Genomic DNA, 72,089 nt, shown 5'->3' with positions numbered 1-72,089 from the left:
GCAAGCGCAGAGAATTAGAAGAAAAACTGCGGAAAATAGAGGCCAACCTGAAAAGTCGGACAGAACGCGACACCACCCCCGAAGGCAACCATGATCCCTTCACGCAAGAGATCATGAAGGAGAAGGTACCGCGAAACTTCAAACCACCCGATATGGATCTCTACGACGGCACCACCGATCCAAGTCACCACCTCAGCAACTTCAGAAGCAGAATGTACCTAGTCGACGCCTCCGACGCGATCCGGTGCAAAGCCTTCCCCACCACTCTCACCAAGTCAGCCATGAAGTGGTTCGACAACCTGCCACCAAGATCAATCACCAGCTTCGAAGACCTAACCAAAAAATTCCTAACAAGGTTCTCCATTCAAAAGGACAAGGCAAAACATGCCCCCAGTCTACTCGGAATCAAACAAGGTAACCAAGAAACTCTCCGAGAATACATGGAGCGATTCAACAAAGCCTGCCTGGACATACAACACTTGCCCACTGAAGCGGCCATCATGGGACTAGCAAACGGCCTAAAAGAGGGACCGTTTAGCCAATCCCTATCCAAACGATACCCGACCTCCCTATACGAGGTGCAGGAGCGGGCAGAAAAATATATCAACATGGAGGAAACCTCCCAGCTAAGAGACTCTTCTAGGAAGGAATCAACCTACCCACTCCGAGATCGAGATCGGGAACAGAAGAAGAAAGAAGAACCTAACTCGGACAAGCCACGGAAGTACCACAACTACACCCCCCTCCGAGTCTCCCTGGTAGACGTCTACAGAGAAGTATGCCACACCGAAAAAATTCCACCGCCCCGACCTCTAAAACACAAGAGAGCGAGGAGAGATCGGTCCGAATACTGTGAATATCACAAGCTCTACGGTCATCCTACTAACGACTGCTACGACCTAAAAAACGTTATAGAAAAGCTAGCCAGAGAAGGAAAACTCGACAGATACATAGCAGAGAAAGGAGAAGAGACCAGGAAGAGAAGGCGGGGGGATAACGAAGGTCGGGCCGAACAAACCCCGCGAACCCCCGAAAGGCACGTACACATGATAAATGGAGGCTTTGCAGGCGGAGGAACATCCAGATCCTCACGAAAAAGACATCTCAAAGAAGTCTATCATGTCCGAGAAGACAGTCTCCTGCCCGAGATACCTACTATCTCATTTACTCGAGAAGATGCTCAAGGGATAATACCCGGGCACGACGATCCAATGGTAATCACCATTGTCCTAGCAAACGCCAACTTACATCGAACCCTGATTGACCAGGGAAGCTCAGCAGACATCCTGTTCAAAACGGCCTTCGACAAGCTCGGACTTGAAGAAAAAGAGCTAAAGGCCTACCCCACCGACCTATTTGGGCTAGGGGACACCCCGATCCATCCCTTAGGATACATCTCGCTACACACTACCTTTGGAAGAGGCGAGCAATCCAAAACATTAAGCATCGACTACATTATAGTCGACGTCACTTCAGCATACAATGCCCTCATTGGGCGACCAACCCTAAACAGATTAGCGGCAATAGTCTCGACCCCACACCTCTGTATGAAGTTCCCTACCGCAAAAGGAATCGCTACCCTAAAAGGCGACCAAAAACTAGCACGGCGATGCTACAACGAAAGCCTGAGCCTAAAAGGGAAAGAGATCAACACAATAGAACTCGGACGAGTTCAAACCCGAGAAGATCTTCGGCCACAGCCAGAGGGAGAAACCGAAGAAGTCCAGATTGGGAACACACCTGAAAAAATAACAAATATAGGAGCAAACCTTGAGGCAGGCCTAAAAGAGGAACTCATAACCCTCTTAAAGGGGAATTCCGACCTCTTCGCCTGGAAGGCCTCTGACATGCCAGGCATAAACCCCGACCTAATGTGCCATAAACTATCAGTCTACCCGGGATCCAGACCTGTCCAGCAAAGACGCCGGAAGCTCGGACCCGAGCGCATGCAAGCAATAGAAGAACAAATAAAAGCACTGCTAGATGCTGGGTTCATTAGGGAAGTAAAATACCCCCTATGGCTCGCAAACGTAGTCCTGGTAAAAAAGCCTAATGGAAAATGGAGGATGTGCGTCGATTACACGGATCTCAACAAAGCCTGCCCCAAAGACCCGTATCCACTACCAAACATCGACGCCTTAGTAGATGCAGCCTCAGGCTACAGATATCTCTCCTTCATGGACGCATACTCGGGATACAATCAAATCCCGATGTACGGACCCGACCAAGAAAAGACCTCGTTCATAACCCCAAGGGCAAACTACTGCTACGTAGTAATGCCCTTCGGGCTGAAGAACGCAGGGGCAACCTACCAGAGGCTAATGAACAAAGTGTTCTCAGAGCACATCGGACTACAGCTGGAGGTGTACGTCGACGACATGCTGGTAAAGACACAAGAAGACAGAAACTTAATGTCCGACCTCACCAGTGTCTTCAGCACCCTCAGAAAACACAACATGAGACTTAACCCGACAAAGTGCACCTTCGCCGCAGAAGCCGGAAAATTTTTAGGCTTCATGCTGACCCAAAGGGGCATCGAAGCAAACCCAGACAAATGCCAAGCAATACTCAATATGAAGAGCCCGACGTGTGTCAAAGAAGTACAGCAACTGAATGGAAGGCTAGCCGCCCTATCAAGATTCTTGGCAGGATCAGCGATAAAATCACTACCTCTCTACTCACTCCTAAAGAAAGGGAAACCCTTCTCATGGACTCCGGAGTGCGAAAAAGCCTTCCAAGAATTCAAGGAATTCCTCGGGCAGCCACCAATCCTAACCCGACCTTTAAAAGGAGAAGAACTCGTACTATACCTCTCGGTTGGAAATCGAGCAGTCGCTTCAGCGTTAATACGAGAAAATGACCAAGGACAACGCCCCATATACTTTGTAAGCAAAGCACTACAGGGGGCCGAATTAAACTATCAGAAGATAGAAAAATTCGCCTACGCCCTAGTGTTCACAGCTCGGAGGCTCCGTCCTTACTTTCAAACCCACACCATCAAAATCCGGACAAACCAACCCATGAGACACATCCTACAAAAAACAGACCTGGCAGGACGAATACTACAATGGGCGGTGGAACTGTCCGAGTTCGACCTCCACTATGAAGCCCGGACTGCCATAAAATCTCAGTATCTAGCCGACTTCATCGCAGAATACACTGAAACCCCTGGAACCCCACTCTCATGGAACCTGTATGTCGACGGGTCCTCAAACAAAACAGGAAGCGGAGCCGGGGTTATACTCGAAAGCGACCAAGGAACGCGGATAGAACTATCCCTAAAATTCGAGTTCCAGGCTTCAAACAACCAAGCCGAATACGAGGCCCTACTAGCAGGTCTAAAGCTAGCCGAAGAGGTCGGAGCCCAGAAAATCACGATCTTCAGCAACTCCCAAGTCGTCACATCACAAGTAAATGGAAGCTACCAGGCCAAAGACCCAACTATGAAGAAATACCTGGACCAAACACAAGCACAATTACGCCACTTTTCAGAAATACAGATCCAGCACATACCCCGGGAACAAAACGCCCGGGCAGATGGCCTCTCAAAGCTCGCCAGCACCAAGCCCGGAGGCAACAACAGAAGTCTCCTTCAGGAAACCTTACAATCTCCCTCCGTGCTAAGAGAGGAAGAAGCGCTAAATATATCCAGCCAACAGCAAGGATGGATGACCCCCATACTCAACTACCTGAAGTCGGGAACTCTCCCCGCCGAAAGAAAGGAAGCTAAAAGACTCACGAAAGACGCCCAGAATTATACACTAATTCACGACGTATTATACAGAAGAGGATTCTCAAACCCCCTCCTTAGGTGCGTCCCGACCTCAGAAACAAAAAGCGTCCTCGAAGAAATCCACGGAGGCATGTGTGGGAACCATCTCGGAGCTCGGGCATTATCCAAGAAAGTAGTCCGAGCCGGGTTCTATTGGCCGACCTTGCAAAGAGACGCTACGGAATTTGTGAAAATATGCCCCCCCTGCCAAAAACACGCCAATTTCCACAAGGCACCGCCAGAAGACCTTATCAGCATCACTGCACCATGGCCCTTCGCAAAATGGGGACTCGACCTACTCGGCCCGTTCCCCCAAGGACCAGGGCAGGTCAAATACCTCATAGTAGGAGTCGACTACTTCACAAAGTGGATCGAAGCTGAACCCTTGGCCACCATTACAGCTCAGAAAAGTCGCAAATTCCTATACAAGAACATTGTCACAAGGTTCGGAGTCCCCTACTCCATCACAACAGACAATGGAACACAGTTCACAGACACAAGTTTTCAGAACTTGGTGGCCGAACTAAAAATCAAACAGCAATTCACCTCAGTCGAGCACCCACAAGCCAATGGACAAGCAGAGGCTGCAAATAAAGTTATCTTGGCCGGGTTAAAACGGAGACTCCAAGAAGCCAAAGGGGCATGGGCCGAAGAGCTTCCCCAGGTGCTATGGGCATATCGGACAACTCCACACTCTACAACGGGAGAATCCCCATTCCGACTAGCCTACGGGATGGAGGCAATGATTCCTATCGAAATAGAGGAGGGGTCACCTAGAACCATCTTCTACAACGAAAAAGGTAACCCGCAGGCGCAAAGGGAAGAACTCGACCTCCTCCCCGAGGTCCGAGAAAGAGCCCGAATCCAGGAAGAAGCCTTAAAACGGCGAACGGCACTCAGATACAATCAGAAAGTAATAAAGCGAAGCTTCTCCATTCACGACCTGATTCTAATCCGAAATGACATCGGAACACAAAAGTCGGGAGAAGGAAAGCTGGCTGCAAATTGGAAAGGGCCCTACAAGGTAACAGAAGTCTTAGGGACAGGCTACTACAGAGTATCCGACCTAGAAGGCAATGAGCTGCCCAGGGCCTGGCACGCCTGTAATCTAAGACGGTACTACAGCTAGAAAGATTTAACCCGAGGTGTACTCTTTTTCCCTACAAGGGTTTTTTAATGAGACACCCGGTTAAAAAAGACACCCGACCTAGTCAAGGGTAAACACTCTGTAAATATTCTTTCTTTTTAATACTAATCAAATTTTTCTATTTTCTTTTCTCCTTCCTCATGATGAAACAAATCCTAGAAAGTACCCCGCCAAGGCGCATTAATTTATGCTCGGCAAAACGCAAAAAATCATTTGCCAAGAGACCACACAAGGTCGGCAAAGATAAAGCGACGAGGTTCAAATTAATGTGAGAAGTTATAAAGCAACTCTGAAAAGGCTCAAAAAGCCAAATAAAAAGAGATTACAAAAATAACTTAAAAGGCCGACCAACAATAAAGTCGGACCCAAAGAAGGGAGGTACTCAAACGCCCGAGGTCCGAGAAAAAAGCCCGGATCCAAGAAAGAAGCCTTAAAAAGGCAAAGGCCAAGATTTCGAAAACGCTTACTAAAAAGTTGTTATCCAAAAAACAACTAGAAAAGTACAAGCGAAGAAACGAAATCAAAGGAAAAAACAAAAGTTCCAAAGCGCTAGCTAAAAAGTTGTTATCCCAAAAACAACTAAAAAGCATAAAAGCGGAACAAAGGTCAAAAGCCCAAGCAAGGGTAAAACAAAAGTTCCAAGCGCTAGCTAAAAAGTTGTTATCCCAAAAACAACTAAAAAGCATAAAAGCGGAACAAAGGTCAAAAGCCCAAGCAAGGGTAAAACAAAGGTTCCAAAGCGCAAGCTAAAAAGTTGTTATCCAAAAACAACTAAAAAAGCATAAAAGCGAAACAAAAAGTCAAAACAAAAAACGCCGCATAATAAGCTAAAAAAAGTTACTACAAGTAGCTAAAGGCAGAAAGGCGTCCAAAGTGTTCACAGAAACCATCCAAAAACAAAAGAGCCCACAGGCCGGGCAAAAAACCAAAATAAAATGACTACAGAGGATCAAGCTCCTTTCCGGTCTCCACATCGGTAGAAGGCCGTGGAGGAAGAACCATAGAAATCGGGACAGCCTTGACAGCACCATCATCTCGAGTTGAAACCTCCACACCGGAACTATCCCCGGCCAAATGAGAAGTCGGGTTCGCAACCGGAACATTGGAGTCGGACACCGGAACTTTGGGGTCGGATACCGGAGCCTCATCCTCGTTGGGAGCAGGAACAATCTTTCCCTCCACCACAACGTTATCCGTACTAAATAAACTCAGATCCAGGTCGGGAGCAAGAACCCGGACCTGATCCTTCAAATTTGCAAACATAGCATCCATACCCTTGGCCACATGACCTTCCAGCTCATAAAAGTCATCCTGAGCAGATCGCAACCTCTCCTTCGTCTCCACAAGCTCGGCATATATCCGAGTATAATTCTCCATCGCCGCCTTCGCCATCTCCTCAGATGCTTTCGCCACCGCCACAGCCGCGGTAGCTTTAGCTTTCTCTTTCTCCAAAGAGGCCTCCAGCTCAGTAATCCTGGCAGCCTTCAGCTCGCTAATCTTCTCGAGCTCAGACTGAGCCTTCTCAAGTCGGGAGCTGGTCGCGCCAATGGGGGATTTCTTGAACTCCCGGGCAATAGCAGCATGAAGACTGGCCATCCAGACACAACTCCGCGCCATGTACTGAAAATGGTGCTCCATAGATACGTCATCAGTAGAAATAAAAGTCTGAGGGAGAATATGCTGTTCAATCCAACCAAGAGCATCAAAATCCTTGTCATTAAAACCCGCGAGCCCCTGAGAGGTCTTCTGTTTCTTGGGAGGAGGACCCGAGGTCGAAGGCGGGGAAAGGTGACCGGGTCCAGAGGTCGGAGGATCTTGATTTATAGCTCGGAACTGGGGAGTCGGAATAGTCTTCGACCGAGTCTGAACACCCACAGTAGGCTTCTGCGGAGAAGATCGGGCAGAACCCTCCTCAGCCTCGATATTTCGAGCAGCCGCAGACTTTTTCGCCCGACGAAGGAACTTCATGGAATCCGCCTGGGAGGACATCTCTGCAGAAACAAAAGAAAAATCATCACCACAACAGAAAACCCACCAAAACAAGCAAAACAAAAGTACTAAAAAGATGAAATCTCGGAGAGGTCGGGAACTACCTAACTCGGAACGGAGAAGGCTTGGATCTCCCAACATTTTCTTCGTGTCCAAGTGAGGTGCCCGACCCCATAGACTGCTCACCACACCCACAAAAGCCTGCTCCACCTCATCTAGACTCTCAAAGGTATACTTAACAGACACTACATTCTCCTGCCAACAAAGAGGAAAAGAAGGCTCCCCACTCTCATCTAGAAAGAAAGGTCGGACATCTCCAGTAGCCCGGACCTTGAAATAAAAGTTCTTAAAATCATGAAAGGACTCATCATACAGGGTACAAAACTTCTTTCCCTGATTAGCCCTAAAAGAGACCCAAGATACCTTCCCCCCACCCGACCCCGGCTTCGTCAACACAAACAAATAGGAAAAAAGAGAAATAGAGGGAGCGACGCCCAAAAACTGACACAAAAGTTGAAACAGCTTTAAAAACGCCCAAGAATTTGGATGGAGTTGCGTAGGGGCAAGGTTACAAGACCACAACACTTCGGACTCCAGGTCGGTAAAAGGAAGTCGGACACCCAGCTTAGAGAAAAAACAATCATAAGCATAAAAGAAGAGCTTCTCGGAACTATCTAAGGGCGGGAAGCACACTCTCTCCTCGGAATCCGGGGCTACTAATTCATAATCCCTCTCAGACTCTCTATCTTCACATATGCTACATTGCCTACGAAACCTGGCTAAATACTCAGAATCTACCACAGAAGGGACTTTTAGAGGAACAGGATCTACCCAACCAAGACCACTTGGAATCTTGGTCGACATCGCTTGAAGTACCTTTCGAGACATAAAAATTCTTGCCTACAAAGAAGAAATACAACAGCAAAGCAAAAATCACATAAAAGTAGACAGTGAAAACCCATTCGGCAAAACAAAGAAACAAAGATCTTTTGGAAGAAAATGCAGCAACCCGGAACCAAATACCAGAGAAAAGAGCCCCCCCATACAAAACACACAAAGCGATGACGGCGCCTCTTTTCGGGGCAACCCAGACGTAAAGAAAAAAAGAAACAGACAAAGAGCCGCACAAAGGAACAGAAAGCATATGTGCACAAAGAAAAGAAGCAGGAACAAACCTGGAAGAAAGAAAGAAGACGACGAGCTCCGAAGCAAGGAGAACGAAACGGCGGCACAGAGGAAACCCCGGAAAGACGCACGGAAAGATTCGGGGAAGAAGAACAAAGAGAAAGAAGAAGCGGTGCTCGAAAAAGAGATGGCGAAAACTTAGAAAAACAAGAAGGAACAGAATAAACGAAGAAAAAGGAAGGGAGCAAATAAATAAATGCCTTCACAGAGCCCGAACGGAAATCGAGGAGAAACGGTAAAATGCAATAAATGCAGGAACGGCCATTTTTGAAATTTGAAAAACTACTATGCCCGAGCTCGACCTCCCAAAAAGGACGAACTCGGGCAGGGGCACTGTTCATACCCTGACCGGGCTCCTCATACTCGGTCAATCCATGAAAGGTCCGACCTCATCCAAAGGCCCACGCCTAAAGGTCGGACCTCGGACATCATAGCAAGGAAGGCCCATCAAAAGGAACGCAGCCCAAAACCTAAAGGCCGAAATAGGCCTAGAAGAGGCGGTTCCGCAAAGATAGAGATAAAACTCCCAAAAGATAAGATAAGATAAGAATATCTTATCCAGGGAAGATCACGGCCAACTACTATAAATACACTGGAGCACCCAGGTATGGCATTCATTCCACATTCTACACTTATCTGCTTGGACCCATGCTAACTTAAGCATCGGAGTGTCATTGCAGGTACAACCACCAACCGCCAACACATCAAGCTCGGGTCCCTGACCCCCACCTCGGGCATCTCCAGACGACCGAGCTATACGTTTCAGGTAACCCCCGGAACACATAGGTATCAAGATAGTCTACATATTCTTTTTGTCTAAACCCCTTGACCACTAATCTTGCTTCAAAAGTTTATAGCAAATCATCAGTACTATACTTTTTTCTAAATACTTATATCTTATTGGCTTTAATTATGGATAGACAAATAAACTAAAACTTAAGTATTGTTTGATAATATATAGTCCATCTCATCATTTGTTGCTTCTTTGAAAGTTTGAGAATCACCCTTTATGTTCATCACAATGGGAATATTACAAAATTCCTAGTTTCTTCTATAAAAAAAAGTGATACTTTGAGAAGAAATAAAGTCTGGACCCAAGGTTTATTTTTTCTCATCCTCAATCTCTTTTTAGGTATGATCAATTTTTTGTCACTTAGAACTCTTATAGTGTTAGCATAAGTTTGGGCAAGTCTTTAGTACAATATCTTTTTCTTATGAATATATCACTCTTAAGTAGGATCATTTTATTAAATTTCATTACAATTTTGAACCATTTCTTACATAAAAGACTGAAAAAAACTAAATTCTTTCTCAAATCTGGAACATGAAGTACATTTATTAAACTTAATTTCTTGTCAGATGTAAAGTTTAATTCCATAATTTTTTTATCACGAATTTCGCTGAGTTGTCATTGCCCATCAAACTTCTCTATTGTTCAATTTTTCATATTTTTTTTTTAATTGAGTGTGATCATTGTAAACATGAATAGTAGCTCTAGAATTTAACAACCATTCAAGTAATTTTTCTTGTATTGCCATGTTGAGTTTTATAACCATGTTAATATGCATATTTTGTACATTTTCTAAAATCATAACAACTAGATCTTTTCTTTCACTAAGTTGGACTTTTGGTGCTTCTTTTTTTAGAAGTCTACATTTTTTGATATAATGTCTTTTCTCGTAAAAATAATAATACTCTCTTTATTTCTTCTTTTCTTGCTTAAGATCCTTTGAGAACCTTTTTTATTGGTTTTGTCTTTACCAATATGATTCACTTTAAAACTTTAAAAAAGATACACATCATTATGTTTTCGAATTTTCTCTTTTGTACATATATACCTTAGTAAATTTTCAATTGTGAAGTACTCACTAAAATATAGAAGTTTTTTTTTTCTATAATCATTTTAAGATGAAGACAATTTAAAATTATTTTTCTAAATTGTAATGACTCAAGAATCACTTGTAGATCACAAAGTCTACTTACAAGAATTTGCAATTTATGAATTTGATCCATAACGGGCATAATATCAACTATATGATAAATTTAAAATACTTTAACATGATGAATCTATCTGTTACTTGTTGTTTAGTGTTGTAATTTTTATTCCAAAGATTTTCAAATCTCCAATGGTGATTGAATTGACATGTAGAAATCGCAGAGTTGATCGGATAAAGTGTTAAGAATTTGGCTTCGATATGTAACTGTATTTTCATCATATTTCTTCTTTAATTGAATGATCTTTTTCTTCTCTTCTGGTGTGGCATTTTTAGCGGCATCAATAATTTATATAGTCTTTGGGTCACATATGCAAGATTGAGAATCGTAAGAAGAAATATAATTTTGTCCTTTCAATGGTTGAAGTTCGTTCTATCAAAACAAACCAATTTAATAAATTCTTGATTTATGACCTTGAATGTGATATTTTTATCTTGATACATTTTTAACTAATATCTCTCTAAATTTGTTAAAAAAATTATGAGTAAAAGATGACAATAATTTAATTTATTGTGGTTTCACACAATTAGATCGCTATCTTTAAAAAGATATTTGTGCCCAAACTTAATTGTTATAGGCTTGATAACAATACTCACCAAAAATACAATAAAATTTATAAATTTCTTACTTAGTAACAATAAAAAATTCTCTATTCTCTTAAACAAAAAAATCTCAAAAACTCTCTTGCACACTTAATTCATCTTATTCTTGAAATAATAGACATATGACCATACTTCACATTATAGACCACATGAACATTCACAATTTTGTTAAGATTTGTGTCTTCTAATGAAGTGGGACAATGACTCATAACATTAATGTTATCAAATTTGAAGCATAATGTATGCTAATATAATTTTAATTTTCTGGAGAGAAATATTAGAATATCATAATTAGGGAACAAAATCAGAAAAATATCAAAGAGGATTAGAAAAAAATCAATGTAATTTATTAGGATATTATTCCATAACGAGTGTACCCTTAGCGTACTGTTGGTCTATATATATTGGTAAGAACCTTGTAATCACAGATGAGAAATATGAATAAAAATAATATTTTTTCAAATAATTTTTCGTTTTTTTCCTAAACTCTTTGTACCATGGTAACATGGTATCAGAGCAGAGTTAGGTTCTAGGGATTTAAAATTCTGATGAAGTTATATTACAAATTGTAAATATGCCATGCAATAGTTTTGGCATGCGATCATCACAAACCAATTCTGATAATTTATCAATTGGTTTCAAACTAAACGGATATAATTATCCATTATGAGAAACTCTGATGGAAAAAATAATTGGTGGAAGAAGAAAGAAGAAACACACCAAAGAAAACTGTTTTAAGATTGTAGGTTACCCAAATTGGTGGAAAAACAATCCCAAGTCATCAAGAAATTAGAGTAAGGGAGCCAACGCTGTAAGCATTCCAGAGGTCACCAGCAGCGGTGGCGAGGCCAGAAGAGAGGAAGCAAGTTACGATGGCAAGGCAGCAGCGGCAGTAAGGGCAAGAACTACTGAACTCCTTGGCTGCTCAACCCATACCGCGACTCAATATAAAGGGGAGACCCAAAATCAGAATCCAATTAAAAAGATAAATGAATGGATTTTTTATTGTGGGGCTACCGATACTATGACTCATGACCTTCATGATTTTAACCGCTTGACTATACCCTCAAAAGTCCATATTGAAACAGCTAGTGGAGAATTAATTGATGTTAAAGGAGGAGGCTCCATTACTTTTTCAGAAAAATTGAAATTAAAAAATTACATCTATGTCCCTGCACTATCATCAAAATTATTATCTGTTAGCCAAGTAACAAAGGAACTAAATTGTGTGGTACTCATGTACTCTACTTTTTGTCTTTTACAAGACATTCTTACAAAGGAGATCATTGGGCGTGGTACTGAGCGAGAATGCCTTTACTACGTTGATGAAGTAGCACACCAGGGTCATGCCATACTTGCTCACGGAACGGTTACTAGGCAACTTTGGTTATGGCACAGGCGTCTCGAACATCCTTCATTTGGGTACCTTAAGTTACTATTTCCTAGTCTTTTTCCAAGTAGTACTGAACCCCTCAAATGTGAAACTTGTATTCGTGCAAGTTTCTTTTTCTCCAACCAACACTAGAGTCAATTCTATTTTTTTCTCTAATACACTCAGATGTGTGGGGTCCAGCTCCTATTTCCCATAATAATTTTCAATATTTTATATTATTTGTAGATGATTTCTCTCGCATGACTTGGGTATATTTTTTAAAACACAAATCTGAAGTCCCTAATAAGTTCTTTGCCTTCTACCAAATGACTCAAACTCAATTCAACAAGAAAATCCAAGTACTTCGCTCAGATAATGGTGGAAAATTTATAAACCAATCAATGCGCAATTTTCTTATGAAAAATGGTCTTATTCATCAAACTTCCTGCCCAAATACACTCCAACAAAACGGTGTGGCTGAGCGGCGAAATCATAAGTTATTTGAGATGAACCGAGCCATACTTTTTGATGCACAAGTTCCAAAAATTGTTTGGCCTGAAACTATAGCGACATCTGCCTACTTACTAAATCGCCTACCTACCGAAGTCCTCCACCACAAAGCACCCTTACAAGTCTTGGCTACTCAAACTGCAATCCCACCTATTCTAATTTTACCACCTCGAGTATTTGGATGTTCCGTCTTTGCCCATATTCCCAAAGCCAATAGAACCAAACTTGATCCTTGTACAGAAAAATGTGTTTTCGTTGGGTATGCTACACACCAAAAAAGGTATAGATGCTACAATCCAACCACTCGTTGTATTCATGTAACCATGGATTATGATTTTTTAGAATCCGAATTTTACTTCAGCCGCCAACATGGCATTCAGGGGGAGAACAATAATGAACCACCAAGTTGGCTAAATAATCTTTGTTGCCTAGAAACTGTTCAAATCGAGCAAGTAGATGGAGCCACCGAACATACTTCACTCAACGTAGAAAATAACCTGGTACATACAACCAGTGAGAGTCCTTTTGAGAATGTCAGACAAAAGGTAAGTAATTGTCAATCTGATAATTTACTCCCTATTTTTAATGAGGCCACTAACAATAACAGTATAGCACTGGAACATGAAAAACCAGAGTCCAATACCTTTATTCTTCCTCCAAGAAGAAACAGAGGGATGCCTCCTGTCGATACTCACCAGAACATGTTCCCCGTAACTCAAGATACTTGATAAGAGTGGCTAAAGAAGGAATAGCAGATGTTGCAAAGACTTTTTTTGTCAGATTCTTAACAGAAGACATTCCAAGAACTGTCCGAGAAGCCAATGAGAAAGCTGAATGGCGAAAAGCCATGAATACAGAAATGGAAGCTCTAGAGAAGAACGTAACTTGAAAAAAGTGTATCCTACCGATAGGAAAAAAGCCAGTCGGGTGCAAATGGGTTTTCACCATTAAACACAAGGCAGATGGCACTATTGAATGGTACAAGGCAAGGTTGGTGGCTAAAGGTTATACACAGACCTATGGTATCGACTACACTGAAACTTTTTTATCAGTTGCAAAGATTAATACTATCAGGATGTTGTTTTCAATAGCAGCAAATGAAGATTGGCCACTTCATCAATTTGACGTCAAGAATGCTTTCTTGCATGGAGAGTTGAAAGAAGAAGTGTACATGGAAGCTCCTCTAGGTTTCTCAACAGGATTTAGAAAACATTAAGTTTGTCAGTTAAAGAAGGCTCTTTATGGACTTAAACAATCTCCACATGCCTGGTTTGAAAGATTTACAGATGCCATGAAAAGGTATGGGTACAAGCAAAGTAACTCTGATCATACCCTTTTTTTGAAAAAACGGGAAGATTTAATCACTTGCTTAATAATCTATGTGGATGATATGATCATAACGGGAAGTGATGCTAAAGAAATTGAAAAATTGAGAAGGAACCTGTTTACAGACTTCGAAATTAAGGACTTGAGAAGACTAAAATATTTCTTAGGAATAGAGATTCTTCGATCCAGCAAAGAAATCTTTATCTCCCAAAGAAAGTACATCTTGGACCTTCTGGCAGAAACATGAATGGTGGATTGCAAACCAATAGATACGTCCATGCAAGTTAATCACAAGTTGAAGATAGTAGAAGGTGCCACCCTAGCAGATAAGAAAAGGTACCAGCGACTGGTTGGAAAACTAATTTACTTATCATATACTCGGCCTGACATAGCTTATGCTGTGGGAATAGTAAGTTAGTTTATGCATGAGCCACAAGAAGATCATATAAAAGCTGTCATGAGGATAGTTCGATATTTGAAGGGAGCTCCAGTGGAATCATTTTCGAAAGGAATGGCCATTTGAAGGTTGAGGCATACACCGATGCAGATTGGGCAGGCAACCCAAATGATAGAAGATCAACAGCTGGTTACTTTACACTTGTTGGAGGCAACCTGGTAACTTGGAAAAGCAAGAAGCAGAAAGTTGTAGCTCTTTCAAGTGCAGAGGCAGAATTTCGAGGGATCGTTAAAGGCATCACTAAAGTATTGTGGATAAGAAAATTGATTACTGAGATTGGGTTTCCACCACAATTGTCAAGCCAGTTGAAATGTGACAACAAAGCCGCAATCAGCATTTCAGAGAATCCCGTACAACATGATAGAACAAAACATATTGAGGTGGATCGACACTTTATCAAAGAAAAAATTGAAAATGGCATTATTGAGCTTCTATTTGTGAGATCAGAAGATCAGTTAGCTTACTAAAGCAGTTTCAAGACAAACCCTTGCTAAAGTTCTAACCAAGCTGAGTATTGGTGATCCCACTACTCACCTTGAGGGGAGTATTAAAATATCATAATTAGGGAACAAAATTAGAAAAATATCAAAGAGGATTAGAAAAAAAATCAATGTAATTTTATTAGGATATTATTCCATAACGAGTGTACCCTTAACGTACTGTTGGTCTATATATATTGGTAAGAATCTTGTAATCCTAGATGAGAAATATGAATAAAAATAATACTTTTCTAAATAATTTTTCGTTTCTTTTCTAAACTCTTGGTACCATGGTCACAAGAAACAATACTCATGTGACCTTTTACTCTTTATTTGAGTAAGGAAAAGTATATGGAACCAAAAAAGGTTACCAGCCAAAAACTAAACAAAACCACATTAATTTATATTAATTATTAATTTTAAATTTTTTAAATTCAAAATTTAAAAAATTCAAAATTGATTAAGTAAACCTAATTAAAACCTATAAAAACCTTCCTCTTCTCGCTCACATTAACCTACCCACCTCCAACAATCACACACACAAACCTCTCTTTCTCACCAATGCTGCTGGAAGCACCGGCGAACTTTCATGCTCTCCGCGACGCCCTTAACAAGCGCATCCAAGACAATTGCTTCAACACGAAGTCCACATCTCATTTTTTATTCTTATTTTTTTTGGGTTAATTTTCAATCTCTTTTTCAATGTTTTTTCCTCTGTTTCTTTTTTTTTTTTTGCTTTTTTAAAGGGAATAGCAGTACTGCATCAGAAAATAGAAGCCAATTATTTCATACAAGATTCATGGAACTAGCTTTTATTATTATTAAGCGGCAGCAACTGCCCCTGTAGTATGAAAAGAGTAGCCTCGTGCCTTGTTTGGGTAGCCAGATTGTATTTGTTCCTTGTTCCTCAAAGCTTTCATGGAAGAAGAAATGTTCCTTTTCTTCTTTTTCGCTTCATTTCAATTACAGAAATATAAAAAAAATATTTATTTAATATGAAAAAAAATATTCTAATACTTAACGAAAAAATATTCAGTTATATTTTAGTAAAAATAATTAAATATCTATAAATTTAAAAAAAATTATGAAATTATTAAAGAAATAGAGACATTCACATTTGTACAAAAAAATTCGAAAAATATATAAAAGAACATCTATTTAGTATGAAAAAGAAACATTCTGATACTTCGTAGAAGAAACATCTATATATACTAACTCATAGAGATTTTGAATTCACCCAGAGATATTTGGCTAATTTTTGGCTAATCCCTTTTGGTTCCTAGCATTGTTCTTTGAGTAAAACACAAATTACTCATGGTTTGTAATTTCCATTACTGTTGAATTTTATTAGCTATTAATCAATTAATAATTTAATATAATGAAATTTGTAGATACTCTGTATAGCTAAGTAAAAAAAGCGTACAGTTATTACATTCTGGTATCCACTTATACCTTACCACCACCAGAATTATGGTACATTATTGCTGATGACTAGGGACTACCATACCTTATTTTATTCTCTTGGGCATTAGCCCCGCTTTAATTTAAAATAAAAAATTGGGCATATAGTATATAAATGTAGACAAAAAAAACAACCATGTATACTTTCATACATCATTCAACTCAGAAATTAAAGCAACATATGGATCACAACGTGGTATTGATCGCTATGAAATAAAGCATGCACAATGTTATCTAGAAAGTAGAAATTACATATGTTCTAATATGGTGCCATGTGCAGCACCACTTACACCTTCCATGACACCAAATCGCATCTCTGAAGATGGTTTCCAATGGCGTTTCCTCTGATTTATGAACCAATTGTTTATCTGCTTTATGTCCAATCCAGTCATCTCGGATAACATCAATTTCTCCTCCTCCTGATAAATGTATATATATTCAGAATTGCAACCAATCATGCTACATATGTATATATTGAATCCTCCATATTTTTAATTCAACAAACAAATGTTATCTGTACCAATTTATTTTTCTTCGTTACTTCATATTTCTAAAGGTCGTTTCATAAAAGAAGAATAAATTGCATTCGCCTCTAATCTTATAATATTAGAAGATATTTACATAGGTGACTAATTGATTTTTCAAGAAAGCTAAGAATTTCATGTTTATAGGGTACACAAGATACACTGATAGGTATCAAGAAAGCGAAGAATTTCATGTTTATAGGTTAAGTTAGTGTCATATTGTTTTTTCTTTTTTTCTGGAAAAAAAATTCAATATTCTGCAACTTCAATATCAAAACAGGCTAGTATGTACTATTTTTTACGAATCAGAGGTGAAATATATAAATTATTTCCTAACCTTTAGAAAGAACGAGTTTAATTTATCCTTGATAAAATAAACCAAGAGTAAAATACTATTGTTTTAGTTCATAATGTTTAGCTAAATTTTAATTTTGTCTTTGTAGTTTGAAATATTGTCTATTTTTATCTTAAATATTTTATTTCATTATATTTTAGTCTTTTAATTAGAATTAAATAATTTTTAAAAATATTAGTTTTCCTCATTTATTATTTTTTTTATTATTCTATATTTTTACTTTCAATCACATGATTACTATAATTACAATTTTTGTCACTAGCTAAAAGAAAATCATAAAAAAAGAAAGGTTATATATTTAGAACAATAATTTTGATTTTGACCAAATAATTAAAATAGGATGAAATAAGACATTTTAAATATTAAAAACGAAAATAAAACTTAACCCAAATATTAAAGCAGGACTTAGGACCCATTTAAAAATTTTAAAAGTTATTTTTTTTAATTTTTTATTTATGAAAAGTAATAGTATATCTGGTATAATTTTTAAAATTAAATATAAACTATTTAAGTGTTTATAGAAAAGTTAAAAAAATAACTTTTTTCATAATAATTTTTTTATCATATTTTTTTTAAAATAAGTACTTTTAAAATTAAAAAATTAAATACAAAATAATTTATTTATAAATTATTTTTAATATAAATATTTATTATTTAAACTATATTTAAAAAAAATTAATTAAGCTGTTTATCCATACCTTAACTAGTACTTTTCTCAATAAACAACTTTGAATAATTGATATAAGGAGTTGATCTACCAATAACAGAAAATGTTGCATGTGAAGCATATAGGAATGTAAGTACCGTAGGATAAGGCCATCTATAGTGGGAGTTCCACCAATCCATGAGAGCAATCCTTGCATCTTTGGGAAGCTTACCCTTTTTCCTTTTCTTTAGAAACTCCTTTCTCAAGCTACTAAGGTAACCACTGTACTTACGAAGCAACATTTCCTTCAGCTCTTTATCTCCAACGCCACGTGTCCCATATCCATATTCAATTCCTTCCACCTCTGATGAACAACTCCCTGCTGCTTCATCTGAATCATCATCATTTCAATCTTTAATTCTAACTCATTCAATTCTCAACCTAATACTCTAATACACACCCTTTTCTCAATCAATGGGAGCTTATAATTTCTTTCTTTTAAAAGAAAAAGAAAAAGAAAAAGTTATACAAGACAACAACAAATATAATGGATGCATTTCTTTATAACTAACATTATTCCATGCACATTCGTTTTTTAAAAATTTTCCATAAATACTACAAAATAATTATACATGCATTTTGTTTCATATATTTCTCAAACGAAGTAATTAATCACTAAAATTATGAAACTTTTCAAAGTTTACAAATTAAATGTCATAACAAAATAATCAAACTTATTTACTACAGTGTAATAATCAAACATTTTTTATCAACTCTAAATATGTATTATTATATGGAAAAGTCTAAAGCCAGCAGTTTTGTTGAATTTTGGCCAACATGTAATAACCAGAAGAGAAAAGTGAGTCATTGGATGAAATCTCACACCAATTTCACACCATTAAATCATTATTGATGACTATTTGCTGACTACCAATCACAAAAGTTACTAACCCTATCATTGCTCTTCTTATATATCGTGGCTAATTATTAGTGGCTATTTTTTTATTCATATATCTATATATAACATTATTATTGTTCTTTTTTCCATGCATAATTTCCAGAGAGAAAGACTAGTGCTTAATACATACACACATAAAACTATTCATTTGTCAAGAAACAAATAGTCATTATTTGGTTGTCTTGAGGTTTAATAACTCATTTAAGAGATTGTTCATAATAATAAGAGAAAAAAGATAAATAATTCTCTAATTTTTTAATTTAAATATACATAAATTTTTAATTAATTGAAAATATAAAAATATTTTTTACTTTTTAAATTATGAAATATTTGAATTTTTTTTATCTAAAATATATAAGGATAAATCAACTTTTTAAAAAGATTTAGATATTTCATATTTTAAATAATAAAAAATATTTTTGTATTTTTAATTAATCAAAAATTTATTTATTTTTGAATTAAAAAGTTAAGATGTATTTACCATTTTCTCTAATAATAAATTAGCAAAGCCATACCTATTAATTACATTTGATACAGATAATTTTATTGACTTATTCTACACGTTCACATGCTTTATGGATAGTTAAAAAAATAACTTATTAAAATGACTTTTACAATAATAATAATTAAATATTGAACTCATTTTTATTGAAGAAGAATGTAGAAGTTTAACTATCATCAACGGTGGAAACTCAAGTACAATTAACTTCACATAAAGTTAATAGTTAAAAATTATTAAATAAAAATTTAGTCAAATAATTTAACAGTTTTCAACTATCAACTCGTGAGATTTACTGCACCTGAATTTTCACCCTTATCCATTATCATTGTTCAGGGGACTAGAAAATTATTAAACAATCATGAATACATGCCAAATTCTGAGTTAGATATAACTTTCATTTTCTCATGTCTTCTTGAGAATGGTCCCCCCCCCCCCCCCCCTCCCTTCCTTCAACTAAGGCATTAGTCTTCCATTTATAGCTATGATAATGATCGAACATGCATGACACACTCACTTTCAAGTACGAAAAGCATAACGTTGATTTGCCTCTTCATTAATACATACCACTACTTCTACATGTAGAAACATGAAACATGCAAAAACTTCGATTTCAAATATAAATAAGCTAACAAAACCATGCATGCATGCCAAAAATATTATATTTGCCCCCGTGCAACAAAAGGCCAAAATAATAATTAAAAAAAGTGTATCGTTTTATTATTATGTAGTACTAATTAAACATCAACTATGGAAATCATAGTAACAAAATAAATATATGACATTTGCATGTATACGAAAGTAATTGCTTCCACGCAAACATCTTCATATATATGAAGATGATTTTATAAATTATTAGATAGTTTGATAGATATATTGAGAATTGAATATATTTAATTGAATTATTTAATAAGTTAAAATATCATTTTTGTATAAAGATGTTTTTATGAAAATAATCACTTTATATGAATATTTAAGATCAAATAAACAAGTATGCAAAAATTGGACACAGAAATAAATTCTGTATAGCTGAGAGAACTAAAATAATTGATGAAAAGGATAAATACTCAAGGATGATGAATTAAGCAATTGGAAATTATATTCGAGATCTAATAATGTTGAAAGCTAGTTACAAACTGAAAAATAATAAAATAAAATAAAAGGGTTCAACTTTGATATCTACGTCATAATTAATCCTTATTCTCCTTTTAAGTTAATTAGTTCAAATCTATATATGCAACTGCATCATCATTAATGAAAACAACAAAAACTTTCTCCTGATTTAATACTAGGAAAACTAATATGTATATAATATGTTCTGACCCAATGTTGTTCATACCCTTTAATTTTCACATTTTATTTCTTTAATAACTTATCTTATTCATAGATAAAAAGGGAATTCATATGAAAAATACTACTGTCGTTTAAAATTCAGCATTTAATCCGTCTTTTTAAGAATTTATTATTATTTAATTAATTTAAATATTCACTTTCATGTATTAGTTATTCAAAAAATAAAAAAAAAGTTATTTATTTTTATTTTTTCTCTCCTCTAAAAACCGAATAAAGGACAATATTTAAAGAATATCTAGTTACACTGTTCATACATTGACTCGTACACACTCTCTCTAACATGATCCAAACGCTATTTTTTTATGTGTTTTTAAATAATTAAATTAAGAAAAAAAAGTTAATTTTAATATTTTTTAGTTAGTTAATATTTGTAAAAGTCAAGAAATTTTATTGTACATTTATATAGTTATTATTAACTAACTAAAGCCTAAAATTTAGTTAAAAATTTTAATATTACAATAACAAAAAACTTTATATATGTTATTATAAAGGGAAAGTATGAGGAGCCAATGAGATATTTATACAATGTGTACAATGGAGGTTTATAGAGTATTAGAGATATAATTATTAGTGTTACATTTTCCCATCAGCTGAAGCTTTTGGGATGAGTGGTATCATGACATAGTATTAAAGCGCTAATTTTTCGAGAAGATGTTTATTATCCTTTGTACTCGGATGGTTATTCTAAATAGTATAGGGGATGTTCATTTCATAACTCAATAGCCATTGTACACATTGTACAAATAGTCCATTGTCTCTTTTCTCCTACCTTCCGAAGAATAACACATCTACATTAAAATTCTCTAATTTTCTGAAAGGTAACTATCTCAATTTCATATATCATATACTTTCTAATATGACATTTCTATGGTCTATAGAATCTTTGAGAAAGACTTCTTTTTATTTTTCATAAGAAAGAAAAGACTTACTATCTGTGGGATCTGATACTACACCCACTTGACTCGCTAATTATGCGAGTCAAGACAAAAATGATCCGCTTATAAACAAGTCATATTTTATGAGCTCAGCTCGTTTATTTTTGTAAGGGAGCCAAATCGATTTACAAGTCACAACTTATTTTGACAGTTTTACTATCTATTACAAGAAAAAGAACTTGATCCTTATAATTTGCAGAGCAAGCAACCATGAGAAGCTCAGCAAATCAAGAGTCTATTTAAACTGATTAATTGGATTTAGTTGATTGATATATCCTTTTAGGATCAAATCATATACTTCAGAATTATATATTTAATTATAGTTTCAAATCAAAGATTAAAAGTAGGATTAAATAATTTCAGTATCGTTAATTTAATTTGATACATAGAAAAATTGGCCTATATATGGACACTTTTCATTGTTTGTCTAAAATACAATTCTGAGGTTTTACCAATTACGCAGAATTTTCTATCCGTGTATTTTAAGGATCGTTTGAAAAACTTTAAAAATAACTTTTTTTTACTTTTGACTTATGAAAAGTAGTAGTATTAATGTCTGGTGCAATTTTCAAAATCAAATTACAACTTTTTAAGAAGCTGTTTAGGAGCTTATAGAGAAGTTAAAAAAATGACTTCTCTCATAATACTTCTACTTTTCATCACATTTCTATAAAATAAGCACTTTTAGAGTTAAAAATTCAAACACAAAATAACTTATCTATAAGTTACTTTTAACATAGTCATTTATTATTTAAATTATTTTATCAAAAAGAACTTAATTAAGTTGGTTACCCAAACTGAACCTAAGTGTGGTTTGAGTAATTCACTTTATTTGTTGCGCCTATTTGATTTAAGTTGTAAAGAGAAATTTTTGACAGTCTAGTATAAAAGGAAAGTAAAGAAATTATCTTATTTAATCGAAGTTATAATAAGAATAAATTGAAGTTTAGGTTGGTAAAATTTTTAATTTTTAAAAATAGTTTATTAAAGTTATCTTTTATTTAAAATACACGTCTTTAAAAGTTGTAGAACTTATATTTAGTAAAATTAAATTAAAATAATTTTTAATAAAAATAATAATAATTATATTTAATAAAATAATTTTTAAAATTAAAAAATTATAATAAATATAAATATAAAAATATATTATATATTTATTAATAGATGAGATTATATTAAATTTTTTTTTAATTTTCATAAATATAAATTAATTGTAAACATTTTTTTAGGAGTTCTCAAAAGCACTTATAACTTCTAAAAACTACCAACGCAAGTATTCGGTGTTTTTTATTTATCAAATATAAAATGAGGTATTTGTGATTTTTTCTATAATTTTAAAAAATATAAATATATTTTTAAAAAAGTTTATCAAATCAAATTTAAATCTTTTAGAATTATTCTAATAAAAAAGATAACACAATATTTAAAATTATCATGAAATCATTTATTCTAAAAGTTTAAATTAATAGGAGAATACAATATGAATAAGTATATTTTTAATATTTTTATTTAAGTAAAAGTTTCTTTTAGATTTTGTTTAATTTTTGTATGTCTTCTTTTTTCTTTTATTTGTTTTATTTTATTTTTTTACTTTTTAAGATTTATCAATGATCAAAATTTAGACCTTTTTAATATAAAGTTTTGATATTATGTATGTATAATAAAATTACTTATCTTAAAAATTTAAACTAATAAAAAAATAATATGAATAATTATATCTCTAACAAAAATATCTAACATTGATGTTTGCCAAAATGGTTCAACCAGCATGAATAAGTTGTTATTATTATGTACTCGTGATTGGAGTGAGTTATTTTAAAGAAGAACCACCGGTGTTTTAATTTGTGGACCATATATAATAATAATGCTTCTTACACATGGCTCCTTATTTTTTTTTTCCAAAAGACATTATAAGTATTTAATGTATTTGGAATAAATGTGTTATTAAAAATATTAATACCATATATGCACCCTGCTGATTCGAATATATAATTAACAAGAGCAATGCTACACATAATTAACAAATATTATTATTTTTGGTCAATATTTAATTAATAATAATTTATATTTATATTTATAAACATTATATACATAAAAAATATATAATTTATATTTATATTTATTAAATTTTATATATAAGAATTAATATAATTTATATATATATTTTAAAATTTATACATATAAATTAATAAAATTTATTTATTAAAAATAATTTAATATTTATACTAATTAAATGATGGCTAAAATTATTAAAAAATACTGACTCTAAGAGTTTTTCAATTAACAAAACTAACTCCAAATATATTAATTATTAGTTGATACAATGAGTTTAAGATCTAAAATTAAAGGTGAAAATTGATCACATACATTTTTTTAATGTAAATTGATAAGTAAAAGTTGTTAAATAATAATTTAATTAAATATATTTAATCTAATAATTTTTAATTATCAACTTCGTATGAAGATATCTTTAGGTGAGTTTCTACCAAAATCAAAAGCCTAAAACATTGTTCAAGTACAATTTAACCTAATGTCAATGTTTGTTTAATTTTCTTCGTTTGTGAAAGCCGGTTTATACATACACAAAGCAATGCAAAAATGATGAATTATTGTTTGATGTCAGAGATTCCAATTGAGCATTTAAGTTACTGCTAAGGTGGGCCTCTCCATGCAAAAGTTTAATTAAATAATTCCAACACTTGTTCATCTTTAACGTACACTAGAGGGCCACACCATATTCATCCATCTTCAGTTAAAAACAAAATGTTAATACAATAAACGAAGATAAAGGGCCACACATACATACATACATATCTAACTTGGAATTTTACACAACATATATTGATAAGAATAAGAAATCATTACCGGATCGATGACTATTATTGGTGTCCAAAGAGATTGTTAGTGTTCCCTTACATAGGTTGCTGAGTTGTGATTCGATGTTACACAAAAACAAGGTTGCTTCGTTGAATGGCTTCGACAGCTCCTCCTTGTATTTATGAAGAACATTGCAGTATGATTCCTACATTAATCCAAATTAATTAAGCTCATCATTCATCAGAATATTATGTGTTTATTCACATGATACATCAATCACGTTAGGGAAAAGGATACAAGCACTCTTTTTAAGATTTTGTTTTTAGTGACTAATCACTTTGCCGTAAATTATCAATCAATTAATTTAAGGACACACGAGATCATTTCCATACCTAGCTAAAACCAAATTTTAATTTTCAATCTCTCGTTTAAAAGCCTAAATGATATTTACACTCATGTATGCTTTTAACAATTATTTACATTAGTGATTAATTTTGATGTATTGATAGCGTAAAATATTTTACATAATCGTTTAATCACATCAGTAACGTTTTTTAGATAATAATCTAATCAATATAAAAGATATTTTTTAGATAATAATTAGATATTAATATAAAATTATTTCATATTAACTATGTATCAAAATTAAATTAACATAACATTATTAATAAAGATTATGTTATGTGTACATTAAAATTAGCCATCAAAATCCGCCAACAATATAAAATACAAACGAAAATATAAATACACATTGAAAGTAAATTAAATTACATATATATTTATACACAAATATATTGGTAATTGATTTCGGTGGTTGATTTTAGTTTACAAATAATATTTTTATTTCATATATAAAAAAAATTAAAAAAAATTAAAGTACATACCATGAAGTCATCAAGCTCAGGATCATCTCCAATCTGACGGCGGCGAGTATCCATTGGATGACTTTCACGGCTTATTTCTTCAAGCAGAGACGCCACTTCAGGCGGCGCTCCAACCTTTTTGGAGCCACAACAAAAAGAATAGATATTGATTAAAACTCTATGGAATCCTAAAATAGAAGTGTGTGTAATAAAAAAGGATAGATTGGAAGGAATTGAAAGAACCTTTTGACATTGAATGTAAGCAGAGAGCAAATCGGGATACCGGGGATGGTTGGCGATCTGAGCCTTAATCACCGGATCCGACATATCCGGGTCGGGTGCTGCAAGTTGAAGGAGGTAGTTACTACCCACGCCCACGCTCGTAGTAGCTTCTGTTAGATGCAACTTAGAAGCGGTTACAACAACATCCTCCTCCGAAGAAGAAGCTTCGAAATTGTTATTATTATTGTTGCTCAACTTGATGTAAAAATCCTCCATGTAAATAAATGGTGTTTGATTATAAAAAGGAGAAAAAGAAAAAGGATAAGGGAGTGTGTGAGTGTGTGTATTATACAAAATTGGATGGAGAAGGGGTAAGTCAGTTACGCCACCTGGAAAGAGACCACACTATACAACTTAGCGTGTTCAGTTTCTTTCACAAGGGAGGCTACTTAGTTAGCTAGAGAGTAAGTACTCTACACAAAAAAGAAAAAAAAAAGATAAACAGGACAAATTAAATGGAGAGAGGTAGTTACTGTTACTAATGAGATTAAACTGATTTTTTGTTACTTGTCTCTTTTTTTTTTTCTAAGAAGAGGAGCTATGTTATTATTTATATTTTTTACTATCAAAATAAGCCAACTTCACCCAATAATTAATGAGTTATAACCAAATAAGTTCTAAGAAGAGGAGCTATGTTATTATTTTTTTTCTGTTTTAAAAAATATTTTTCTTTTATTCTTTTTTTCTCTTTAGATTTTTTTCTCTCAATACTATAATTTCACTAATTACCACAAATCATCCACTTTTTTTTCTTTCTCATCATCCTCTGCAATCACTCTAAATCTTAAATCCTAAATTATAAATTTTATATTATAAATGTTAAACTTTAAGCAATAAATTAGGTAGCGTTTGTTTTCGGAGACAGGATACGGAGACATGGACAGCACATTCTTAAAAAGCGTTTGGAAGCAAAGACATGGACACTGAACATATTGTCTCCGGGACAATGATGGACACGGAATTTGAAAGAGGGACACGGACTGTTTTTATGAATTTTTTTCTTTTTTGTCCATGGTGCTATTTTTTATTATTCTACTGCTACCCCTTCTTATTTTTCCTATTTTGCGTTGTTTTCAGGAAGTACTTTTTTACTCCATGCTCTTTTTCTAATTTCTATCTCTACGTTCTTTTTCTTTCTCTTTTTTTCTCAAGTACTCTCTCCTTTTTATAAAAATTTTTATTGGACTGGATAATTTCTTTTTTCTTATCATTTTTACTTCAACATCATTTTAACCTTATATTATATTATTTGATTTGTAATAAAAATAATAACAAAAATAATTAATCTGGAGACTTTTAAAAGATAAATATTATTAAGGTAAAATTGATATTTTAAAATGCTAAAAAATAATTTATAAATTGTACTTGATTTTATATAATTTAAAGAAAAATTAATTTTTTGAAAAGAAAAATAAAATTTTAGATAAAAAAAATTAATTTTCTAAATAAAAATAGATTTTTATATGCAAAAATTAATTTTTTTCCATTTAAAAATGGATTCTTTTTTTAAAACTGATTTTGTATTTAAAATTAATTTGGCTTATTAACCTAAATGAAATTTTTTATTAATTAAACTCAGATTTTTTTTGTTAATATTAACCATGTGTATTCCTACATATTAATAATAAATTTAAAAAAAATAATTATATTTATAAATTTTATTTTAATATAAATACTATTATATAATTTTTTATTAAAATTTTTTACTGCTTCAAATATTTTTTTTAAGTTCCCACTGTCTGTACTCCTACGCACTCTCATTATTTATTAAATTAGTTTATACTAAAAAATTTGGAATTACATGGCTATTTTAGTCATTTTATATAATATTTTAGTCTTGTCCATGTATATCCAAACATAATACTGGACATTACATTATTGTCCTATCCATCGTATCCAAACACGATACACAAAACATAATTTTTAATGTCTTTGTCTTATTGTCTTTGTCTCAGTGTCTTGTTCTGTCGTGTCTCTACAAACAAACGCTACCTTAATTTCGTCTTTTTTACTTTTAGATGTTCTTTTTTGCTTGAATTTCTTTTTACGTTTTTACTGTTTTACTTTCAAATGTTTCTTTCCGATGTTTCCATTGTTAGCTGATTTTTAAGTTAATTTTATTGAATAAATGTTAGCATCTTAGACTTTTTTTATTTATAGTAAATTTTTAGCGTAAATGAAATAACAAACAATTCATGTATTTGATTCAATATATTTTGAAAATATTTGAATAATTATTTATTTAAATAACTATGCTAATTACTAATTAATAAGGATATACATTTAGTATTCATGAGAGATTTTTTTTTTATATTTTTTGTGAAAATTTTCATTGTAATATTTAAAATCTTTGATTATTCGGATAGTTTATTGTTTTGCTGTAAAGCTATATATATATATATATATATATATATATATATATATATATATATATATATATATATATATATAGGGATAAATGTATATCTCATTTTGATCAATTGATCTCTAGCTTTCTTTTTCTCTTTTTGCTTTTTAATATTTGGCCATTAGCTTAAAAACATAATCCACTAGCATAAAATTATGATAAATTTAAAGATATAAATAATATCTCATTTTTCAAAATTTTATTTGTAAAAAAATTCAATAAAATCTATATTTTTAAAAGTATTTTAGATTGATAGCTAGAGATGATTTTTGGAAGGATAATTTACTTATATAAAATGGTTTTCATCATATATTATACAAATATATTAAAATTTGTACGTATAAATTAAATGTCTTATTTTATTTTTATGTAATTCGTTACACTTTAAGGAGAATTCAAAATTTACATGTAATTCGTTTTAGCATGCAACGAATTAGTAGGAGAATGATTTTTTTTTTTTTTTCACAAATGATTCATTGATCACTTTTTTTAGTCGTCTTGGATGTTCAATATAAATAACAACGATTAATCTTTCGTAGTGGAATTTTTTGTATAAAGGTAAATTCGTTGATGTATGATTTTTTTTTTATTTATTAGAGAAAAAGTTATTTGGACAAAATTTTGTATTTGAGAAAGAAAAAAGAAATAGGTGAAGGAAAGAAAAATGTGGTTACAATTGGTTTTATTCGTTTTAAAAAAAAGTAAAAGTATCAAAATATACTACTACATTTTACTATACACAATTTTAGGGGTAAAGCCTTAGATATTTACTAAAAAGTTTAACTAGCTATTCATAGAATGGATGGTGTATTTATTTAGAGAAAATATTCAATATGGCCCTACAAAATTTCTAGGTTTAATTTCTTGAGGTTTCTAAAATAAAAAAAAAAAATCCATCACAACCCTAGTTATTCGATGCTATGAGATAAGTTGACTTTGTTGGTGAACTTCTTTGCATTTAATGGAATCCTCTACATGACATATAAGTTGCTTATGTGGACCTTAAGTAACAATGCGGATTGACGCAATATTCAAAAAATTTTCTATAACAAATTAATCATATTCTTTTTTGTTACTAATAGTTGTATAAATTTTCTTCTCATTCTTTTTGCAGAATTAACTACATTTTTTCTAAAATCACGATTCTCATCTAAATCCCTCTTCTCAAAATCATTATCCATATTCATGTTTGCCGACATAAATAATTCTTTTTATACTAACACTTAACATCCAATTCAGCAGGTTAACGTGACAGTTGAACAATAAATTCTATTAGCACTTAATAGAGAAATACACAGAAAAATCGCATTATATTGTGAAAATAGGGACAGAGACTGAAGTGTTCCTTTTTTTTTTTTTTAACTCTAAAGAAAGGTTTTATCTTTTCTGAAAATAAGACAGGAAATTAGTAGTTCACTCAAGAAAACTTAATATTATTATTGTGCCCGTGTGTTTGTTAAGAGTTGGATGAGTGAGAAAGGAAAAAAGGACAGAGAACAGTGGAATGGATTTGACAAGGTTCGTGTGTGTGTTTGTGATAAAGCCATGTTTATGTAGGTCCTTCTTTGAAGACTTTTTGTTACTGATTTTCACTCAGACATCACATTCTTCCATGTGACTAAAACCCCATTGCTGGGCCTCAACTCTTCTCTCTCTAGTCTCTTATTTGCCAACGCCTTACTTACACAATAACACAAACAAAATATAAAAAAAGAAATCCATTTTTTTAATATCCATATTCTTCACTAAAACCCCATACTTAGAACTGACAATATATACTCTACCTATGGATATTCAATTCGGACCAACCCATTCGAGTAGGATTGTCTACCCTACTCATAGATAGGATGTAGTAAAAAAAGTGAGTGTTGAATTTACAATCTTCTTCTTATATATAAAAGTTTAAAATAACCATTAAGTTAGTTGATGGTGATATTATTTGTAATTTTATATTAGATTTCTTTAAGATTTTATTATTTTTAATTTTAATTTAAAGTATTTTATTTTTTATTTTATTAATATGTATGAAATTTAGAATGGTTGAATTTTAAATTTGTTTAAAAATTTTTATTTTTCTTCGAACAAGGTAGAATTTAGAATTTTAGAATGCGAATAGGGTTAAAGTTAAGAGATTCTCAACTGGTAGCACTACAACAAAAAGGCCATTTAGCGGCGGTTCCTGGAGCCGTTTAGCGGCGGTTTTGAACCGCCGCGAAATATTTCGCGGCGGTTTTATGAAACGCCGGAAGATAGGGCGCGGCAAAACGGATAGCGGCGGTTTTAGTCAACCGCTGGAATAACCGCCGCTAAACATCTATCAATTTTGCGGCGGTTGCAAACCGCCGCTAAATAACAAATAAACGAAAACAACATTTGTTTTGCGGCGGTTCTAAACCGCCGCCAAATTTTAGTATTTCCGTAGAGCTCGAACTTGGAACCTGGAGGAAAGAAAAGCTTTAACAATGTCATGTTACCGCCAAGCCAAATGTCTCTTCGATGTATATAGCGCTAATAATTATATATATCATATGAACACATTTAATTGCCACACAGATTTTTGTTGTATACTTTATATATCTGATCATTGTTATTATAGGCACCTTATATATTGGGTAAAATTCACAATTAAATCAAATGGAGGACTAAATTACACAATTCTACCAAATTGAAAAACATTACCAGGATCTCCTAAAAGCATATTCTTATGTAATTCGAATCAGTCTCATTTGAATTAGACAAACAAACACTACTTTGAATTAGTCATATTCGAATTAGTTGTAATGCTTGTAATTGGAATTTGTCCAATTTGAATTATGCTTGCATGTAGGCTTAGTTTGGTAAAGCTTTTGCTTTTTAAAAGTAGCTTATGAAAGCTGTCTTTTAAAAGACAGCTTTTTAAAAGCTGCAGCACTTACGTTTGGTAAAATCAAATTAAAAATGGCTTTTAATAAGTACAAGCACCATAATTGTGTTTGGTAAAACAACTTTTAAAAGTTGAAAAAATTATAATAAACATGTTTATAACAAAAAAATAATTTTTTTTTCAAATTCTTTAAAATTTTATATAATATTTTAAAATAAAATAATGTTAAAATAAAAAATTCATAATAAACACAAATATAATAAATAAATTCTTCTATTTTTTAACTTTAAAATTTTATATAAGTATCATAAAATTTGTATGTAATCCAATGTTAGTACTGGGTACGTCCATTACCCACCTATGTATATTGGCTCACCTTTACAGATCATAAAAAATGGGACACATATCTCAAATAAACTACTCTTATGATTATATATCTATATTTACATATGTATATACATGTTGTTATTATAATTTGGACTAATGCTCATGCAAAAAAAATTTTATGATTGGTTTTCATCAACCTCTTCCCGTTTCAAAGAACAGAAAAAAACAAACAAAGATAATAGATCTACTGAAAAAATACAAAATTAACACAAAAAAATAATATAAATAGATAGAAGTTCATACCTAATATGTGATAGAGATGTATTTGTGTTGAAATTTGTGAAGATTAGGTTGAAAAATAAAAAATATATGAAGATTGTGTTAGATTTTATGAAGGTTAGGAAGAGAAGTTAGAAATATACGAAGATTTTAATGGCAATATAATAGCGGGAAATATGTGCGGGAAAATGAAAAAAATTTGGTAAGCATAAGCCAGCTTTGAAAAGCTCCCTCCTAGGTGCTTTCAAAAGCACCCCTAACTTTTAAAAGCCGCAAGCACAAGCACTTGAGCTTTTTAATTTACCAAACGCAAAATGACGTGCTTTTAGCACAAGCACCTCCTGAAAAAGCTTTACCAAACCCAGCCGTAGTCTTATGGTAGTTCGAACCAGGGTGATTCGAATTATGCACGCTAGGTCGTCCCTAGTAATTCGAATGAGTCTGCTTCGAATTAATTTTGGACCATAGTACATCGAATTAATTTACGTCTATTTATATATGATCCAAGCATATATAAAGAGTACAATAAAGAGTACATCTAATAATATCCATAATAAATTCAATAAAGAGTATATTCAATCATAAATAAAAAAAACAATAATTACAAATATTTTTTATAAATTATTAAAAATAAAATATTTTCTAAAAATATTTATTAAGATTTAGAATTTAGTTTTTAATATTTAAAATTAGTAAAATATTTGTCAAAAATATTATATTTTGTTGGTCAGTTAGCATTATTGAATCTATTAACCATAATAATATGTAGATAATTGATTAGTTTTCATATAAAAATATTTTTATTCTATTTAGTATTTAATTTTGATAAAACATTATTTTATTTTAAATTTAGTTATTATGAATTCTTATATCTAAGAATACAAACTAAGATTGTTATTTAAAAAAAATTTAAATTTTTTATTTTAATAAATGCCCAACAAATCATTAAAATAAAAAAATAATAATTTAAAATTATAATTTTTGTAAAATTATAACGTTTTGAATTTTTAATGACTTGTAGAAAATATTTTTAATTATTATTTTTAATATTTTATAGAAGATATATATAATTATTATTTTTAAAAAATGTTTGATTTTTAATTAGTCCAGAATATGATTTTATTTTCTTCTTTTACATCCATATTTGAATGCAAATTTAAATGCCAATAAAGTAAATAAAAAAATCTTATTGGTAAATTTGTTCACATGAGTTAACATATATAGCTTATTTAACTTGTGAAATTTTTATTTATGTAAAACGAATGTAGAAAAAGTGTTACAAGTTTAAGTAACAATGATTTAAACATATATAGTTTAAGATAGTAGTATTTACTTAACTAGATTATACCTAAATGATTATTACTAAAGAAAACATTGCAATATGTGGTAATATGCATTTTGCGGCGGTTTAAAAGTAACCGCCGCAAAATGCCTAACAAGAAGTCACCGGCGGACATATCGCGGCGGTTTTCGAAAAGAAGCCACGAAATATAAACCTGACCGGCAATATAGCGGCGGTTTGAAGAAAACCGCCGCGAAATGTTAACCTTACAGCAATATAGCGGCGGTTTTAGCAAAACCGCCGCTAAATGTCGTCCGGATTGCAGCCCCAACCTTTAACCGCCGCTATATGTGTCGCAATTTGTCTTTTTGCGGCACATTTACAAAATCGCCGCAAAATAACCGTCGCTATCTTAAAGTAAAATTCAAACCTTATCTTAGCCTACCCATTCCGCCAGCCCTACCCATATTGTGTTGGAGTTAGCTTAAAAATAATATGCATTGTTGATTATTAATATATGTGGCACAAAAATATCAACAGATGTGCTGACACAGTAATAAAGGCATGGTGAATTCTATAGTATTTTCATTGTAGTATTTAAATTATCTAATTTATTTTTTTAAAATAAAAAATTAATATATTTAAAATAAAAAATAAATTATTTAAAATTTATTAAATATTATTTATTTATATTTTTTAATTAATAACTTAATCATAATATTAAAGATACCATAATATTTACCTAAATATATATTATATAACATTCGAAAATCCTATTATTTCTGAAAAAAGAATGATATGCTTCATATGTGACATAAAATATAATCATTTTAATTTTATTTTTAATTTATATTTTTAAAATAATAAATTTAAAAATAATACAAATTATTTTTTAAAATAAAATAATTTTTTTAAATATTTTATATAATTAAAAAAATAAAAATAATTAACAAATTAATTTATTTTTTAATATAAAAAATATTAAAAAATATTATAATTTATTTAAAAAATATTATATATATATATATATATAAATTTAAAATTTATGTATTTATATATCACATATTGTATTATGTCCTATTTAATTATGTGTTGGTACATCATAAAAAAATAGTCAAGCAAATGTTTAAAAGAAAGGGTAATATAAGGATGGCTCCCTAGGTTATTACCTAACCAATTATTTTGTACAAAATTATAATTAAGAAATAGCGCTTCTATATTGGAAATAAAACAAATGAGGCACGAAAAAATGCTTCTATATTGGGAATAAAACATGAGCAATGCTAGGGGCCAGCAATTTTTGTAATTGTTAGCCATCAACTAATCATCAATGATGATTTGATGGTGTGAGATTGGTGTGATATTTCATTTAATGGCTCACCTTGATCTGCTGGTTACATGCTGGCCAAAATTCAATAAAACTACTGCCCGCTAAACTTTTCCATAAAACATATTGTTAATCTGTTTTCTCTCCCTCCCACATCCAAAATTTCATCCTCAACTTTTACAGTTATCCGTCATCTTCTCTAAGACTCTAACCATCCTCCTCCTCCCCTCTCATTCTTCTTCTCTATTGTTTTTCTTGTTGGTACTGGCACCATTGTTTTTTCTTCGTTTTGTCATATATATATATAGTTTGAGCTGAAAAAGAGAATTGTAATTTAAACTAAAATGATAAAAATTTGGTACGTACTGATGTTAAATTGTATATCCAACCATTTCTTTTATAAGCTTTCAAGTTTTTACTTCAAGTTTTACTGATTTATTTTCTGTGTCAAAAAAATATGAAGAACAAGAATAGGGATAAAATGGGACAATAGGAGCGAGTTTTGACACTACCAATTCCATCCTATCCTACTTTATTTTTATTCAGAATTCAGCTCACTTTTATTCTCTAGTGTTGAAAACCTGAACTCAAAATTTTATTCATTGGGTACCAGCACCAGCACCAGCACCTTATCCATCTCTCTCAAATGTAATTTGTACATAATTTTAGTTTAAATTAATTAAATTTAGCATGCAAAATCAAAATATGTATACAAGTGAACAATGGAATAATGTGTATGTTTGATTAAATTCTAATAAAAAACATTAAAAGATGATCATGAAAACTTATTATTTTTAGTTAGTAATTAGTGATCAATATTTAAAAGTATAGACTAAAAATATATTACTAAATTACTAGATTAAAAAGATTAGATTAATAGTTAAAAATAATGACAAAAAATAATGGTCAAAATAATAAATTCTACTGCTATTCAAGAATTTTTCAATTCTAGCTAATATATAAATTTATATATTTATTTTTTCTATTATAAATATAATTATTATTACAATTATATAGATTATATTTATTTATATTGTATATGTGTTAAGGCGAATAAAAAGCAATTATATTATACACACTGATCGTGACTCTGTCGTAATTACCCGTCTTGATCGAATTGAAACAGGATGAGTATCTTAGAATTTAGAGTGGCGTTGCCATCTCTAAACAACAAGAAGTGGACACTGCTATGTTAGAAAAGAAAAGAAACATGAAAACAATAATGTATGTGCGTTAGAGAGAGAGAGAGAGAGAGAGAGAGAGAGAGAGAGAGAGAGAGAGAGAGAGAGAGAGAGAGAGATTTGTGAATCCAAAATAATTTTGGGTCCTATGTCCAAGCATCAAAACTCATCTTATTATGATGACAATTTGCAGTTCTAATTAGCTGACAGTGACTCAGAACCAAACGCATAATCCATCTTATTATTATCATACCTACATGCATGAACCTAATTTTTGAACAATCTTGAATCATTATCAACCGGGAATATTATATTCATGGTTTTAAGGATTTGTTTGAGGGTTTTTCAGAAAAGGAAAAGAAAAGATTTATAGTGTTAAATTTTATATTATAGACCTTTTATTTCTCTTATCTTCTTAAATCTCAACTTACAATCAATTTCAAATAAAAATACTAGACTGAGAAATGGTTAGTTATCCTGAGAGCAAGTCAGTTTTTACTCTCCCCAATTATTTTCTGCCACACAAAAAAAGCATATTAATTTAATATTGAAAATTTAAAAATTATCAACAAAAAAATATTCCTAATTAACTCAGCACATGTTAAACTTTTTTTTTTTTCTTTCCAACCATTCTTCTTTCATGAGCATCTTTTGTTTCAAATCTATTTTTCCCTTCAAACTAAGATTGTTAGAACCGGATTAGTTATCGAATCGATTGAGCAACTGATTTAATAGTTTAATAATTTAACTGGAATCGAATCATAATTGAACCGATTTAATTAAATATAGAATAAAATTATAAAAAATTCAATATATAATTTTAAATATTTAAATTCAATAATTTTTAAATTAATAAAATTTAAAATTTGACAATATCACACAATGAGTTATCCATAATTTATCATTAAAAATTCATTAACAATTTCAAATATCAAAGTTTATAACTAAAGAAAATCAAAACACACATAAATGACAAGCATAAAATATTTTACAACCAACTTAAACAACATTGAACAAACAATATTTCAACTAAACAAAGACATTATTCATCAGAAGTCATAATCATCATTAAGTATTTCGATGTCTCCATCATAAACAAGTAATCTAAAACTACCAACTTCGGAAGTACCACCAAAAGAAACATTTGAGGATTCATTTACAACATTAGGCATATCCACTTCAACTTTCATGTCTCCTCCATCTAATAAAATAGAAAAAAAAACTCAATAAGAAATCAATATTAATGACATGTATCTTTATAGAATGAAACAAGTTTGCTATGTCACTCACTGTTAGGATACGAATTAGTATAGTATTATCAGTGTATATTAAACTTTTAATGCCTTCAACATCTCCATTAGAAAATTCAGGATCATCCTCATCTGCCACTATCCAAAAATCTACCGTGTTAATACTTTGAATATTAATTGGATCATAATTTCTCTTTTTTCAATGCAACCTAGATTGAAGACGTAGGTTATAGGATACATAAACAATGTCTGTTAGTCTTTGATGCTCTAACCGATTCCTTCTCCTTGAATGGATTTGTTCAAAAAATCTCCAGTTCCTCTCACATCCAGATGAAGATGTTTGATGAAGAAGACGGATTGCCATTTTTTGCAAATTAGGAGCACTCCCACCATGTAGCCTACACCATTCGCCTACGTAGATATAAAAATTAAATACATTTTAATGTTTATAACTCAACATATTAAACTTTTAAACTAAATTGAACTTGGAAATAAAATAACTTTCCAGGTTCGAGTCTTGTTGCGGCTCTCTTAGCATTTTTCTTCTGGAAACTTTCTTTAGAATCTCGATACAGTTGTATCTCTTGCATTATGGCAACTGAGTCATCACAAAGTGTTTCAACATCAAGCAAATCAAGTAAAGATCTCAAGATATTTTCCTTCTCAACAAAACCCTCACTATAGAAAAAAGCTGGATTTAAAAAGTACGCCATCACATGGAGATTACACTTCAAATGCTTATCTCACCGCATTTTCAAGATACTTGTGTATGGCGTATAAGCAGCTTTTTGATTTCTAAATATTGTCTTAATAGCATTTTTCGCTCTTTGCATTCCTTCATACACGTATTTTAAAGAGGGTTTCTTATTAACATCAACAATCTTCAACAACTTAATAAGAGGACCAACAATTTTTATAGTGGTAATACATTCTTGCCAAAATTTATTATCCAAGACAATTGAACTAACAATCTTTCTGTTCATACCATGGCCCAACACTGTAGTCCAGGCCTAAGTAAGCCAAAAAGGCCCAATCCAAAGGTTGGCCTTACCACCTAGCCGACCTCCCATGAAAGAGGTCGGGTTCGACGTGAGCCCCTCCCCAAAGAGGTCGGGCTCAAGACGAGCTGGCAGATAATACTTATTCAAATAAGTAACTGCCCCTAAAATCTCTCATCCACTTCCAGAAGCAATATCCTAACAATGTTAAGATAAAAGGATGGTTATCCACCCTCAAAAGTGGAACTACTCCAACGGTGGTTATTGGATCACCACTATAAATACACTGACACACTCAGGTAAAATTAAGTTCCAATACTCTCTAAACCTGCTTACCCCCTTGCTAACTTAGGCATCGGAGTCTCTTTGCAAGTACCACCCGCCATTTTTTCGTGTACACAAACTTGGATGCCGGCTCCCAGACACATGGTGCACGAAATTGTGATCAATACTTTTTTAATACACAGAACAATCCCCGGTAATGGCTCCAAAGACTTGGTGCTCAATACCATGGCATAAACACAACTTCACACAACTAACCAGCAAGTGCACTGGGTCGTCCAAGTAATAAACCTTACGCGAGTAAGGGTCGATCCCACGGAGATTGGTGGTATGAAGCAAGCTATAGTCATCTTGTAAATCTTAGTCAGGCAGACTCAAATGGGTATGGTAGTGAACGAAAATAACATAAAAGATAAAGATAGAGATACTTATGTATATCATTGGTGAGAGCTTCAGACAAGGATATGAAGATGCCTTCCCTTCCGTCTCTCTGCTTTCCTACCGCCTTCATCCAGTCCTTCTTACTCCTTTCCATGGCAAGCTCGTGTAGGGTTTCACTGTTGTCAGTGGCTACCTCCCATCCTCGCAGTGAAAGCTAATGCTCACGCACTCTGTCACAGTACGGCCAATCACCGGTTTGGTTCCCGCTCCTACTGGAATAGAATCCCTCTTTTGCGTCTGTCACTAACGCCCAGCAGGTTGCAAGTTTGAAGCACGTCACAGTCATTCAATCATTGAATCCTACTCAGAATACCACAGACAAGGTTAGACCTTCCGGATTCTCTTGAATGCCGCCATCAGTTCTTGCCTATACCACGAAGATTCCGATTAAAGAATCCAAGAGATATTCACTAAGCCTCAGATGCTTGTAGAACAAGAATGGTTGTCAGTCACCTTGTTCATAGGTGAGAATGATGATGAGTGTCAATCATCATCTTCATCAGATTGAAGAACAAGTGATATCTTGGACAAAGAACAAGAGGAATTGAATAGAAGAACAATAGTAATTGCATTAATACTCGAGGTACAGCAGAGCTCCACACCTTAATCTATGGTGTGTAGAAACTCCACCGTTGAAAATACATAAGAACAAGGTCTAGGCATGGCCGAATGGCCAGCCTCCCAAAGTGAGTTCAATCATCAAAACATGATCAAAAGACTCTCTATATCTAAGAACTAGATGTCCAAAGATGAATATACAATAGTAAAAGGTCCTACTTATAGAAAACTAGTAGCCTAAGGTGTACAAAGATGAGTAAATGACATAAAAATCCACTTCCGGGCCCACTTGGTGTGTGCTTGGGCTGAGCAATGAAGCATTTTCGTGTAGAGACTTCTCTTGGAGTTAAACGCCAGCTTTTATGCCAGTTTGGGCGTTTAACTCCCAATTAGGTGCCAGTTCCGGCGTTTAACGCTGGAATTTCTGTAGGTGACTTTGAACGCCGGTTTGGGCCATCAAATCTTGGGCAAAGTATGGACTATCATATATTGCTGGAAAGCCCAGGATGTCTACTTTCCAACGCCGTTGAGAGCGCGCCAATTGGGCTTCTGTAGCTCCTGAAAATCCACTTCGAGTTCAGGGAGGTCAGAATCCAACAGCATCTGCAGTCCTTTTCAGTCTCTGAATCAGATTTTTGCTCAGGTCCCTCAATTTCAGCCAGAAAATACCTGAAATCACAGAAAAACACACAAACTCATAGTAAAGTCCAGAAAAGTGAATTTTAACTAAAAACTAATAAAAATATACTAAGAACTCAACTAGAACTACTAAAAACATACTAAAAACAATGCCAAAAAGCGTACAAATTATCCGCTCATCACAACACCAAACTTAATTTGTTGCTTGTCCCCAAGAAACTAAAGATCAAATAAGATAAAAAGAAGAGAATATGCAATGAATTCCAAAAACATCTATGAAGATCAGTATTAATTAGATGAGCGGGGCTTTTAGCTTTTTGCCTCTGAATAGTTTTGGCATCTCACTTTATCCTTTGGAACTCAGAATGATTGGCCTCTTTAGGAACTCAGAATCCAGATAGTGTTATTGATTCTCCTAGTTAAGTATGATGATTCTTGAACACAGCTACTTATTGAGTCTTGGCCGTGGCCCAAAGCACTCTGTCTTCCAGTATTACCACCGGATACATACATGCCACAGACACATAATTGGGTGAACCTTTTTAGATTGTGACTCAGCTTTGCTAGAGTCCCCAATTAGAGGTGTCCAGGGTTCTTAAGCACACTCTTATTGTCTTGGATCACAACTTTATTGCTTTCTTTTTCTTTCTCTTTTCTTTTTTTTTCGTTTGCTTTCTGCTTCTTTCTTTTTTTTTTTTTGTATTCACTGCTTTTTCTTGCTTCAAGAATCATTTTTATGATTTTTCAGATCCTCAGTAACATGTCTCCTTTTTCATCATTCTTTCAAGAGCCAACATTCATGAACCACAAATTCAAAAGACATATGCACTGTTCAAGCATACATTCAGAGAACAAAAGTGTTGCCACCACATCAAAATAATTAAACTGTTATAAAATTCAAAATTCATGCAATTCTTTTCCTTTTCAATTAAGCACGTTTTTATTTAAGAAAGGTGATGGATTCATAGGACATTCATAACTTTAAGGCATAAATACTAAGACACTAATGATCATAAGACACAAACATGGATAAACATAAGCACTAAAATTTGAAAAACAGAAGAATAAAGAACAAGGAAATCAAGGAACGGGTCCACCTTAGTGATGGCGGCTCTTCCTTCCTCTTGAAGGTCCTATGGAGTGCTTGAGCTCCTCAATGTCTCTTCCTTGCCTTTGTTGCTCCTCTCTCATGATTCTTTGATCTTCTCTTATTTCATGGAGGAGAATGGAGTGTTCTTGGTGCTCCACCCTTAGTTGTCCCATGTTGGAACTCAATTCTCCTAGGGAGGTGTTTAGTTGCTCCCAATAGTTTTGTGGAGGAAAGTGCATCCCTTGAGGCATCTCAGGGATCTCATGATGAGAGGGGTCTCTTGTGTGCTCCATCCTTTTCTTGGTAATGGGCTTATCCTCATCAATGGTGATGTCTCCCTCTATGTCAACTCCAACTAAATAACAGAGGTGACAAATGAGGTGAGGAAAGGCTAACCTTGCTAAGGTAGAGGACTTATCCGCCACCTTGTAGAGTTCTTGGGCTATAACCTCATGAACTTCCACTTCTTCTCCAATCATGATGCTATGGATCATGATGGCCCGGTCTAAAGTAAACTTCGGAGCCACGGGTTTGAGGTCATGCCTTCTCAATTGAAGGCCTCTTGCCTTCCATTGTGCGCCCTCTTCACATATGATTGTGAGGACTTGGTCCAACCTTTGATCAAAGTTGACCCTTCTTGTGTAAGGATGTTCATCTCCTTGCATCATAGGCAAGTTGAACGCCACCCTCACACTTTCCGGACTAAAATCCAAGTATTTCCCCCGAACCATAGTAAGATAATTCTTTGGATCCGGGTTCATACTTTGATCATGGCTCTTGGTGATCCATGCATTGGCATAGAACTCTTGAACCATCAAGATTCTAACTTGTTGAATGGGGTTGGTAAGTACTTCCCAACCTCTTCTTTGGATCTCATGGCGGATCTCCGGATATTCACCCTTTTTGAGTGAAAAGGGGACCTCGGGGATCACCTTCTTCAAGGCCACAACTTCATAGAGGTGGTCTTGATGCACCCTTGAGATGAACCTATCCATCTCCCATGACTCGGAGGTGGAAGCTTTTGCCTTCCCTTTCCTCTTTCTAGAGGTTTCTCCGGCCTTGGATGCCATAATGGTTATGGAAAAACGAAAAAGCAACGCTTTTACCACACCAAACTTAAAATGTTTGCTCGTCCTCGAGCAAAAGATGAAAGAAGAGAGTAGAAGAAGAAGAAATGAGGAGGAGGGAGATGGTAGTGTATTCGGCCAAAGAGGGGGGAGAAGTGTTGTTTAGGTTGTGTGAAAATGAAGGAGTGAAGAAGGGTATTTATAGGAGAGAGGTGGGATGGGGTTCGGCCATATTGGGTGGGTTTGGGAGGGAAAGTGGTTTGAATTTGAAGGGTGAGGTAGGTGGGGTTTTATGAAGGATGGATGTGAGTGGTGAAGAGAAAGATGGGATTTGATAGGTGAAGGGTTTTTGGGGAAGAGGTAATGAGGTGATTGGTGAATGGGGGAAGAAGAGAGAGAGTGGTGGTGGGGTTGGTGGGGATCCTGTGGGGTCCACAGATCCTGTGGTGTCAAGGAAAAGTCATCCCTGCACCAAATGTTGCTCAAAATCACGTTTTGAGCCATTTCTGGCGTTAAACGCCGGGCTGGTGCCCATTCCTGGCGTTTAACGCCAGGTTCTTGCCCTTTTCTGGCGTTTAACGCCAGTCTGGTGCCCCTTTCTGGCGTTAAACGCCCAGAATGGTGCCAGACTGGGCGTTAAACGCCCAACTGCTAGGCTTACTGGCGTTTGAACGCCAGCAGCATCTTCCTCCAGGGTGTGCTGTTTTTCTTCCTGTTTTTCATTTTGTTTTTGCTTTTTCAATGGATTTTGTGACTTCTTATGATCATCAACCTACAAAAAACATAAAATAACAAAAGAAACTATATAAATTATAATCATTGGGTTGCCTCCCAACAAGCGCTTCTTTAATGTCAGTAGCTTGACAGAGGGCTCTCATGGAGCCTCACAGATACTCAGAGCAATGTTGGAACCTCCCAACACCAAACTTAGAGTTTGAATGTGGGGGTTCAACACCAAACTTAGAGTTTGGTTGTGGCCTCCCAACACCAAACTTAGAGTTTGACTGTGGGGGCTCTTCTTGACTCTGATTTGAGAGAAGCTCTTCATGCTTCATCTCTATGGTGACAGAGGGATATCCTTGAGCTTTAAACACAAAGGATTCTCCATTCACTTGAATGATCAGTTCACCTCCATCAACATCAATCACAGCCTTTGCTGTGGCTAGGAAGGGTCTGCCAAGGATGATGGATTCATCCATGCACTTCCCAGTCTCTAGGACTATGAAATCAGTAGGGATGTAATGGTCTTCAATCTTAACCAAAATGTTCTCTACAAGTCCATAAGCTTGTTTTCTTGAGTTGTCTGCCAACTCTAGTGAGATTCTTGCAGCTTGTACCTCAAAGATCCTTAGCTTCTCCATTACTGAGAGAGGCATGAGGTTTACACTTGACCCCAAGTCACACAGAGCCTTCTTGAAGGTCATGGTGCCTATGGTACAAGGTATTGAAAACTTCTCAGGATCTTGTTTCTTTTGAGGTAATTTCTGCCTAGACAAGTCATCCAGCTCTTTGGTGAGCAAAGGAGGTTCATCCTCCCAAGTCTCATTTCCAAATAACTTGTCATTTAGCTTCATGATTGCTCCAAGGTATTTAGCAACTTGCTCTTCAGTGACATACTCATCCTCTTCAGAGGAAGAATACTCATCAGAACTCATGAAAGGCAGAAGTAAGTCCAATGGAATCTCTATGGTCTCATTTTGAGCCTCAGATTCCCATGGTTCCTCATTGGGGAACTCATTGGAAGTTGGTGCACGCCCATTGAGGCCTTCCTCAGTGGCGTCCACTTCCTCTCTATCCTCTCCAAACTCGGCCATGTTGATGGCTTTGCACTCTCCTTTTGGATTTTCTTCTGTGTTGCTTGGGAGAGTGCTTGGAGGGAGTTCAGTAACTTTCTTGCTCAGCTGTCCCACTTGTCCTTCCAAATTTCTAATGGAGGACCTTGTTTCATTCATGAAACTTTGAGTGGTTTTAATTAGATCAGATACCATGGTTGCTAAGTCAGAGGGGTTCTGCTTAGGATTCTCTGTCTGTTGCTGAGAAGATGATGGAAAAGGTTTGCCATTGTTAAACCTGTTTCTTCCACCATTATTATTGAAACCTTGTTGAGGTCTCTCTTGATTCTTCCATGAGAGATTTGGGTGATTTCTCCATGAAGAATTATAGGTGTTACCATAGGGTTCTCCTAGGTAATTCACCTCTTCCATTGAAGGGTTCTCAGGATCATAAGCTTCTTCCTCAGATGAAGCATCCTTAGTACTGCTTGGTGCATTTTGCATTCCAGACAGACTTTGAGAAATCAAATTGACTTGTTGAGTCAATATTTTATTCTGAGCCAAAATGGCGTTCAGAGTGTCAATCTCAAGAACTCCTTTCTTCTGACTAGTCCCATTGTTCACAGGATTCCTTTCAGAAGTGTACATGAATTGGTTATTTGCAACCATCTCAATTAGCTCTTGAGCCTCTGTAGGCGTCTTCTTCAGATGAAGAGATCCTCCAGCAGAGCTATCCAAAGACATCTTGGACAATTCAGAGAGACCATCATAGAAAATACCTATGATGCTCCATTCAGAAAGCATGTCAGAAGGACATTTTCTGATTAATTGTTTGTATCTTTCCCAAGCTTCGTAGAGGGATTCTCCATCCTTCTGTCTGAAGGTTTGGACTTCCACTCTAAGCTTACTCCATCTTTGGGGTGGAAAGAATTTTGCCAAGAAGGCATTGACTAGCTTTTCCCAAGAATCCAGGCTTTCTTTAGGTTGTGAGTCCAACCATATTCTAGCTCTGTCTCTTACAGCAAAAGGGAATAGCATCAGTCTATAAACCTCAGGGTCTACCCCATTAGTCTTGACTGTGTCACAGATTTGCAAGAATTCAGCTAAGAACTGATGAGGATCTTCCATTGGAAGTCCATGAAACTTGCAATTCTGTTGCATTAGAGAAACTAATTGAGGCTTAAGCTCAAAGTTGTTTGCTCCAATGGCAGGGATAGAGATGCTTCTCCCATAAAAATCAGGAGTGGGTGCAGTAAAGTCACCCAGCACCTTCCTTGCATTGTTTGCATTATTGTTGTTTTCGGCTGCCATGTCTTCTTCTTCTTTGAAGAATTCGGTCAGGTCCTCTAAAGAGAGTTGTGCTTTGGCTTCTCTTAGCTTTCTCTTCAAGGTCCTTTCGGGTTCAGGGTCAGCTTCAACAAGAATGCCTTTGTCTCTGCTCCTGCTCATATGAAAGAGAAGAGAACAAGAAAATGTGGAATCCTCTATGTCACAGTATAGAGATTCCTTGAAGTGTCAGAGAAAAAGAGAAATAGAAAGAAGAAGGAGAAGAGAATTCGAACTTTATTTAGATAAGGTTCGAATTGTGCATTGAGAAGGAGTGGTACTCCATAAATAGAAGGATGTGAGAAGGAGGGAAGAAGATTTTCGAAAATTAATTAAAATATTTTGAAAACATTTTTGAAAAACATTAATTGATTTTCGAAAATCAATGTGGAAAAGAAACCAAGTGATTTTTGAAAAAGATTTTTAAATTTAGAAATCAAAAAGATTTGATTGAAAACTATTTTGAAAAAGATGTAGTTAAGAAGATATGATTGGTTTTAAAAAGATGTGATTGAAAAGATATGATTTGAAAACAATTTTTAAAAAAAGATATGATTTGAAAACAATTTTAGAAGATTTGATTTTTTTTTTAAAAAAAATGATGACTTGCCTAACAAGAAAAGATATGATTCAAACATGAAACCTTCCTCAACAGAAAAGGCAAAAAATGTTCAATCAAATCATTAATTGTTAGTAAGTATCTTTGAAAAAGGAAAGAAATAAATTTTGAAAACATTTGATTGAAAAGATATGATTTGAAAAAGATTTGATTTTGAAAAACTTTGAAAACTTGAAAAAAAATGATTTGAAAACAAAATCTTCCCCCTAGCACCATCCTGGCGTTAAACGCCCAGAATGGTATCCATTCTGGCGTTTAACGCCCAAAATGCACCCTTTTTGGGCGTTAAACGCCCAACCAGGTACCCTGGCTGGCGTTTAAACGCCAGTCTGCCTTCTTCACTGGGCATTTTCGAATGCCCAGCTTTTTCTGTATAATTCCTCTGCAGCTTGTTCTGAATCTTCAATTCTTTGTATTATTGACTTGAAAAGACACAAATTGAAAATATTTTTGGATTTTTTTAATAATCAAAATGCAACAAGAATCAAATAACAATGCATGCAAGACACCAAACTTAACAGTTTGTATACTACTGACACTAATAAGAATGCATATGAGACACATAAACACTCAAGTCAAGAGAATTCAAAGATCAAAACAAGGAAATCATCAAGAACAACTTGAAGATCAATGAAGACACATGCATGAATGCAATAAGAACAGAAACATGCAATTGACACTAAACTTAAGATGAGACTCTAGACTCAAACAAGAAATATTTTTGGATTTTATGATTTTGTAAATTTTTTGTGCTTTTTCGAAAATTAAGTAAAAAGGAAAATAAAGGTATCAAAATTCTTAATGAGAATTCCAGGAATCATGCAATGTTAGTCTAAAGCTTTAGTCTAAAGGAATTAGACATAGCTAGCTAAGCTTCAGCAGGACATTGCATTCAAGAGCTAAATTGATGATGATCAATCAGCTTTGGTGATGATAAGAACATCACCTTGAAACACTAGAATTCATTCTTAAGAACTCTGAAGAAAAATAATACCTAATCTAAGCAACAAGATGAACCGTCAGTTGTCCATACACAAACACAATCCCCGGCAACGGCGCCAAAAACTTGGTGCACGAAATTGTGATCAATACTTTTTTAATACACAGAACAATCCCCGGTAATGGCTCCAAAGACTTGGTGCTCAATACCATGGCATAAACACAACTTCGCACAACTAACCAGCAAGTGCACTGGGTCGTCCAAGTAATAAACCTTACGCGAGTAAGGGTCGATCCCACGGAGATTGGTGGTATGAAGCAAGCTATGGTCATCTTGTAAATCTTAGTCAGGCAGACTCAAATGGGTATGGTAGTGAACGAAAATAACATAAAAGATAAAGATAGAGATACTTATGTATATCATTGGTGAGAGCTTCAGACAAGCGTACGAAGATGCCTTCCCTTCCGTCTCTCTGCTTTCCTACTGCCTTCATCCAGTCCTTCTTACTCCTTTCCATGGCAAGCTCGTGTAGGGTTTCACCGTTGTCAGTGGCTACCTCCCATCCTCGCAGTGAAAGCTAATGCTCACGCACTCTGTCACAGTACGGCCAATCACCGGTTTGGTTCCCGCTCCTACTGGAATAGAATCCCTCTTTTGCGTCTGTCACTAACGCCCAGCAGGTTGCAAGTTTGAAGCACGTCACAGTCATTCAATCATTGAATCCTACTCAGAATACCACAGACAAGGTTAGACCTTCCGGATTCTCTTGAATGCCGCCATCAGTTCTTGCCTATACCACGAAGATTCCGATTAAAGAATCCAAGAGATATTCACTAAGCCTCAGATGCTTGTAGAACAAGAATGGTTGTCAGTCACCTTGTTCATAGGTGAGAATGATGATGAGTGTCAATCATCATCTTCATCAGATTGAAGAACAAGTGATATCTTGGACAAAGAACAAGAGGAATTGAATAGAAGAACAATAGTAATTGCATTAATACTCGAGGTACAGCAGAGCTCCACACCTTAATCTATGGTGTGTAGAAACTCCACCGTTGAAAATACATAAGAACAAGGTCTAGGCATGGCCGAATGGCCAGCCTCCCAAAGTGAGTTCAATCATCAAAACATGATCAAAAGACTCTCTATATCTAAGAACTAGATGTCCAAAGATGAATATACAATAGTAAAAGGTCCTACTTATAGAAAACTAGTAGCTTAAGGTGTACAAAGATGAGTAAATGACATAAAAATCCACTTCCGGGCCCACTTGGTGTGTGCTTGGGCTGAGCAATGAAGCATTTTCGTGTAGAGACTTCTCTTGGAGTTAAACGCCAGCTTTTATGCCAGTTTGGGCGTTTAACTCCCAATTAGGTGCCAGTTCCGGCGTTTAACGCTGGAATTTCTGTAGGTGACTTTGAACGCCGGTTTGGGCCATCAAATCTTGGGCAAAGTATGGACTATCATATATTGCTGGAAAGCCCAGGATATCTACTTTCCAACGCCGTTGAGAGCGCGCCAATTGGGCTTCTGTAGCTCCTGAAAATCCACTTCGAGTGCAGGGAGGTCAGAATCCAACAGCATCTGCAGTCCTTTTCAGTCTCTGAATCAGATTTTTGCTCAGGTCCCTCAATTTCAGCCAAAAAATACCTGAAATCACAGAAAAACACACAAACTCATAGTAAAGTCCAGAAAAGTGAATTTTAACTAAAAACTAATAAAAATATACTAAGAACTCAACTAGAACTACTAAAAACATACTAAAAACAATGCCAAAAAGCGTACAAATTATCCGCTCATCAACACACAGCAAGTCAAAGGCCACCTTCCCTTGGCGTTTGGGCTAATTTCTTAAGCCCAATCCACCTACCTCAAGTTACCTATGTAACATTGGCGCCGCTGCCGGGGACCTGGGAGATCAATGCATGATGGTGGACGACCTGAACGAGGACGGAAACACTGCATCCGAATCTGAGCAAGAACACCAAGACACTGGTAACAATGACAGAGCTATAATCACTTTGCAAGGAGCAGATAACCAGCACAGAGAAGGCCCCTCAAGGGTGAAAGACCCAAAGAGAATCTCCTCTGGGGCACATGAACCAGAGAAAGAAGGGCAACCTCATGCTGCCGACCTCATGGGGCTGCTTCACGGCCACCAAGGACGGCTAGAACAGCTGAAACAAGAACTAGAACGACAACGAGAAGTAGAGAAAAACCTAAGGAGAGAGGTTGAGTGACGAAAAGAGTTTGAAGAAAAGCTCTTGAGATTAGAATCCAATCTCCGAGGTAAGAGATCTCGTAGTGACCGAGAAGACTCCCCTTTGGGAGGAGAAGATCCATTCAGTAAAGATATCATGAGGGCAAAAGTCAGATGTACCTAACCGACGCCTCTGATGCTACTCGCTACAAAGCCTTTCTGATAACTTTGACAAAGGCAGTGATGAAATGGTTCAATAGGCTCCCCTTGAGGTCGGTCACCAGTTTCGACGACCTCTCGCATAAGTTTGTTATACGATTTTCAATCCAATAGGACAAAGTCAAGCACGCGCCGAGTCTCCTAGGAGTAAAACAGGAGATTGGAGAACCTCTGAGAGACTACATGGAAAGGTTCAACAAGGCGTGCCTAGAAATTCAAGACCTGCCTACAGAAGTAGTGATCATGGGCCTAGTAAATGGACTTCGGAAAGGTCCCTTCTCCCAGTCCATCTCAAAAACGCATCCGACTTCTTTGAGTGATGTACAAGAAAGAGCCGAAAAGTACATCAACATGGAGGAAAATGCCAGGCTACGGGAACCAAGCTGGCAACCTGGGCACTCTCACTCATCAAATGAGAAGGAGAGAGAGCCCAAGAAAAAAGAAGAAGTCGGGGTTGAAAGGCCCAGGAGATATCACTCTTATATTCCTTTGCCAGTTTTCCTAGTCGACATCTATAGGAAAATTTATCACACTGAAAAGCTACCTCCTCCTCAGCCCATCAAGAATAAAAAAGGGGGAAGTCATAGCGAATACTGTGAATATCACAAGTTATTTGGATACTCAACAAATGATGGTTATGACTTGAAAAATATGATAAAAAAAAGCTAGCTAGAGAAGGCCGACTTGATAGATATCTCATGGAAAGGTCGGACAATTATGGGAAAAAAACGAGATGAAGAAGATCAGAGAGACCCACCACGGACCCCGAAGAGACATATACATATGATCTCAGGATGGTTTGCTAGAGGAAGTCTCACAAAGTCATCTCGTAAGAAACACCTAAAAGAGGTCTACCAGGTCGGGGGTGAACTACCCGACCTTCCAACAATCTGTTTCACCAAAGAAGATGCGCAGGGCATTGCCCCTGGACATGATGATCTGGTAGTGATCACCATAATTCTCGCCAATGCCCATCTATACAGAACCCTGGTGGATCAGGAGAGCTCGGCTAACATCTTGTTTAAACCAGCATTTGACAAGTTGGGATTGGACGAAAAGAAGTTAAGGGCATATCCTGATACTCTATATAGATTGGGGGATACACCTATAAAACCACTAGAATTCATACCCCTACATACAACTTTTGGAAAGGGGATAAAATCCAAAACTCTAAGCAGCGACTTCATAGTCGTTGATGTGGGCTCGGCCTATAATGCCTTAATAGGTACAATGACCCTAAATCGGATTGGAGCAGTGGTATCTACCCCCAACCTTGGCATGAAATTCCAAACACTAGAGGGAATTGCAACCATCAGGGGAGATCAGAAACTGGCGAGAAAGTAATACAATGAAAGCCTAAACCTGAGAGGTAAAGGCAAGAAAATTAATACCATTGAACTCGGAGGAATCCGAGCTAAAGAAGAGCTGCGACCACATCCCAGAGGGAAGACTGAAGAAGTGCAGATCGGGCAAGAGGACGGAAAAATACCAACATAGGAGCCATCTTGAAAGAAGACTTGAAGCAGAAGCTGATAAGGCAACTACAAGAGAATGCCGACCTCTTTGCCTGGAAGCCTCTGACATGCCCGGGATAGATCCCGAACTTATGGCACAAAAATTAGCAATCTACCTGGGATCTCGGCCTGTTCAGCAAAGAAGGAAAAAAATTGGTCCTGAACGAGCTCAAGTGGTCGAAGAACAAATACAAGCCCTCCTAGAAGCTGGCTTCATCAGAGAGGTCAAATATCTGGCTTGGCTGGCAAATGTGGTGCTTGTCAAGAAATAGAACGGCAAGTGGAGGATGTGTGTTGATTACACCGACTTGAACAAAGTATGTCCAAAAGACCCATGTCTTCTTCCAAATATTGATACTTGTTCTGAGGGTTACTTGAAACTGTAGGTTGATCTCGGACGAGATCTTCTGTGCTGGTCGGAGCCGACGCGTCCGGCATGTGTATAGCGGTTGGAGCTGGTGTGTCCGACTTGTAGAATTGAGAATGCTGCTGATCCCTTGTCACCGAAGGGTGGGGGGTACCTGCAAGGGACTCCGATGCTTAAGTTAGCAAGGGTATTAAATAGGTATTGAGTAGAATCAGAGTATGAGTTATATTTGGGTGCTCCAGTTTATTTATAATGGTGAGGAGTGACCTTCTGTGGATAAGATAAGTTAGTTATCTTATCTTATCTTTATCTTCAAGTGAGGTCATCTTATCTTCAAGGGAACCACCATTCTCTCTGTAGGCTTGGGCTGCCTTAGGATTTTTGGGCGTGTTCCTCTATTTGGGCCCCTCTTTGGGCTTTCCTGGTGATTTGGCCAAGCTCTTAAGAAAGAGCTCGGGTTGTCCTGACCTGAAGAGGTCGGTCGCTTTGTCTGTCGAACATCCCGGGTCGGACAACTCGACCCAGGGTATGAACAGTTCCCCTGCTTGAGCTTGGTCTTCTTTTTTGAGGTCGAGTCCTTGACTTCGGTCCTTCTTTGGTGAAGCCGAACTCAAGCATCTTGTCGATTTCTTTGTCTGTCGAACATCCCGGGTCGGACAACTCGACCCAGGGTATGAACAGGAGGCAACCCAAATTTTTATTTAACTAATTTTATTTTTATTTTATTATTCTTTTATATTTTCTTAAGTTCATGATCATGTGGAGTCACAAAACAAATACAAAAATTAAAAACAAAATAAAAAACAGCAGAAGAAATAGCACACCCTAGAGGAAGGGCTTATTGGCGTTTAAACGCCAGTAAGGAGCATCTGGCTGGCGTTCAACGCCAGAACAGAGCATGGATCTGGCATTGAACGCCAGAAGCATGCAGCAATCTGGCGTTTAAATGCCAGGATTGCACACTGAAGAAAGCTGGCGGTCAACGCCAGAAACATGCTGCAGATGGGCGTTGAACGCCCAGAACAAGCATAAAGCTGGCGTTTAATGCCAGAAACAAGCATCAATCTGGCGTTAAACGCCAGGATTGCATGCAGATGGCATTTTACATGCCTCATTGGTGCAGGGATGTAAATCCTTGACACCTCAGGATCTGTAGACCCCACAGGATCATCTCAGGATCTGTGGACCCCACAGGATCCCTACCTATCCCATCTCACCTTCTCTCTTCTTCACCAATCACCTTAATCTCTCTTCTCCATCACCTCTTCACCACTCACATCCATCCATCCTTCCCACCCAAACCCACCCTACATGGCCAAAACACAAACATCTCTCCCTCTTCCCCATATCTTCTTTTTCTTCTTCTATTCTTTCTTCTTTTGCTCGAGGGCGAGCAATATTCTAAGTTTGGTATGGTAAAAGCATAGCTCTTTTGTTTTTCCATAACCATTTATGGTACCTAAGACCAGAGAAAACTTAAGAAAGAGGAGGCAATTGCTTCCACCTCTGAGTCATGGGAGATGGAGAGATTCATCTCAAGGGTCCATAGCTCAGTAGTAGAGCATTTGACTGCACATCAAGAGAGCATGAGGAATTCCCTCATCAAGAAATCCCTGAGATACCTCAGGGGATATATTTTCCTCCACACAACTATTGGGAGCAACTAAGGATAGGAGCACTAAAATCACTAGGGATTAAGCAACAGAGGCAAGGAAGAGACATAAAGGAGCTCAAAAAGCACCATTGATCCTTCAAAAAGGCGCCACCCTCACTAAGGTGGACTCATTCCTTAACTTCCTTGTTCTTATATTTGTTTTTTCAATTTTTATGCTTCATGTTTGTCTATGTTTGTGTCTTTACTTCATGATCATTAGTATTTAGTAACTATGTCTTAAGGCTATGAATAATTCTATGAATCCTTCACCTCTCTTAAAAAAATATTTCTAATACAAAAGAACAAGAAGTACATGAGTTTCGAATTCATCCTTGAAATTAGTTTAATTATATTGATGTGGTGGCAATACTTTTTGTTTTCTGAATGAATGCTTGAACAGTGCATATTTTTTATCTTGTTGTTTATGAATGTTAAAATTGTTGGCTCTTGAAAGAATGATGAACAAAGAAAAATGTTATTGATAATCTGAAAAATCATGAAATTAATTCTTGAAGCAAGAAAAAGCAGTGAATAAAAAGCTTGCGAAAAAAAACAAAAAAAAACAAAAAAAAAAACAAAAAAAAACAAAAAAATAAAATAAAAGAAAAAGAAAAAGCAAGCAGAAAAAGCCAATAGCCCTTAAAACCAAAAGGCAAGGGTAAAGAGGATCCAAGGCTTTGAGCATCAATGGATAGGAGGGCCCAAGGAAATAAAGCCAGGCCTAAGCGGCTAAATCAAGTTGTCCCTAACCATGTGCTTGTGCCATGCAGGTCCAAGTGAAAAGCTTGAAACTGAGTGGTTAAAGTCGTGATCCAAAGCAAAAGAGTGTGCTTAAGAACTCTGGACACCTCTAATTGGGGACTTTAGCAAAGCTTAGTCACAATCTGAAAAGGTTCACCCAGTTATGTGTCTGTGGCATTTATGTATCCGGTGGTAATACTGGAAAACAAAGTGCTTAGGGCCACGGCCAAGACTCATAAAGTAGCTATGTTCAAGAATCAACATACTAAACTAGGAGAATCAATAACACTATCTGAATTCTGAGTTCCTATAGATGCCAATCATTCTAAACTTCAAAGGATAAAGTGAGATGCCAAAACTGTTCAGAAGCGAAAAGCTACTAGTCCTGCTCATCTAATTAGAACTAAGCTTCATTGATATTTTAGAATTTATAGTATATTCTATTCTTTTTATCCTATTTGATTTTTAGTTGCTTGAAAACAAGCAACAATTTAAGTTTGGTGTTGTGATGAGCGGATAATTTATACACTTTTTGGCATTGTTTTTAGGAAGTTTTTAGTAGGTTCTAGCTACTTTTTAGTATATTTTTATTAGTTTTTAGGAAAAATTCATATTTCTAGACTTTACTATGAGTTTGTGTGTATTTCTGTAATTTCAGATATTTTCTGGCTGAAATTGAGGGAGTTGAGCAAAAATCTGATTTAGGCTGAATCAAGGACTGCTGATGCTGTTGGATTATGACCTCCCTTCACTCGGAATGGATTTTTTTGGAGCTACAGGAGTATATTTGATGCGCTCTCAATTGGGTTGAAAAGTAGACATCCAGGGCTTTCCAGAAATATATAATAGTCCATACTTTGCGCGAAGATAGATGACGTAAACTGGCGTTCAACGCCAGTTCCATGTTACAGTTTGGCGTTCAGCGCCAGAAACAGGTTGCAAGTTGGAGTTCAATGCCAGAAACAGGTTACAACCTAGTGTTCGACTCCAGAAACAGCCCAGGCACGTGAGAAGCTTAAGTCTCAGCCCCAGCACATACCAAGTGGGCCCTAGAAGTGGATTTCTACACTATCCATCTTAGTTTACTCATTTTCTGTAAACCTAGGTACTAGTTTACTATTTAAACAACTTTTAGAGACTTATTTTGTATCTCATGACATTTTTAGATCTGAATTTTTATACTCTTTGACGGCATGAGTCTCTAAACTCCATTGTTGAGGGTGAGGAGCTCTGCAGCGTTTGGATGAATTAATGCAATTATTTCTGTTTTTCATTCAAACATGCTTGTTCCTATCTAAGATGTTCATTCGCGCCTCACTATGAAGAAGGTGATGATCTGTGATACTCATCACCTTCCTCAACCCATGAACGTGTGCCTGACAACCACCTCCGTTCTACATCAGATTGAATGAGTATCTCTTAGATTTCTTAATCAGAGTCTTCGTGGTATAAGCTAGAATTGATGGCGGCATTCATGAGAATCCAGAAAGTCTAAACCTTGTCTGTGGTATTCCGAGTAGGATTCAAGGATTGAATGGCTGTGACGAGCTTCAAACTCGTGATTGTTGGACGTGATGACAAACGCAAAAGAATCAATGGATTCTATTCCGACATGATCGAGAACCAACAGATGATTAGCCTTGCTGTGACAGAGCATTTGGACCATTTTCACTGAGAGGATGGGAAGTAGCCATTGACAACGGTGACGCCCTACATACAGCTTGCCATGGAAGGAACTTTGCACTTTTGAAAGTGAGGAAGCATTATGTTACACGAATTCAGAAGACAAAGCATCTCCAAAACTCCAATATATTCTCCATTACTGCATAATAAGTATTTATTTCATGCTCTTTTATCTTTTACAATCGAGGCTAAAAAATCCTATTGGTATCCTGACTAAGATTAATAAGATAACCATAGCTTGCTTCAAACCAACAATCTCCGTGGGATTCGACCCTTATTCACGTAAGGTATTACTTGGACGACTCAGTGCACTTGCTGGTTAGTTGTGCGGATTGCAAAAGTGTGATTGCAATTTTGTGCACCACTGCCCCGAAGTTAAGCGACGCGAACGCGTGGATGACGTGTCCGCGTCGCATCTTTGAATCTCATTCCACGCAAATGCGTGGATGACGCCTCCACATCACTTTCCCGCGACTTGTACGTACCAGATTTCGAAATTAGCGATTTCTGGGTTGTTTCTGACCCGGTTTTCAGCCCAGAAAGCACAGATTAGAGGCTATAAAGTGGGGGAATGAATCCATTCATATTCATGATTTTCATAATTCATAATTTTTAGTTTAGATGTAGTTTTTAGAGAGAGAGGTTCTCTCCTCTCTCTTAGGATTTAGGATTAGGATTAGGATTAGGATTTCTTTTCACTTCAGGATTATTTCATCTTCATATCAGGTTCAATGTTCTTTTCTTATTTATTTTCTCTTTTACTCTCAGATAATTTAATGCTTGTATTATATATGTTGCCTATTTGGCTTATGAGCCATTCATGTTAGAATTTTTTTTATTTAATATAAATTGAGGTATTTCTGACTTATATGTTATGGATGCTTTAGCTTTATCCAATTTATTTTCATTCGAGTAGATTTTCTTCCCTTTTGGCTTTGGTTGATCAATTGGTAACTCTTGAGTTATCAAACTCATTATTGACTGAAGACTGGAATTCTTCAAGAATTAATTTCGAGTTCCAATAACTCTAGCCTTTCCCAAGGAAAGACTAGGACCTGAGGAATCAAAATTAATTCCTCCACTTGACTTACCTTCATAGTTAGAAGTTGACTTAGTGGGAGAAAAATCCAATTCTCATCACAATTGATAAGGATAACCGGGATAGGACCTCCAATTCTCATACCTTGCCAAAAGCTTTATTAGTTATTATTTTAACGACTTGTTATTTTACATTACTTGTTCAACCCTTTTCAAAACCCCAAAATATACTTTTCCATAACCAATAATAATTTGTACTTCCTTGCAATTCCTTGAGAAGACGACCCGATGTTAAATACTTGGTTATCAATTTTAAAGGGGTTTGTTACTTGTGACAACCAAAACGTTTGTACGAAGGGATTTTCTGTTGGTTTAGAATCTATACTTACAATGCCACTATATTTTTATAAAATTCTTTACTGGCAAAAATCTCAACGTCAAAATGACGCCGTTGCCGGGGAATTGCAAACGTGTGCCTTATTATTGGTTATTGTAAATATTTTTCAAAAAAAATTCAGATTTTAAAATTTTTATCTTATCTTATCTTATTTCAAAATCAAATTTCAAATTTCAAATCTTTTTCAAAAAAAATCAATTTTTTTTCAAAATATTTTCTTTTTATTAATTTTTGTTTTTATTTTCTCTTACTACCATGAACTCTCACCCCTTTGGCTATGAGTCTGGTTACAACTATGTTGCAGGAAGAGGAAGCTATAACAGGAATATGCATCAAGGTCAAAGCAATCAAAGATGGACGGAGCCAAGAGGATCTGATCAACCCTTTAGGCAACAACACCTTCCAAGATATCATGGACAAAGACCATTCTATAATGCATACCAAGATGATAGATATGGTGGACCCCCTTGTAGTTACCAACAAGCCCCATCATATGCCAATGAACCACCTCCTCAACATAGCTTTGAACCACCACACTCACAAGCCCCTCTCCACCATTCACCTCCATATGACCCCAACCCTTGTCCACCACACCAACCACCATATGAACCATACCCAGAACCACCACCTCAATATACACCATCTCCATATCCTTATCAAGAGGAACCACCTCCGTGTTACGAACCTTTTCTCCCAACAAATGAACCCTCCTATCCACCCCAAACCTCCATGGAGAAAGCATTTGCCGATCTAAACTCTGTTATACAAGCTCTCGCCGCCCAAATTAGAACACCAAATACCCCCAATATTCAACCCTCAAGTTCCAATGCACTTCCATCTCAACCACATAATGATCCACCCATCCCATCACCACCATCCATGGAAGAGCACCAACATCCATCAATCCAAGAGCAACATGATTCCACTGATACTATTGACATGGAACAACAGAGAGAGGATCATCTTCGCGAATCCATACTTCATAAGGAGCTAGAGGAGGCACTAAAGGTGAAGATAGTAGAGACCCTTGAAGTTGACAGCGCGATTGAAGAACTAGTGAAAGAAGACAACAAGGAGGATTTTGTACTTGAAGGTGAAGAAATAGTCGAGCAGGAAATCATCAAGGATGAATACGATTTCATACTTAAACACCTGGATCAAGCAATAAATCGATTATCTTTTCGATGTTCGGACATTCAAGGAACCCCCATGGCTTTATGTGGAGAATCTATGGAAGAATGTAGCAGGAAGGAGAAGTTAGGCACTCCGGTGGATAGTGAGCAGCACGATTTGGTATTGGAACAAGTGGAGGAAGCCGAAATTCTTGAAGAAAAAGAGGAGGCAGTGATTGAAGACTTAGGAGATGCTAAACCTCCATGGGAAAGTCAAGTTATAGAGCCTCCTTCAAAGATGTTTGAAACTGATGTTGAGAAGGGTGTACAACCTCCAAGGCATCTCATGGTTGAAGACTTTGAAGGGGATGATCAAGAGATGGATTCAATCATTAATGAACCTTATCTACATTTGTGTCCTCTCCCATTGGACTTGACATGGAGATTAAAGAAGAAGAAGCACAACCTCCCATGCCCTTGGTAAACAATGAAGAAGAGATTAAATTGGAAGAAAGCCACCAAGAGAAAGAGGTTGAAATTGAAGAAGCTTACAAAGAGGTGGAAGTTGTCAGAGAAGAGCACAAGGGAGTGGAGCTTGCAAGTTCATTAGAAACCCCTCCCCCTACGTTGCCATCATCCTTCACAAAATTCAAGTGGGTAAAATTCATATCCCTTAGCTTTCTAATTTCACTTGAATATGGGCTACTGGAGACGGATGGTCAACTTAGAACTCTTTGTGGCATTAAGAGTAAGAGGTAGATAGTCAGTGGTAAGAATTGTCCTGCAAGGTTCATTATGGTTGGAAGCTTTAAGTTTAAACGCAAAAGTTGGTATAGAGCTCAATTAAATGGGTCTAGGAAGTTGTTTGGATGCTTCAGTGAGAATTCTAAAGCTGAGCCACCCGGCTGGAACAATGATGATCAACTTGAAGACGGGTGTAGAAACAAGATTTGGGATCCGGGAATATATGAGGATCAACTTTGGGAGCTCAAAGCTTGTTAAGAACTCCATCAAAGCTTGAGGAATTTACTTAGTATGGATAGAGATTATTGGAAGACCAAGCATTGGTGGAAGTTTCAGGATGAGTTCAAGCACAAGCCGCCATGACAAGGAGCTCGCCAAATATCCAACTTAAGGACTTTAACTAAAAGTGCTAGGTGGGAGACAACCCACCATGGTATGATCGTTTCTTTCCCATTTCAGTCTCTTTTTTAATTTTTATTGAACCTGGAATCATGCATAGCATTCATATTAAACATCGCATTCTACATACTGCATTATATAAAAAAAAAAAAGAAGAAAAGGGCACGCGACCCGACAGCGTCACCGACGCGTCCACGTCCCCTATGCCTTAGGAAGAAAAGAGACTTTACAGAGAGTCACGCGACAGCGTGGCTGGATGTGTGCCTTTGGCACAAATTAATCCACGCGACCGCGTGGATAACGCGATCGCGTCATTAACGAAATACCCTCCCCACGCGTCCGCGTCATCCACGCGACCACATGGCCCTGTAAATCGATGTCAAAAGGGTGTATGGCCGAAAGTTACGCTGGAGCTGGGCTGAACCTGTGCTAGCCGCACAAGCCCTGCCGCGCAAACGCGTGCCTCACGCGTCTGTGCCGTTTTCATAATTTAGCCATCCACGCGATCGCGTTGACCACGCGACCGCGTCACCCTCAAAAGTGGCAACATGATTTTCGAACAGAGAGTTGTGCGAGCGCGAGGCTGCCCTCGCGCCACTAGCACAAACCATGTCACGTGTCCGCGTGACCGACGCTCCCGCGTTACCTCACTTACGTGCTACCCGCGCGAACACGTCACTCACGCGTTCGCGTCACAAGCGGCGCACAACTTATCTTAATCTGCCAAAATATCTTATCTTTTTCTTCCCCTTCCTCCTTCTTCCCTCTTTCTTCTTTCTTCTTTCTTCTTTCTTTCTTTTTTTATTTTCATACATTTTTATGTTGGTGTTGGAGCTTTATTTGGATTTACTTTATTATACCTGAGCTTGTGGATATTATAAGGATTGGTTTGACAATTGATATTTTAAATTTGGCTCTCATATATATTTGGATTTATTACTTTCATTCCTCTTTTAACTCACAATACTTGTAATCCACCTGTATTTGAGATTATCATTCACAATTGTCATCATACAAGTGCTCTTTAATCCAGCTTATTTTAACAATTGATGCTTGACCTATGCTTCTCATGCCTTTTCCTGCATGCTTTTACACATCTTGCATCTAATTGATTTAATATGCCTTGCTATATTTCCATTGATGTCCTAATTGCATGTAGTCGCGACCATGTATTTAAGACATTATCCCTTACCTTGGCATTGATCATCACTTAAATCTTCCTCCTCCCGGTTCTAGCTATTTGAATTACATGTTCCTTTCCTTTCTCCCTTTCACAGGATGGCCACCAAGAAGGGTAGAGAGAAAGCTACTCCCAAACCACCGGCAAGGAAAGGAACAAAAAGAGTACTAGCTGAGGAACCATAACCCCATCCACCTGCACATCTCAGCATGCACCGAGGATGGTGCAATCTTTAAGTGTGGGGAGGTCGATACCGATCTCCATGGGTTAGTTATTTTCTGACTCAACACCAATGTTTAAACTTCTCTGTAGTTAGTTCTTGCATTTGCATGTTTGATTGCATTATAGTTATATTTTGTGCATATTTTACCACCACTTGGTTGAAGTAATAAATTTCTTTTCAAGACTTTATTTTATAATATTTCACTAATTTAAATTAAAAATTAAAATTTTCTATGTGTTAAATTTGTTTGAAGTTGTATTTGGAACATGGTTTTTGAGCCAAAGAACACACAACCTGTGAGATTTGAGCTTATTTACATGGTTACATTATTTAACCATAAATTTTTATTCTTGTGTGTTTTCTTCTCTATGATTACAATCTTTGCTTTGTTCCATTCTATATGTCCATTATTTAGTGTATTTACATGCTAGCATATGATTGAGGCCATATTTGATTATTAACTCACTTATCCCAAATAAAGCCTACCCCTTTTATGTCACCCTTGTTAACCACTTTGAGCTTTTAATCCCCTTCTGTTTTATAACCACATCACTAGCCTTAAGCAGAAAAATAAATTAAATATCCCAATTGAATCTTTGGTTAGCTTAAGATAGAGGTTGTGCATCAACTAAGTGTGGGGAAACTGTAAGAACATGGGTTAATAAGGGAATGTATCATGTTTCTAACTCTGAATATTGGGAAATTTGGGTATCTACTCATGTAAAACAGAAAATTAAAAATTTCATATGCATTGATATGTTATTTTAGTTTTTATGTCTCAAAAAAAAGAGAAAAAAAAGATAGAAAAAAAAGAAAAAATATATAATATAAATAAATAAATAAGGGGACAAAATTACCCCAATGTTAAGTTAATAAAAGATCAATGCATATGTGACACAAATTAAAAGAAAAGTTGATACATGAGTATGTGATACAAAAGTGGGAATTATGGTTAGCTAGGCATGATTTTAGAAGTTATATAGAATGTATGTATGTTAGGTGATAGCCCAGGTTATTCAAAGATTCAATTTATAGCTCACTTAGCCATACATATACCGTCACCCTTGCCTTGGCCCCATTACAACCTTGAAAAGGCCTCATGATGTTTGCATTAGTACATTAAATATTTGTTGATTGGTTAAATGAAGAACAAAGTTTAAAAAGCATGATTAGAGAAAAGTAGAATGAATAACCCTATACACCTTTGAGACTAGAGTGATATACACTACCGGTAAGGGTTTAATGCTTGATTCTATGTTCCCTGCTTTCATTAGTTATCTTCTTACAAGTTTACTTGCTTTTTATTGTATAATTTGAATTAGTGGAATTTGATTCATATTTGTCTTGAAGAACTAATTCACTTTTAACCAAGTTGGTAGAAACATTTTTGCATGTAGTTGCATTCACATAGATAGGTTGCATTGCATACTCTCTATCATTCCTCTTCACTCCTTTATAGCTTCTCTTAAGCTTAGCATGAAGACATGCTAATGTTTAAGTGTGGGGAGGTTGATAAACCACTATTTTATGGTTTATCTTGTACTTAATTGAGTGGATTTTATCAATCTTTCATACACTTATTCATATGATTTGCATGGTTTTACATTCTCCTTCCTGATTTTGTGCTATGATTGAAAATATGCTTCTTTGGCTTTTATTTTCTTTTATTTGAATCCCCTCTTATTATCATTCGATGCCTTGATATGTGTGTTTAGTGATTTCAGGGATTACAGGACATGAATGGCTCAGAGGATGGAAAGGAAGCATGCAAAAGTGGAAGGAATACAAGAAGTTGAAGAAACTGCTAAGCTGTCCAACCTGACCTCTTCACACTCAAATGATCATAACTTGAGCTACAGAGGTCCAAATGACGCGGTTTTAGTTGTGTTGGAAAGCTAACATTCGGGGTTTCGCAACAACATATAATTTGCTATAGCTGCTCCGAAGTTAAGCGACGCGAACGCGTGGATGACGCATCCGCATTGCATCTGTGAATCTCATTCCACGAAAAAGCATGGATGACGCCTCCGTGTCACTTTCCCGCGACCTATACGTACCAGATTTTGAAATTAGCGATTTCTGGGTTATTTCTGACCCAGTTTTTGGCCCAGAAAGCACATATTAGAGGCTATAAAATGGGAAAATGCATCCATTCATATTCATGCTTTTCATAAAATTCTGTTGGTTTAGAATCTATACTTACAACACTACTATATTTTTATAAAATTCTTTACTGGCAAAAATCTCAACGTCAGCTGCCAACAAAGTAATACTAGCTGGGTTAAAATGGAGACTAGAGGACACAAAGAGAGCTTGGGTTGAAGAGCTCCCACAAGTCCTATGGGCATATCGAACAACTCCGCACTCTACCACAGGAAAATCACCCTTCCAACTTGCTTACAGAATGGAGGCAATAATCCCAGTGGAGATCGAAGAAGGATCACCCAGAAGGATCCTCTACAATGAAGAAGCCAACTCCCAAATTCAAACGGAAGAACTCATATTAGAGAGGAAGCATTAAAGCGTCGAATGGCTTCAAGGTACAATTAGAAGGTAGTCCAACGAAGTTTCGCCAACAACGATCACATCCTAATCCGAAATGACATCGGAGCAGGTCGATCAGGGGAAGGGAAGCTAGCAGCTAACTGGAAAGGACCTTACCGAGTTATAGAGGTACTGGGAAAAGGCTACAACAAGGTGTCCAACCTCAAGGGGCGAGAGTTACGAAGGTCATGGCATGCCTGCAACCTAAGAAGGTATTATAGTTAGAAGGTAATAAAGATCTTAGGTCAAGGTGCACTCTTTTTCCTAAAAAGGTTTTTTAATGAGGCGCCAAGCCAAGATCTACCAAATTGCCCGACTTAGAAGGGTAAGCACCTACATGTATATATTCTTGTCTATATGCCTATTTTCTACTTGAATAAAGTTTTTCAGATTTCCTACAAAGTGTTTTTTGTCCAAGACCCATTAATCTGAACGCAAGAATTCATCGCCCGATTACGACAAAGTTGACAAGATGAAAACGGTAAAAATAGATTAATGCAAGAAGTTATAAAAAGTAATCCATAGAAAGAGGCCTGACGAGGTCTAATTAAAAATGGATTACTAAAAATAACTTAAGAAGCACCGACAAGAAGAAGTCGGCCCAAACCAGTCAAAGCGACAAAAGTTATAAAAAGTGATCTATAAAAAGAGGCCTGACGAGGTCTGATTAAAAATGGATTACTAAAAATAACTTAAGAAGGACCGACAAGAAGAAGTCGGCCAAAATCGGTCAAAGCGACAAAAGTTATAAAAAGTGATCCATAGAAAGAGGCCTGACGAGGTCTGATTAAAAATGGATTACTAAAAATAACTTAAGAAGGACCAACAAGAAGAAGTCAGCCCAAACCGGTCAAAATGACAAAAGTTATAAAAAAAGTGATCCATAAAAAGAGGCCTGACGAGGTCTGATTAAAAATGGATTACTAAAAATAACTTAAGAAAGATCGACAAGAGAAGTCGGACCAAAAGCGTGCGCTAAAAGGGACACAGCTTCGCCCAAAAAGCCACAACTCCACGACAAGGCTATCAAAATTGTCTACACCAACTAAAAAGGTTCTACGAGAATACTAAAAAGTTGTCGGACAAGTTAGCCCCAAGGATCATCTCGACCAAGCAGAAGGTGGGCAAAACAATAAGCAATCCAAAAGAGGTCAAACAATAAAGTACCAACACTCTAAAAAGATTCGCGGAAGTTGCAAAAGTGCAATCAAGATATCAGAAGAACAACTACTATAATAAAAACATTAAAGACTCAGAAGGCCACCTAAAAGTCGGCCTCAAGAGTTCAAAGTGTTTGGTTTTTTCAAAATAAAGTTGCTAAGAAAAGCAACTGAATGTCAAGAGAAGTCAAACCATGTAATAGTTACAAAAATTAAAGAGTTCAAAAGCCCACAAGCCGGGCTACACAAATATATCAGAAACCATAAATGGTCCAAAGTCTCCCCAATAGCAGCATCCTGGGGTGGAAGAAGAGGACGGGTTGAGATCGGGACAGCATCAACAGTTCCATCCGGCTGGTTCAGAATTTGGACATCAGGATCAGACTCGGGATGATTAAACTCGGCAGAAGGAGAGGATGAAGCGGTAGAAACCTTGGTCGGCGAGCCAGGAGGAGGAACCACATCTTCATCATCATCAGGGGCAGGCACAATCTTGCCGCCCTCCACTATATTATCCAAACTAAAGAGAGTAAGGTCGAGCTCGGGAGCAAGAACTTGGACCTGGGCTTTCAAGTTCTCATAGGCATCGATCACATTACCCACAAGATGGCCCTGGAGCTCAGCATAATCAGCATGGGCAGACTCCAGCCTCTCCCTAGTCTCCAATAGCTCACCATAAGTATGAACATAGCTCTCTTTATGCTTCTGCGCCATCTCCTCGGCCAGATTCGCAGCAGCCTCAACAGCGGTAGCCCGAGTCTTCTCCTTTTCCACATCCAGCTCCAACTTGGCCACCTTAGCATCAAGCTCCTCCATCAACTCCTTGATTCTATCGAAATCGGACTTAGCTTCCTTCATAAAAGCCTTGTTTGCATGAACAGAAGAGTCTTGGACAATGCGGAACAAGGTTGTACCGATGTGGGCCATCCGAACACTATTGCGGGTAATAAAATCCAAATGGCGAATGATGGACACATCACACATGGGAAGTCGGCCATAAGGAGCAATCTTCTCATCAACAAACCCCACAGTGTCGAAGTCTTGGGCATCTAAGTCATAGGGCCAATAGTTTTTTGTCTTTTGGGAGGAGGACCAGTAGCAATAGGAGAGGAAGCAGCGACAGAAGTTGGCTGGGGAGGATCAGAGGAAATCGTATGAACCTGAGGGGTAGGAATGATCTTCCTTGGTCCAGAAGTGCTCGAGGTCGACTTTCTATGAGGGACTTGAGAAGATCCTTCCCCTGAAGCCTTCGCCAAGATGTTTTGAGCAGCTTTTGCTTTTCTGGCCCATTTAAAGGCCTTCATGGAATCCGAAGTCTTCACTATCTCTAAAAAAGAAGCCAACAAAACCAAGTTACAACTGGAAGAAAGGGATACATCGGCAAAATAAACAAACAATCAAAGGAAAAGCTAAAAAAGAGGTCGACCACTACCCAGCTCAGCATGAAGGAGAGAAGGATCCCCTAAAAATTTTTTCTTGTCGAGATGAGGAGGCTCCCCCCAATTTTCCTCTAACACGCGCACAAAGGCTTGCTCAACCTCTTCCAGACTTTTCCAAGAATACGTAGTCACTACCATATTCTTTTGCTAGCATAAGGGGAAGGAGGGTTCATCGTTTTCATCTGAAAAGAAGGGCCGAGCTCCCTCAATAGCTCGGACCTTGAAATAGTAATTCTTAAAGACTCGTCGTATATAGAGAACACTTTCTTTCCTTGGGCAGCTCGAAAGGAAATCCAGGAAGCTTTCTTCTTAGCCACCTCAGGCTTGGTCAACATGAAGAGATAAAGAAAGAGAGTTTGGGTAGGTCAGATATCCAGTTCCTGACACAACAAGTGGAAGATTTTTATGAAACCCCATGAGTTCGGATGGAGCTGAGAAAGAGCCACATTGCAGGACCACAACAGCTTGGCCTCAAAAGGGGTAAAAGGAATGGTAATGTTCAATTGGCTAAAGAAGTAATCATAAGCGTAGAAGAAGGGCCATTCTCCTTGAATCAAAGAAGGAAAACTAACCCTCTCCTCAGGGTTAGATGACACCAACTCATAATTTTTCTCCTGGTCCCTACTACTACAAATTCTATGGTGCCTCCTAAGTCGCACACAATACTCAGGGTCAACCACAGTAACACACATCAAAACAATGGAGTCCAGCCAGTTAGACATGCCATCCGTGATCTTAGTAGACATCTCAACAATGTTCTTGCGGGAACACATAGGTCAACTATTCCTACAACAAGAAAAAGAAAAAAATGGGTCACTACCAAACAACTCGAGCAAATAAGGAAACAACTCGGACAATAACATATGATCATCAAGACTCAGACATGGCAGTAAAAGGGAAACCCCAAGACTCACACTAAAGTCCAGATGCACCCTTTGGAGGCAGTAACGAGGCAAGAACTCGAAAAGAAGAAAAGCGACAGTTTAAGCCCTAAGACCTCTCCGCAAAAGATACAAAGAGATCAATTTTTCTCTAAAAATGACACTTCACACAAACAGAAAGAAAACCATCATCAGCAAAACAAACCGCACAGAAATCATTAAAAAGTACAACCTTTTCCAACTAATAGTTTATCATTCAAAGCTACAAACAAGTTTAGCCGAAAGATCTGCATATAAAGAAGTCATACAAGAAGGAAAAGAGGTAGGGACAGCAACATACCAGAAAAGCCCTAAAAAAGCATCAACTACCAGAAATACAAGAAGGCGCACATTACAGCTGGTGCACGAAATTGTAATCACACTTTTTGCAATCCCGCACAACTAACCAGCAAGTGCACTGGGTCGTCCAAGTAATACCTTGCGTGAGCAAGGGTCGATCCCACGGAGATTGTCAGCTTGAAGCAAGCTATGGTTATCTTGTAAATCTTAGTCAGGATATCAGAAATTATCAGGATTGATTGTGAAAAGCAAAAGAACATGAAATAAGTACTTGTTCAGCAGTAATGGAGAATAGGTTGAGGCTTTGGAGATGCTCCATCTTCTGAATCTCTGCTTTCCTACTGTCTTCTTCATCAAACACGCAAGGCTCCTTCCATGGCAAGCTGTATGTAGGGTTTCACCGTTGTCAGTGGCTACCTCCCATCCTCTCAGTGAAAATGTTCCTATGCTCTGTCACAGCATGGCTAATCAGCTGTCGGTTCTCGGTCAGGCCGGAATAGAATCCATCGATCCTTTTGCGTCTGTCACTAACGCCCCGCCTGCTAGGAGTTTGAAGCACGTCACAGTCATTCAGTCATTGAATCCTACTCAGAATACCACAGACAAGGTTTAGACCTTCCGGATTCTCTTGAATGCCGCCATCAGTTCTAGCTTATACCACGAAGATTCTGGTTAAGGAATCCAAGAGATATCTACTCAATCTAAAGTAGAACAGAGGTGGTTGTCAGGCACATGTTCATAGTTGAGAATGATGATGAGTGTCACGGATCATCACATTCATCCGGGTTAAGAGCAAGTGATATCTTAGAGTGGAAGCAAGCATGATTGAATAAGAAACAGTAGTAATTGCATTAATCCATCAAGACACAGCAGAGCTCCTCACCCCCAACCATGGGGTTTAGAGACTCATGCCGTGGAAGGTATACAATGAAATGTGAAAAAATGTCATGAGGTACAGATACAATGTCAAAAGATCCTATTAATAGTAAACTAGTAACCTAAGGTTTACAGAAATGAGTAAATGACAGAAAAATCCACTTCCGGGCCCACTTGGTGTGTGCTTGGGCTGAGCAATGAAGAAATTTCGTGTAGAGACCTTTTCTGGAGTTAAACGCCAGCTTTCATGCCAGTTTGGGCGTTTAACTCCAAGTTTTATGCCAGTTCCGGCGTTTAACGCTGGAATTTCTGAGGCCGAATTGCTACGCCGGTTTGGACCATCAAATCTCGGGCAAAGTATGGACTCTCATATATTGCTGGAAAGCCCAGGATGTATACTTTCCAACGCCGTTGAGAGCGCGCCAATTGGGTTTCTATAGCTCCGGAAAATCCACTTCGAGTGCAGGGAGGTCAGAATCCAACAGCATCTGCAGTCCTTTTCAGTCTCTGAATCAGATTTTTGCTCAGAACCTTCAATTTCAGTCAGAAAATACCTGAAATCACAGAAAAACACACAAACTCATAGTAAAGTCCAGAAAAGTGAATTTTAACTAAAAACTAATAAAAATATAATAAAAACTAACTAAAAGATACTGAAAACATACTAAAAACAATGCCAAAAAGGGTACAAATTATCCGCTCATCACAACACCAAACTTAAATTGTTGCTTGTCCCCAAGCAACTGAAAATCAAATAAGATAAAAAGAAGAGAATATACTATAGACTCCAAATTATCAATGAAACTAAGCTCCAAATTAGATGAGCGGGACTAGTAGCTTTTTGCCTCCGAACAGTTTTGGCATCTCACTTTATCCTTTGAAATTCAGAATGATTGGCTTCTTTAGGAACTCAGAATCCAGATAGTGTTATTGATTCTCCTAGTTAAGTATGATGATTCTTGAACACAGCTACTTTATGAGTCTTGGCCGTGGCCCAAAGCACTCTGTCTTCCAGTATTACCACCGGACATATACATGCCACAGACACATAATTGGGTGAACCTTTTCAGATTGTGACTCAGCTTTGCTAGAGTCCCCAATTAGAGGTGTCCAGGGTTCTTAAGCACACTCTTTTTGCCTTGGATCACAACTTTATTTCTTTCTTTTTCTTTCTTTTTTCTTTTTCTTCTTCCTTTTTTCCCCTTTTTTTGTATTCACTGCTTTTTCTTGCTTCAAGAATCATTTTTATGATTTTTCAGATCCTCAGTAACATGTCTCCTTTTTCATCATTCTTTCAAGAGCCAACAATTTTAACATTCATGAGTCACAAATTCAAAAGACATATGCACTGTTCAAGCATACATTCAGAAAACAAAAAGTATTGTCACCACATCAAACTAAGTAAGCTAGTTTTAAAGATGAATTCGAAATCCTGTACTTCTTGTTCTTTTGTAATAAAAACAGTTTTCATTTAAGAAAAGTGATGGATTCATAGGACATTCATAACCTTAAGGCATAGACACTAAGACACTAATGATCATAAGACACCAACATGGACAAACATAAGCATAAATTTTCGAAAAACAGAAAAATAAAGAACAAGGAGATTAAAGAACGGGTCCACCTTAGTGATGGCGGCTTGTTCCTCCTCTTGAAGGTCTTATGGAGTTCTTGAGCTCCTCAATGTCTCTTCCTTGCCTTTGTTGCTCCTTTCTCATGATTCTTTGATCTTCTCTAATTTCATGGAGGAGAATGGAGTGTTCTTGGTGCTCCACCCTTAGTTGTCCCATGTTGGAACTCAACTCTCCTAGGGAGGTGTTTAATTTGCTCCCAATAGTCTTGTGGAGGAAAGTGCATCCTTTGAGATGAATCTCTCTATCTCCCATGACTCGGAGGTGGAAGCTTTTGCCTTCCCTTTCCTCTTTCTAGAGGTTTCTCCGGCCTTGGATGCCATAAATAGTTATGGAAAAAGCAATGCTTTTACCACACCAAACTTAAAAGGTTTGCTCGTCCTCGAGCAAAAGAAGAAAGAAGGGAGTAGAAGAAGAAGAAATAGAGGAGAGGGAGGTGGCTTTTGCGGTTTGAATTTGAATGGTGAGGTAGGTGGGGTTTTATGAAGGATGGATGTGAGTGGTGAATGGGTGAAGAAGAGAGAGTGTGGTGGGGTTGGTGGGGATCCTGTGGGGTCCACAGATCCTGAGGTGTCAAGGAAAAGTCATCCCTGCACCAAGTGGCAAGAAAATTTGCGTTCTGTGCCAAATCTGGCGATAAACGCCGGGCTGGTGCCCATTTCTGGCGTTTAACGCCAGGTTCTTGCCCTTTCCTGGCGTTTAACGCCAGTCTGGTGCCCCTTTCTGGTGTTAAACGCCCAGAATGGTGCCAGACTGGGCGTTAAACGCCCATCTGCTAGCCTCACTGGCGTTTAAACGCCAGTGATTTCTTCCTCCAGGGTGTGCTATTTTTCTTCCTGTTTTTCTTTCTGTTTTTGCTTTTTCAATTGATTTTGTGACTTCTCATGATCATCAACCTATAAAAAACATAAAATAACAAAGGAAATTAGATAAAATATAACATTGGGTTGCCTCCCAACAAGCGCTTCTTTAATGTCAGTAGCTTGACAGTTACTGAGAATCACTCAAGTCTCAGTTTTGAGCATTCCTGCTCAAAATTGCTCTCAAGATAATGCTTGATTCTCTGTCCATTAACAATGAACTTTTTGTCAGAATCAATATCCTGAAGCTCAACATATCCATATGGTGACACTCCTGTGATCACATACGGACCCCTCCACCGGGATTTGAGCTTTCCTGGAAATAATTTGAGCCTGGAGTTGAAGAGCAGAACTTTTTGTCCTGGCTCAAAGACTCTGGTTGACAATTTCTTGTCATGCCACTTCTTTGCCTTTTCCTTATAAATTTTTGCATTTTCAAAGGCATTGAGTCTGAACTCCTCTAGTTCATTTAACTGGAGCAATCTTTTTTCACCAGCTAACTGAGCATCCATGTTTAGGAATCTGGTCGCCCAGTAGGCTTTATGTTCCAGTTCCACAGGCAAATGACAGGCCTTCCCATACACCAGTTGGTATGGAGAGGTTCCTATAGGAGTCTTGAATGATGTTCTGTATGCCCACAGAGCATCATCCAAGCTCTTTGCCCAATCCTTTCTTCGGGCTATCACAGTCCGTTCTAGGATTCTTTTTAGTTCTCTGTTAGAGACTTCAGCTTGTCCATTTGTCTGTGGATGATACGGAGTTGCCACTTTATGGCTGATTCCATATCTAACCATAGCAGAGTATAGCTGTTTATTGCAGAAATGAGAGCCCCCATCACTGATTAGTACTCTGGGAACACCAAATCTACTGAAGATATGTTTCTGGAGGAATTTTAGCACGGTCTTGGTATCATTAGTGGGTGTAGCAATTGCTTCTACCCACTTAGATACGTAGTCCACCGCCACCAGAATGTAAGTGTTTGAGTATGATGGTGGGAATGGTCCCATGAAGTCAATTCCCCATACATCAAACAATTCTATCTCTAATATCCCTTGTTGAGGCATGGCATATCCGTGAGGCAGGTTACCAGCTCTTTGGCAACTGTCACAGTTACGCACAAACTCTAGGGAATCTTTATAGAGAGTAGGCCAGTAGAAGCCACACTGGAGGACTTTAGTGGCTGTTCGCTCACTTCCAAAATGTCCTCCATACTGTGATCCATGGCAATGCCATAGGATCCTTTGTGCTTTTTCTCTGGGTACACATCTGCGGATCACTCCGTCAGCACATCTCTTAAAGAGATATGGTTCATCCCAGAGGTAGTACTTGGCATCTGAAATTAATTTCTTTCTTTGCACATTGCTGTACTCCTTGGGTATGAACCTCACAGCTTTATAGTTTGCCATATCTGCAAACCATGGAGCTTCCTGAATGGCAAAGAGTTGCTCATCTGGGAAAGTCTCAGAGATCTCAGTAGAAGGGAGGGACGCCCCAGCTACTGGTTCTATTCGGGACAGATGATCAGCTACTTGGTTCTCTGTCCATTTTCTGTCTCTTATTTCTATATCAAACTCTTGCAGAAGCAACACCCATCTGATAAGCCTGGGTTTTGAATCCTGCTTTGTGAGTAAGTATTTAAGAGCAGCATGGTCAGTGTAAACAACCACCTTGGATCCTACTAGATAAGATCTAAACTTGTCAATGGCATAAACCACTGCAAGTAATTCTTTTTCTGTGGTTGTGTAATTCTTCTGTGCATCATTTAGAACACGGCTAGCATAATAAATGACGTGCAGAAGTTTGTTATGTCTCTGTCCCAACACTGCACCAATGGCATGATCACTGGCATCACACATTAATTCAAATGGCAATGTCCAATCTGGTGCAGAGATGACTGGTGCTGTGACCAGCTTAGCTTTCAGGGTCTCAAACGCCTGCAGACACTGTGTGTCAAACACAAATGGTGTGTCAGCAGCTAGCAGGTTACTTAAAGGTTTTGCAATTTTCGAGAAATCCTTTATAAACCTTCTGTAGAATCCTGCATGCCCCAGAAAGCTTCTTGATGAGCGGATAATTTGTATACTTTTTGGCATTGTTTTTAGTATGTTTTTGTTATGATTTAGTTAGTTTTTATTATATTTTTATTAGTTTTTAATTAAAATTCACTTTTCTGGACTTTACTATGAGTTTGTGTGTTTTTCTGTGATTTCAGGTATTTTCTGGCTGAAATTGAGGGACCTGAGCAAAAATCTGATCCAGAGACTCAAAAGGACTGCAGATGCTGTTGGATTCTGACCTCCCTGCACTCGAAGTGGATTTTCTGGAGCTACAGAAGCCCAATTGGCGCGCTCTCAACGGCGTTGGAAAGTAGACATCCTGAGCTTTCCAGCAATATATAATAGTTCATACTTTGCCCAAGATTTGATGGCCCAAACCGGCGTTCAAAGTCACCTCAAAAAATTCCAGCGTTAAACGCCGGAACTGGCACCTGATTGGGAGTTAAACGCCCAAACTGGCACTAAAGCTGGCGTTTAACTCCAAGGAGAGTCTCTACACGAAAAAGCTTCATTGCTCAGCCCAAGCACACACCAAGTGGGCCCGGAAGTGGATTTTTATGTCATTTACTCATCTATGTACTAGTTTTCTATAAGTAGGACCTTTTACTATTGTATAGAGACATCTAGGACTTTTGGTAGCTATCTTTGTTTTATGC

The 72,089-nt window shown here is 36.5% G+C and overlaps 1 protein-coding gene and 1 non-coding gene across 2 annotated transcripts; one reads left to right on the top strand and one right to left on the bottom strand.

Moving 5' to 3' along the window:
- Positions 1-16,411: 16,411 nt before the first annotated feature.
- On the bottom strand, positions 16,412-25,894 carry LOC130951232 (homeobox protein knotted-1-like 1). Its single transcript, XM_057879876.1, has 5 exons — positions 25,489-25,894; positions 25,267-25,380; positions 24,431-24,587; positions 17,979-18,211; positions 16,412-16,714 (listed from the first exon to the last, which is right to left on the bottom strand). The coding sequence occupies exons 1-5, from the start codon at positions 25,741-25,743 to the stop codon at positions 16,544-16,546; spliced, it is 930 nt and encodes a 309-aa protein (XP_057735859.1). The 5' UTR covers positions 25,744-25,894; the 3' UTR covers positions 16,412-16,543.
- Positions 25,895-44,088: 18,194 nt separating this feature from the next.
- Positions 44,089-44,196, top strand: LOC130952792 (small nucleolar RNA R71). Its single transcript, XR_009074967.1, has one exon. It is a non-coding gene; the product is annotated as a small nucleolar RNA R71 (small nucleolar RNA).
- Positions 44,197-72,089: the final 27,893 nt, after the last annotated feature.

The sequence above is a fragment of the Arachis stenosperma genome, chromosome 9 (assembly GCF_014773155.1).
Source record: "Arachis stenosperma cultivar V10309 chromosome 9, arast.V10309.gnm1.PFL2, whole genome shotgun sequence".
Lineage (NCBI taxonomy): Eukaryota > Viridiplantae > Streptophyta > Magnoliopsida > Fabales > Fabaceae > Arachis > Arachis stenosperma.
The sequence above is the reverse complement of the archived record's forward strand: the minus strand, read 5'-3'. Positions and strand labels throughout refer to the sequence as shown.

Coding starts and splice junctions, on each gene's coding strand:
- LOC130951232 (XM_057879876.1), bottom strand. CDS start 25,743: ATGGAGGATTTTTACATCAAGTTGAGCAACAATAATAATAACAATTTC. Junction 25,381..25,488: donor CTTACATTCAATGTCAAAAG/GTTCTTTCAATT, acceptor GGCTCCAAAAAG/GTTGGAGCGCCGCCTGAAGT. Junction 16,715..17,978: donor ATAGATGGCCTTATCCTACG/GTACTTACATTC, acceptor TACATTTATCAG/GAGGAGGAGAAATTGATGTT.